We start from the raw sequence: 72,089 nt of genomic DNA, 5'->3' as shown, positions 1-72,089 counted from the left end.
TCTATGGAGAGGAGGGTGTTATTCCATTTATTGTTTCCTTCTGGGCAATTGCAAAGTCTTATTTTATACAGTAACATAGTAGATGAGGTTGGATGAAGGCACAGGTCCATCAAGTCTATCCTGTAACCCTGTGGATCCAGAGGAAGTCAAGAAACCTATGAGATTGATGCCAATTGCCCCACATTCAGGGAAAAAAATCCACACCTGGAAAACAGTATAAAGCATTGAATCAAAATATCTTCACCAAAAATTTAGCAACTGTAATATTTTTCAGACAACCAGGCCCTTCTTGAACTTGCACAATGAATTCACCATCTCAACATCCTGTACCAATGAGATCCATGGCTTCACTACTATACCTACAAATAATTAGACAATTTGCAGAGTTTTTGTAGCCAATTTTTTTGTAGCCATCTTAACTAGAGATAAGCGAACAGTAAAATGTCCGAGGTTCGAAATCCGATTCGAACAGCTGCACACTGTTCGACTGTTCGAACGGATTTCGAACCCCATTATAGTCTATGGGGGGAAATGCTCGTTTCAGGGGTACGCAAAATTCGATAAAATTATACTTACCAAGTCCACGAGTGACGGTCGGGCTGGATTCTCCTTGAAGTCTTCTCCCCGCGCAGTGCCCCCGTGGCGTCTTCCGGATGGAATTCACTCTGCCTAGGCATCGGGGCCTAGGCAGAGCCGACTGCGCATGCGTGGTCGGCTCTGCCCGGCCCGAAACCTGAGCAGAGCTAACTGCAAATGCGAGGGCATGCCCGCGCATGCGCAGTCGGCTCTGCCTAGGCCGGATGCCTAGGCAGAGTGAATTCCAGCCGGAAGACGCCGCGGGGACGCTGCACGGAGAAGACTTCTAAACGTAAGAGAAGAACCAGCGTTGAGTGGCAGAATGTATAGCATTCGGCCAATCAATGCTGGTTGTGCATCGAACCTTAAACTTCGAACAGCTAGTAGTGTTCGATCGAGTACGAATATTTCGAATACCGTAGTATTCGATCGAACACCTACTCGATCGAACACTACTCGCTCATCTCTAATCTTAACCTACTTTCACATGAATGTTCTGTATTTGAGGGGCATCAGTTTTTATGTATTCTTCAGAGATATGACTCTACTGAGGGATCCAAGAAAACTGGTAAAAATAGCTTATTTTTTTGAGGGTCCATTAAAAAATGGTCATGTGAATAGCCCACAATCACATATATCGGGGGTTACTTATCACACCCTTTTTTCACAGGTGCTTCCTCTTAAGGCTGAGGCCCCACGTTGCGAAAACGCACCTTTGTTTGCAGATTTTTCCGCAGTTTTTTGAGCCAAAGCCATGATTGGCTAAAAAAGGAAATTGAATTATATTGGAAGCATTTTTTTTTTCCCTTCTGCTCAATCCACTCTTGGCTTTGGCTCAATAAACCACAGGAAAATCTGCAACAAAAAAAAGTTGCATTTCCGCAACGTGGGAAAAAACGAATCAAGGGTATCTCAATTTTTCTAATCTGGTTTGGGGTTTGAATTTTAGACTTAGTAATGGTGGTAAGGGTCTACTTAGGGGTCTGAATCTATTATTGTACTGATGATGTGGCTTAACCCCTTGTTCGTGTAACAATTTTCTTTTTATTTTTCCTTTTGATTTTTTTTTTTTTTTTTGTTGCCTTCCAAAAGTGGTGACTTTTTATTTTTCCATTCACAGAGTCATAGGAGGGTTTCATTTCTTTCTAGACATTTTGTACTTCATAAAGTAAAGGGAAATTGTCACATAAAAAAGGCTGTTCCTTCTGTAGGCAGCATGATATAGACAAGGAGATGAGCAGATTGAAACATAGATTTGTGGGAAAAGATTTAGTATAAAGTATCATTAATCCATATAAATCCCTGTTATTTCTATGTTGGGAAGTCAAGGCGGGGGGGGAGTCCCATCAGTAAACTGGTTTCCTGTACTACCTATGGAAGGTTTCTTTAAAAAAAATTGCTGTTTCTGCAAGAATTGGTATCAGTTCCAGTTTATCGCCAAATTACAGCAGAACAGAAGTGGGTAAGGGGAATATTAGACTATCTTATTCATTCATTGGTGAATATCACTCAGGTTAGAAATATAGACAGGTAGGTGTAATGCAGTGAACAAAATGTTATACAAGATCACTGTTCTCACATTTAGCAAAGTGTTCTGCTATTTCCTATGTGTCCACAAGATGGCAGCAAATTACTGAAGTAATTGTAGACATTGACAATTAACTCTAGACATCATGAAGAATATCGCGTGCTGTTAACAGTGTGAATTGAAATTTATGACGCCTCTTTCCGGAGAAATTCAGACACCTTGCAGAAGAAAAGATAGAGGGTTTGATTCATATTGTGTATGACAAATATAGGCTTAATTCAATAAATATTCTTGAGAATACTATGTTAACATTTTATTCATCTACTGCATGTCAAATTGTTGTGCTGAGAATGAAACGGATATTGATTTTTGTACTTTCTAATGTTTATCTTAAGTATGACAACAATATATCAACTATACTAAAATATAGTGGATATTAAAGAGGACCTTTCATCAGATTGGGCACAGGCAGTTCCATGTACTGCTGGAAAGCTGACAGTGCGTTGAATTCAGTGCATTATTGGCTTTCCCGATTAGTGCCCCGGGTAAAGCGCTATCGGTCCCGGTACCGTAGCACATACCTCCCAACCGTCCCGCGGTCCCAGTTGGAGGGAGGTATGTCCCGATTTCAACTCAGATCTGCGTCCAGAGGACGCAGATCTGAGTTGAACAGATACGCGGCTGAAGCAAGGAGCTGACACAGGTCAGCTCCTCGCTTCGCCACTGCCACCAGCTACTGGCTTGTAGACGCGATGTGATGACATCACATCGCGTCTACAACTGTGCACCAGTGAGAGAGAGAGAGGCGCGCAGAGTGCACGCCGCACATTTTGTCCCTCTTTCAGTTCTTCACAAGTTAGGAGGTATGCGTAGCACTTTACAGTCAGAAGGGTGTTTCTGACAGTCAGGTACGTCCTTCTCCACAGCAGCGCCTATCGCGCTGTACAGTGTGAGCGGGGAGGAACGCCTCCTCCCTCTGCTCACAGTGCTCGTCCATAGACGAGTATTATCAGGAGAGGGAGAGGGCGTTCTGACTGTCAGAAACGCCCTTCTGACTGTAAAGCGCTACGGTACCGGGACCGATAGCTCTTTACCCGGGGCACAGATCGGGAAAGCCGATAGTGCACTGAATTCAGGGCACTGTCGGCTTTCCAGCAGTATATAGAACTGCCTGTGCCCAATCTGATGAAAGGTCCTCTTTAAAACAAAGTCTTGTATAACAGCTAATTTATTAGGCCCGTTTTTAACAGACATGTAACATTTAGGGATCCTCGCAGCATCTGTTTACATGCCTGTGTGAATCCTTTCTCTTTGGGCCAACCTGGAGCTAATCTAGGGGATGTCTCCACTACTATCATGAATCTATATGCAGCTTCCATGACATCAGTATTATAGCAAGTGTTTGCATTTTCATGTATCATGCTAGTTTGTACATTATTCATTTATTTCTGTTACCACATCGGTTTCTTGTAAATATACATGGGCACATATGTCTACATGTTGCGGATGTCTCCCCAATTGTCATGATGAATACTGATAAATACATGATGAATCAGTTGTTACTTACATGTAACCAGGGACGTAACTACCGTGGTAGCAGTGGAAGCATCTGCCACAGGGCCCGGAACATTAGGGGGCCCGGTGACAGCCGCTATCGCTGCGTTTTTTTTTTTGTTTTTTTTTAATAGGCCATTACCGCTGGAGTTACTCCAGCTGGTAACGGGCCCTATTTACTTACCCATCCTGGCTGGGCCGGGATCGGTAAGTGACACCGCGGGCCCCACAAAGACTATCATTATACTCAGGGATCTTTGCAGACCCCCGAGTATAATGATCGTAGGCCCGGGAGAGGTAAGAAACATAAAAAAACACTGTTACTTACCTCTCCACGATCCGGGCAGGCTTCAGGCCTAGTCGTCTGACGTCTCATGACCCCGGCATGCGTCCCGGGTCATGTGACGTCCGACGCCATTCAAGAAGGTCGACAGCGGATGCCGACAGCATAGGAGCCGGGGGACAGGTAAGAAACAGTAGTTTTTTATGTTTTTATTCCCCCGGGTCACCGATTATTATACTCTGGGGTCTGAAAAGATAATAAATAAATAAAAGATAATACTGTGTGCAGGGGCCACTATGGGGTACAATACTGTGTGCAGGGGCCACTAAGGGACATAATACTGTGTGCAGGGGCAACTAAGGAACATAATACTGTGTGCAGGGGCCACTAAGGGACATAATAGAGCGCGCAGGAATGCGTAGGAGGGGGTCGGTCGAGGTCTTCGGCATCGGTGTCGGTCAGGAATGAGGGCCCATGTCAAAAGTTCGCCCCACCATTCCTTGTTACGCCACTGCATGTAACCATATTAGCTTCTGGTACAAATATATTGGCACATATGCATACCTCCCAACTTTTGAAGAACTGAAAGAGGGACAAATTTAGCCCCGCCCACTTTTGTGTTGACCCCGCCCACTTGATAATTTTTCATGTGCCCGCACACAGTATAATCCTCCTACAGTCACCCGTAAATTATATGTCCCCCTCTATCTCTCCCCCATTTTCATATACACCCTTCATCTGCCCCCAGTTTCATGTCCCTCTTCCATCTCTGCCCCCAGATTCATGTCCCTCCATCTCTGCCCCCAGATTCATGTCCTCTCCATCTCTGCCCCCAGATTCATGTCCCCACATCTCTGCCCCCAGATTCATGTCCCACATCTCTACCCGCAGATTCATGTCCCTCCATCTCTGCCCCCAGATTCATGTCCCTCCATCTCTGCCCCCAGATTCATGTCCTCTCCATCTCTACCCCCAGATTCATGTCTCCCATCTCTGCTCCAAGATTCATGTCCCCCATCTCTGCCCTCAGATTCATGTCCTCTCCATCTCTGCCCCCAGTTTCATGTCTACTCCATCTCTGCCCCCAGATTCATGTCCCTCCATCTCTGCCCCCAGATTCATGTCCCTCCATCTCTGCCCCAAGATTCATGTCCCCACATCTCTGCCCCCAGTTTCATGTCCACTCCATCTCTGCCCCCAGATTCATGTCCCCCATCTCTGCCCCCAGATTCATGTCCCTCCATCTCTGCCCCCAGATTCATGTCCCTCCATATCTGCCCCCAGATTCATGTCCCCTCCATCTCTGCCCCCAGATTCATGTCCCCACATCTCTGCCCCCAGTTTCATGTCCACTCCATCTCTGCCCCCAGATTCATGTCCCTCCATATCTGCCCCCAGATTCATATCCCCTCCATCTCTGCCCCCAGATTCATGTCCCACATCTCTGCCCCCAGATTCATGTCCCACATCTCTGCCCCCAGATTCCTGTCCCTCCATCTCTGCCCCCAGATTCATGTCCCCTCCATCTCTACCCCCAGATTCATGTCCCTCATCTCTGCCCCCAGATTCTTGTCCCCAGCTCTTCCCCCAGATTCATGTCCCCCATCTCTGCCCTCAGATTCATGTCCCTCCATCTCTGCCCCCAGATTCATGTCCCCCATCTCTGCCCCCAGATTCATGTCCTCTCCATCTCTGCCCCCAGTGTCATGCCGTCCTCTCCTTCATCTGCCCCCAGATTCACGTTCCACCTCCACATTAAACTTACCTTCTCCTCCGCTCCCTCGCCGCTCTCTGCCCACCTCTCTCGCTGACACATGCGGCTGAAGCAAGGAGCTGACACAGGTCAGCTCCTCGCTTCGCCGCTGCCCGCCTCTCTCCCTGACACACGTGGCTGAAGCTGCTCGCGTGCTCGCTTCGCCGCTGCGTCTCTCTCTCGCTGACACATGCGGCTGAAGCGAGGAGCTGACCTGTGTCAGCTCCTCGCTTCACTGCTGCCGCCGGCTCCTGGCTTGTACATCGCGTCTACAAGCCAGGAGCCGGCGGCAGCAGCGAAGCGAGGAGCTGACACAGGTCAGCTCCTCGCTTCAGCATCATGTGTCAGCGAGAGAGAGAGACGCAGCGGCGAAGCGAGCACGCGAGCAGCTTCAGCCGCGTGTGTCAGGGAGAGAGGCGGGCAGCGGCGAAGCGAGGAGCTGACCTGTGTCAGCTCCTTGCTTCAGCCGCATATGTGTTCAACTCAGATCTGCGTCCTCTGGACGCAGATCTGAGTTGAAATCGGGACATACCTCCCTCCAACCGGGACCGCGGGACATGTCACCCAAATCGTGACTGTCCCGCGGAAATCGGGACGGTTGGGAGGTATGCATATGTATACAAAGGTGCTCACTCCTTGAGGAGTGATATTATCCACAGAACCTGATCTAGAAGTCTCTCAACTCTGCCAGTTTTCCCTAGGCTGTGCTGAGGAGATCCAACCAGATCGAAACAGCGCTGTCCACAGCTGGGACTCTGTTCCTTTTGGAATAGATATACTGGTTTGGCTCGCATTATAATAATAGGCTTGTTGAAAAAGTCATGCATGATGTTTAAGAGGGTTACCCCTAGAGGGCAGCAAACAGAGGCACTGGTTTCCTATTTACATCTTGGAAAACAGATTTGCATATTTTTCCCATGATGTATGTAATCAACTTACCTGCTCCAGAATCAACTGTTTCCTTAGAGAACTACCCATATATCAGTCCAATTGTGGCTACTTTTATATATGCTGTCTGTTAGGGCGGGTTCACATCTGCGCCCCGGTCTCCGCTTTTAGGTTTCTGTTTTCTGCTGACAGGAGACAGAAACCTTGAAGACAGTGTCCGCCCATGAGCGCCTGTGAGCGTTTTGTGGTCTCCACGGCAAAACCGTTTTTCTTTAACCCGACACAAAGTCCTGCATGTCTGACTTAAAAAAGTTAAAAAAAAAAATGTTTCACCACAGAGACCACAAAACGCTCACAGGTGGACACTTTGCAAACCCATTCAAATGAATGGGTTTGAAAAGTGACTGCCGATTTCCGTCTCCTGTCCAGTTTCTTGGGCAGGAGACGGAAACCTAAAATGTATTCATTTGTTCTATATGTTACTGTTAAATCATAAAGTCTGAGGAAGGTCAGCCATATGACCGAAAAAACGTTTTCACTCTATGCTTCACTATATCAATGATACCACTGGATTTATGAATAAACACATCTCGTATTTGCAGTACTGAAGTGTGAAGTCTATTTTGCTGTACCTATATTATCACATCTTTGTGTGAGTTGCATCTTTGTGCTATGTTTGTTATAGTTCATCTTTTGTCTTACTACCAATGAACATTAGATTTCAGAAAGAAATACTGGATTTTATGAAGTGTAATTTTATGTTAACAACAACTGAGCAAAATATGGCAGAAAATCAAATTTTAGGAAAGTTTCGAAGTCTTATGCTTATGCCCTATTCAAAATGACCACTAGATGGCAGAAAAAGCAACCTTATTAGAAGACAAAGGCGTTACCTATATACCATGTATTAGTAGCAATATGGTTATTATTACGGTATTACTTTTATTATTAGTCAAGACTGTCTAAATTTAGACTATTATGAGTAGTTAGATTTTTATATTTTTTTACATTACAAGATATATTTTTAGGTTTTCTGACTTCTGTACTGTAATCTTCATTGACTCAATGATTTAGACTATTATGAGATTAGTTAGATTTGTATTTTTTTTTTTTTCACCTCTTCAGTATTGGACCAATTTGTGGTCCAGGACCAGACACATTTTCAGGTTTTTTGTATGTGCGGTTTTGAGGGCTGTAACGTTTTTATCTTTTGCGTTATTTAACTAAGTTCTGTATCTTTTTTCAGTGACACATAGGGGTTTATTTTTGTTTTTATTTTTGCATGTGTGAGAAGGTGACAGGGCAAAGTCCAGGTATCTGATGTAAGTGTGGTGCAGGGCAGATCTGGAGTAGGCCTCAGCCCAGGTGTAGGTCCTTGGCTCATAACTAAGCCATAAAAAGGCTACAGATCCTGCATTCCAGTCCAGTACCATGAGGTTCTGTCCTGTTACCCTGAGTCCGGTGAGACAATATTACACTTGTTTTGCTAGTGTGGCTGGTAGTAAGGCACATGTATAGTTAGGTTATCAGTTATGTTTAGTTAGTCGCTCAGACGACATACATATTTTTTTTCTCCCCTATGTCCTGGGTGAAAGCTGCAGGAGAGATTAAAAAGGAGACTGCCAGCATGGAGGATTTTGTAAAACAGTTTGGGCAGGTCATCCTACAACAGCAGCAAGCTCAGGCACAACAACAAAAAGTTCTGATGAAAGCTGAGAGGCAACAGCCGCACGTGCAAGCCAAGCAGCAGGAGATAAACTTGCAGCTTATGGAGACACTGACGCAGCTCAGCAAGGCTCTGGTTGACCAGAGCATGACAGGAGAGTCTGCTGGTGCAAGAGAGACCCAGAGGCTTCAGACCGCTGCCAGAGCGGCCATACAGAGTTCCCTGCAAAAGATGATTTCCACAGACGAGGTGGAGGCATAACTTCAGGTTTTTGAGCGAGTGGCAGGAGAAGTTGCCAAGGGATCAGTGGGCCTATGTTGTGCCACTGTTCCTCACTGGGTAACCTCAGAAGGACTACTATGACTTGTGTGAACAGAAGGCTACTCCAAACCGAGAGGTGAGATCCTGGCACGTCTTGGTGTGAACATGCACATACGTGCTGGGAGAGTGCACCACTAGACTTTCTCTGAGAGTCTCCCACCCCAATCCCAGATGTACGACTTGGTGTATCTGGTCAAGAAATGGCTTCAGCCTGAGGAGGCCACTCCAGCACAGATGGTGGAGAGAGTGGTTCTGGATAAGTACAGTAGATCGCTTCCACCCAAAATTTAGTGCTGGGTTGGTTAAGCAGGACCTACAACAGCTGACCAACTGGTGTGTTTGGCGGAACGATACCGAGCCACAGAAGAACTACTAATCCCAAGGTAGATAAGACTGCACAAACTTCTGTGGAGGTGAGGAAGCATGTGAGGGGAGGATGCTCAGATCCGCATCACCTCAGGTGTTGAAGATGCCATGAACTGGGTTATGGGGCTGCTTACTGTCCCCTGACGATTGAGCCCATGGGCTGCAGCAGTTCTAGGTGGGTGTCCCTGTTTGCTCAACCTGCTTGTTCAGCAGAAACTGCAACTGAACCTTAGATGTGTACTGTGACTATAGCAGGGGGTGCGGTACTTGCTCGCCTGGATGCTGGGAGCCTGGTAACCCTGATGCACCATGAACTGATTAACCCTGCATTGTACAATGGACAAACTATTGGGGTTGCAGAGGTCACCATAACAACTACCTCTGGCACCGCCTCTCACAAAGTGGGTGTGGTTAAGTGCCTGTTCCATAGTCTGATTATAGGGAGGGATTTTCCTCTGTTTTGGGATATGTGGAAAAAGTAGAATCTACCATGTTCTGAAAATGTAAATATTCCTAATTATGCCGCTGGTTCACATATGCAAACCCGAAGAATGGGAACCTAATCTGCTTAAAATGAGGTTACTCGCAGAAACCCATGAACCATGGGGTCTGCCACGTTTCCGCCTGAAAAATGCTTGCAGGACCTTTCTCTCCGAATTTTTTAAGCTTATCCGGAAACTAAAATGTAGAATAAACGCAGGTGTGAACCTAGCCTAATATCTTTGTTTTTTTTTTTGCTTGTCTAACATCAATTTACTTAAGTAATAGCGCGGATTAGGCATTACTGACATCATGTATAGACTTCCTGAACATCTGAAAGTTAAGATTAGTAAGCAAAGGAACGCCAAATATCCCATGCTGTGTCTATAGATTTCTGTGTGCTAGCATCTGGATTTTGGAGATTTTTGAAAAATGTAATTTACGCTGTTAATATTATTAAAAAGTATATGTTAGGAAATTGTCTGATGCCCATGGATGGATTAAGTGGTCCCTTACTCTTTCCCCATGATATAACTGTATATGTTAGCTTAATTTTTATGCCCTTCAAATGTCAGTAATCCTGTGCATGTACTTCATTACTATATTAGGCCGATTCCTTTTGTTTTTTTTATAGAATTGGCTGCATTTTTTGAGCCAAAAAAGGAACGGGAAATATATAGGAAGTTCATATATTTTCTGCTGAATTCACTCCTGGCTTTGACTCAAAAAACCGAGGTAAAACCTGCAACAACAACAAAAAACTTGCATTTCAGCAACGTGGGGTCTTAGCCTAACATGGTTTGTGATCTCAACCCACCTCATCTTCTTCCCTTCTCTTCCATTTGATTTTTCCCTTATTTTTTTCCTTTTTCTTATTTTATTTTGATTTGTTAGTTCTTGACATTCTTCCCGCTCTCATGTTCCCCACATGTATTTACTAAGCTGTACTTTTTGTTGTTTTATCATACTGGTGGCTCCCTGCACAGTTTCTGTAATAGTTTGGCATTTTATATGTTTTCTACAATGAAATACTTTTTGATACTTAAAAGTTTGTTCTGATATTTTTCAAAAATCAGAATCAATTGCAAAGAAAACAAAAAATGATATGCAGTACCTTAACAACCCTAAATGTGTATACATAGTATCTGAATCCCTTCCTGCTCTGACGTACTGTTGTGAAGTCTCCAGCTGCTCTGTGCCTCCCTCTGCTTGGGCGCTGCGGTGCAAGAGGTGGGTTCAGTTATTATTCCTTGCTTTAGGTTCTTCTTGTTTTGTCTGAACACTGCTCTATTCTTTCATCTCTGTAATTGATTTGCCAACACACCCATCTCCGTCTCCTTGGTTTCTCTCTGCTCCTCTAAAATTAATCTTAGTCTTACCTGTGTGATTGACATCTGATCTACCAACCAAGTCTGAGGTGGGTCCTGGACTTCCTATAAACACGTCATCTGCTCACAGGTTTGCTGGCTATGGAGACTCTGTACTTGCCAAGTGCTTCTCTTGCTATTGTATTATACTTACTGACTTCTGGCTTCCTTTATTACTACTCTTTTAGATTGCAATTTGGTACTGTTTGTCTCTCTGGTTTGATCTCAGCTTGCTGATTCTGCATCTGTGTTGTTTTGTCTTGTCCTGTTCTGTGTAACACATATTCAGAGAAGGGACTGTCGCCCAGTTGCTCTGCTACCATCTAGGGAAGCTCAGGCAAGTAGGCAGGGACAGGGGCTGGGTCAAGTTTGGAACTTACTGAATCTGTCATTCTCTTCCTTCCTGATTTCAGCAGCAACCACTGGGAAATTGCTTAATTAGCAATTCCCTTACAACCATTATGTATTTAACGTGCCTGCAGCATTACTTCTAGCACAAAGCTGTATTACACAGCCAAACATAAAGGAGATCTTAGTAAATTACTACTAAAAGAAGAGGTGAGATGGATATTTTGCCTAAAAAGTCTAAACCCTAGTGGAGTAAAACTTGTTCCCTTAATCTGATATGGATCTAGTCTTTATACTTGTGACAGTATGAAACATACCGATTCACGTAATTTTATAAATCATGTGCTTACAATATACGCCTTTTGCTGATTATAATAGTAGATAATAAGATGAGATATAGTGTAATATGAGTAGCAGTCATTGCCCTCTCCATTTGGTGAATATCTTCTGCATCCCAGTTATATAAGCGGTGATGTAATTATATATATTTTGTGCTCATATAATATTGTACCTGTATTGATTCACTTACATCGTTTGTATTCCAGGTCCTTGAGCAAGTGCAGTATCACCAACTGAGAACCTTAATATTTTTGTCAGTAGACCCATTGCGCATGCATGAACGTCTTTCTTGCACTAGCACTGGGTCGAATACACCTTACTACTCCCTGTCAGGTAAGTATGCATGCGCAAGACAGGTTCTGTGCATGTTACTTCACTGACATCCTCCCCGGATATTCTGCCGCCCATATCGCACTCTTGCAGTTCAAATCTTGTGCATGCACAGTTCCGCTCCGTTCAGAGCAGGGCTACGCATATCCAAGCGCCATTTTGGTGTAGTTCCCTGGAGAACTGAGCATATGGAGCATACTTTGAATTAAAAAAAGCTGGTTGCATTAAAAAAATGACACGTTTTGCAGTCACTGCAAGAAAATCCCATTCACATCTTGTGGAAAATACACACAGCGGATATGCTGCGATTTCCAAAAGCATTGCAGTTTGCGTGCTCTGGTGTTACCACAATTTTTGGGGGAGTTCACATGGAGTAGCGTGCCGCGTGATGTGGCACGTATACGGCGTGTGAGACTTTGAGCGCTGTATACACTCCCATTGATTTCAATGGGAGCCGGGATCGTATACGCCGCGTTATTTTTGCAGCCGTGATTTTGTGGCCGCAAAATAACGCAGTGTATACGATCCAGGCTCCCATTGAAATCAATGGGAGCATATACGGCGCTCAAAGTCTCACACGCCGTATACGTGCCACATCACGCGGCACGTTACTCCGTGTGAACCCCCCCTTTCCTGCAACAGCTCTTTGCTGTGGCCGCTACATGGGCCCTTAGCCGAAAGTCTGCATTCTCGAAAACGTGTCAGTTTTGGTTTGCGGAATGGCAAGCATATTCACTATATATTTAATAGGGGAAGAAAAAAATGATGAGAAACACACAGCAATATCTCAAATGAAAAATAAAACTATGTTTATTCACTACAATTTTCCAAAGTTGTTTTTTAGCTGCATTTCGCAACAGCAAGAACTTAATGCTAGCCAATGTCAGTTTTGCTGTGTTACCTAATTTGATACAATGCAAAGCAATAAATATGCGTGTTTCTATAGGAGGATTTATGACTTTCATTCATAGAAAATGTTTCAATAGGATTCATGTATAATTTATATATGAAACCTATTGTGAATATAACATAAACCTTTTAGGATTTTTTTTTCCTAATGCTTCCAAAGTAAATGAATGACTTACATCTCCGACTCTTCAGTCCTTACATCCCACACTTTTCATTTCCATCCTGATACCTGAGATACATTCATGAAACACCATGTCACAGTGACCAGTTATTTCTCTCTTCACATCATTGTTGTCGACTCATATACCAATGAAAGTACAAAGTTCCTTTGCCATTAGGTCTCTGGATGTTGTGCTAATTCATGTGTTCCATAATAGAATGTTATCTTGATACTAATAGACTTTCTATTTTTATACAGTTATACAGTATCTCCATTCATTAATATCATGTTTTTTGGATCCAAAGGCTGGATCGCGTCTTAATCTATTATTAATGAGGCCAGAGATATGTTTATTCTGATGGAGACCTCCATATTCCTTTCTTTTACACTGTCATGAAAGTATTATATAAAGGTTGTGAAAGTAACATGAGGTCTGACCTTTGAATGGCGTGCTCAGCCACTGTCTATGGAAATAATGGGACCATGGGAAACAGTCAAGAACTCACTTTCAGCTTTTTATTCACTTTAATTGGGGCCATTGGAGATAATCACTTCTTCCTAGTACACGTTTCTTCCGGATACATACGTAACTGCACAGGGTAGAGATAAGTATGCCTAAATCACAGCTTTATTGATCATTTATTTTCTCAAGTGAGATAAACCGTGACTGCCTAAGACATTTCCTAAGAAAAATGATCATTTCCATCCGGAATGCAAGAAATATCTGAGCGAAGATTTCTATTACATTCAGCATCTTCCTCTTCTGTCCCACATGAGATTATATACTGGTAAACAAAGTAGTGTATATGTGCATTTGTAGATGGTGGAAATGTAGCTTGCTGGCCAGAGGTATGATACTAGGGAAGTAACTTAAAGAGGTGCAGAGGTTACCGTTGTTTCCATGCCCAGGAGCTATTACTAAGTATAATACATTATTGTTGGGATTGTGGTACAGATTTTGCACTGTGCCCAAAGATCTTTATGATTCATTCCTGAGATATTGCTGGTTTTTGTCAATACGCAATTAAGCTTTTTCAAGCAACGAGAGCGTATTCATTTACCGCTTTAGAACAATGGAAATACTCTTAACGTTTCAAACAGTTCATTTGTATATTCACAAAAAGACAATATCTTGGCAACAGAGACGCTAATTCACAAGGGAAAAACACAGTTTGATTCAGGTCACCCAAATCTACAGTATATGGCTGGGTTTTAGTGACAGACACCCTTTAAGTCCAACTGTCTCTAAGCATTTGCTGTCACAGACCTGTCCATAGGGCACACCATTGGTTTTGGATGAGTGGGGATCCGAATTGTATTTATGGGGGCATGCCTGCTTTCTGGGACTCTCAACAATGTCTAATGATGAGGATCAAGTGTCTGCATGTTGTGCAACTCCAGCCGCTGTCTGAGCCATGGACCCATTCAAAGGAATAGATACAGGTTCCTACAACTCATTAGATCTGGTTCTGTATATGAGAAAGGTCAAAGATCAACCCATTTTATGCCATTGGAAGGATTCCTAGAGATTCTCACCAAATAGACATCTAGTGAGATATAATTAGATATAGATTAACACCAAATAGAAATATAACTACTATAATATGTTACAAAGTTTCTTATACTAACCTGCGCTGTTCATTCATGAAAAGGTATTTTAGAATGAGAGGTATGCTATAATTATGGCCCAAAGTAAGCCAACTAGACAGTCTAAGATGCTACATGTGGGTCATTGTGTTGGGATAAGTCCTACAAATTATTAAACACTCACTTAGATTAATCAAGCAACACATTCTTGCACCTTCCATGAAATATACATACACATATAATCCTTTAAATATAGACTTGTTATAAGGGAATTGCTAGTTGTGCTATTCCCTAGTTCTGCTGCTCAATCAATAGAAGAAGGGAAAGACAGACAGTGAGCCCTAAACTCGACCCAGCCACTGTCGCTGCCTACTTGTCTGAACTGTCCTTGGCGACAGATGACAACTGGGCAGCAAAACCCTTCCTAGAAAAAAGTGACACACAGAACAAGACAGGACAAATCAACACAGAAGCAAAGTCAGCAAGCCAAGGGTCAAAGTCAGAGAGACAAGCAGTACAAAATCGTAATCCAAAGGAGTAGTCACAAGGGAAGCCAAAGGTAAGAGGTCAGTAATACAATAGAAAGAGCAAGTAGGAAGCTAGCGAAGACAAAGTCACAGGACAGAGTCACAATAGCCAGCAAGCCTGTGTCGGGTGATGATCTGTATATAAGAAGCCCAGGGCATGCCTCAGACTTGAATGGAAGACAGGCTGTCAATCGCACAGGCAAGGCTACGATTAACTATTTGACGGACAGAGGGAAACAAGGTGCAGGAGATGGGTTTGGTGGAAATTCAATTACAGAGGGAAGGTAATAGAGCAGTCTACACACAGAGCAACAAAAAACTCTAAGCAAAGAATCAAACTTAAAGGGGTATTCCCATCTACATAACTATTTTTAAGTTTGTAGATCATTGAAAGTTAAACATGTTTGCAAATATAAGTAATTAAACATTTTTCAGAGTTGTAAAGATTTTCTCTAAATATCTTGAACTCACAGTCTTGTTGTCTTGTTTGGTTGCCAGTGGACATGGCCATGAATGCAGGAACTTTCTAAGGTCAGAAAATCTGCAATGATTTCCTTATTGAATTCAAGATATCTTCTCATACATGTAGTGTCCCTGTCAGATGACCCTGCTACAATACGAAAATCATGGCTGGCTTTCTTACAAGTCCCAGACCTTAGAAAGTTTTTGCATTTGTGGTTATATCCATTGACAACCGATCAAGACAACAGACTGTCACCACTAAGATACATATGTGGACAATATTGTTGGTATCCCTCGTTTCATGAAAGAAAATACCACAATGGTCACAGAAATAACTTGAATCTGACAAAAGTAATAACCAAACTACATATTGACAAGCCACAAAGCTTCTGGGAGAATGTTCTATTGACAGATGAGACAAAAAACAAACTTTTTGAGAAGACACATCAGCTCTATGTTCACAGACAGAAAAATGAAGTATATCTTGAAAAGGACACTGTCCCTACTGTGAAACATGGAGGAGGCTCTGTTATGTTCTGGGGCTGCTTTGCTGCATCTGGCACAGGGTATCTTGAATCTGTGCAGGGTACAATGAATTCTTAAGACTATCAAGGGATTCTAGAGAGAAATGTGCTGCCCAGTGTCAGGAAGCTTGGTCTCAGTCGCAGGTCATGGGTCTTATAACAGGATAATGACCCAAAACACACAGCTAAAAACACCCAAGAATGACTAAGAGGAAAACATTGGACTATTTTGAAATGGCCTTCTATGAGCCCTGCCCCAAATCCTATTGAGCATCTTTGGAAGGAGCTGAAACATGCTGTCTGGAACAGGAACCCTTCAAACCCGAGACAACTGGAGCAGTTTGATCATGAGGAGTGGCCCAAAGTACCTTCTGAGAGGAGCAGAAGTCTCATTGACAGTTACAGGAATCGTTTGATTGCAGCGATTGCCTCAAAAGGTTGTGCAATAAAATATTAAGTTAAGGGAACCATCACTTCTGTCCAGGCCTGTTTCATGAGTTTTATTTTTAAAAGAAATTCTGTTGAAGTGAAAAGCAATGTCTGACTTTCTTTGGTTCATTTTCGTAGAATTTTGCTTTATTATTACTTTTGTCAGATTCACGTTATTTCTGTGACCATTGTGGGTTTTTGTTTTATTAAACGAGGGGCAGCAACAGTTGTGTCCATGTGTGTAGTTAGAGAAAATCCTTAAAACTCTGAAGAATTTTTAACCACTTGTAATTGCAAAAATGTTTCACTTTTAATTATATATATATATATATATATATATATATATATATATATATATGATTATGTTCATTGGATTATCGGTTTAACCTGCCTCCTGCGCCAGAGTGTGCAAGCGGAGGGTGGCACAGAGACCCGAACAGGCAGAGACCTTACACTTGTAGATCAGTTCTTAGTTCTCTAGTTCTGTGATATGCCTAGGATTTTAATCTTGCTTTTCTCCATCACTAGTTAGTATTCCTGATTGGATGGTTACTGTAGTAACTCTCATTATGTATAGTATATAGCCTGTTTCCAATCTCTATCCACGTGCAGATTTATATTGCATTTTTCCATGGTAAGGTTTATTATGGTGAATCACAGAGCTCAGGAAACCTGGATATTTTATTGCCTTATATAACCAGAAATTGACTGTGTTTCACGTTTATTATACAATTTGTGCATTCAGTTATTTCAGATGAACATAATACAAAAGTCACCATTTACACTATTGACAACTTTCAAGTGCAGTAACACTGATGATCACAAGGCACGTCCATAAACTTCTGCTGTAGGAAACAACAGGGGATACAAGGGTAACTACTATGAAGGTCTCTGAAGGTATAGCAATGACTGGTTAGCACAAAGAGTGAATAACATCCATAAATGGTTCATCTCTCACTTCGAGGTAAGCAATATGTAGCCTTCATAGAAAAGTTCTGCAATAGACCACATGATGTCCAGGACTTCTTAAACATCATCTTCGAGTTTCACATCCAAGAAAATACTAGCATAATAGTAAGATTTGGCTCCTGTTTTTGTAGTTCAGCATATAACCTAAATAACCTGATCTCGAGTTCGTTTAAGACCGGTAACTCTGGCTGCCAAAAGGAAGGCCATCCCGGTGAGCACCTCTGTGATAAAGGAAATCCACGCAAGGGCCAAGGACCATCCAAACCTTATATCGATTTCAGACAGAATTGCACTGCCTAAGGAGTACAATGCATAGTTAAAAGCTGCCGCAGAATATGCAATGTAAATGCTGATCCCAGTCAGAGTCACAAGTGCTGAGGAGAAAAAAAAAAATCTTAATTAGCAAGAAACCAAACAAAGATTAATGAATGTGTACAATTACTTAGGCATTCATAGGTGGGTACTATACACCAAGTGACAAGATGAAATATTAGTGGCACGTACCGTACCCATATGTCTTGGTGACAGGGCACCATATTCTTATCTACAAGTAATATTTCTAGTGCAAAGTTATTCCGTAATACATCATGTGTGCTGCGTACCAGAATTTTTTTTACATGTGAATCTGCGTAAAATCAGAAAATTTAGATTTTAATAGTGTAGCATCTGTTTGCGGTGTAGAGTATATATTGCTATTACATTTGTGGATGATGGTGAAATATTGCATGCCACTTTTGACAGCAAAAACCTTGGTGGATATATAGATGATGTAGTGAAGATGTGTCCTTCATTATTGTGTTTTGGCTTGCTATGTCCAGATATCCTTAGCTTTTCTGAATACAAAACAAAGTTTTAATAAGTTATTATAAAGTAGTCTTTATATGTGTCAGTGTGGTCATCCAGTGGAAGGGTGGGGGGAAGGATTTCTGCCTTCTATTGGTTTTGCTAACATGTCGTGGGATTGTTTTTATTGGTTTAAGTTGAAATTGAAGTCCTTAACCAAAATGGAGATCAGTTAAATGTGAATATGTCTGTATATAAACCTCGCACACCTTGAACTATGGTTGAATGTGGATTTTAGATACAAATGTGTGTTTTTATTTTTAGTATTGTGGTTTGCCATATTGAAGGTAGACATCTCATGGTAGTCCAACACTTCACCAATTCTGCAATTGCAAAATTGTTTGCTTTGAGTTTATACATTTGTTCCTTTAACCTGCAGTAAGGATTCAGGAAAAAATAAACACAAGTATAGTTAGGCTTGGTTCACATATGCGTTCAGGTTTTCGTTCAGGAAGCCTGCTTGGGGACTCTCCTGAACGGAAACCTATACGCATAAAAAAACAGTTACCTAAAGAAATCCATAGACCCCATAGACTATAATGGAGTCTATGTATAATGTGGTTTCTGCAGAAAGAGAGAATAGAGAGACAAGTGGTGCTTTCAGTACTTTTCTTTCCGCATGTTCCATGCGGAAACCACACGGACTCCATCATAGTCTATGGGTCTGTGGATTTCCCAGGTGATTGCTTTTTTATGCGTATAGGTTTCCATTCAGGGGGTCCCCAAGTGGACTCCCCAAATGGAAACCTGAATGCAGATGTGATCCGGGACTTACACAATAAGGCATACATAAGCAGGTGTTCTAAATTTTCATTGATCTAAAACTTAATAGCATAAGGCCTTAGGCCCAAAGAAAATTATACAATCAAAGGCATTTTTGTCACTATCATTTTAAAGTTCACTACACAAATGTCACCAAATGGATTTCCTTCAAGATTAAACACATATTTTGTGCCATTTGGATTATGAATGTTCTATTTATGATTGCTATTCACTTTCCATTCCATCAGAAGTTATCAAGGGATTTATCTCAGTACTTTGTGTTCAGACATTTCTAAAAGCGTACTGTAGGTACTGTATGTCATATTTATCCAGTATTATACGTGCTTTATTTTTCCACTCTAGTAAAATGCATTAGAAGTCACTTCTTAGAGCACTTTCTGGAAGTTTGCTAATGCTAAGAAGGCTTCTCTATCTATGGCAGGGATAACAAATGTAGCTGTACTCTATAAAATATAAGGAAACATGACAAGATTAGAATTTCATAAATAATTCAACTTCCTTAAAGCAAATATGTCATGAAAATATGGTGTCCAATCTAAAAGGTAGTACATTGTCCTGACAGGTCTAGCAATAATATTAAAAGACACAAAAATATCCTGAGTAGAGATCAGCTAAGAAGAAAGACTATAGTGGAGTCATAGTCATGAGTATGCTTTATTTAAGAGCTGCTCACTACTCTATACCTCCACACCCTCAAGTATGACTGACAGCTGACTGACAAACTAGCAGGTGACATCACTGGATAGACGTAGGGGTCAGTATGGGCAGTATACAAAGACACCTATACCAGTGACAGGTCCACATTGCTATCTATCGTGGTGCACAGACTCTTGTCAAAATCTCCTCCCCTCCAAACATCGCTGTCTGCGGAGCACTAAGCCATGTAATACAGATACCCGTCTCTACATCCAATAAACTGCATCAATTACTTTTTTATCATTGTATCATTTGCTTTCCTTCATATGCAGTATTCCGAGATTCTTTATAGATGCTCAGATTTTATCATAAATCTTCCTAGTGACTGTAGGATTGGTAGCTGTGTTGTGAAAGAAACCTGTCTCTCTATAGTGAGAAGTCTCTCTATAGTACACATGTCTTGCACCCAAGGGGGCACCTGAGATTATGAAGGGGTCTGCGAAAATGGAACAAAATAGGACGTGATCAATGGATCATCAAAATAATGATTATGGCAATAGCCCCATTCACTTGAATTGAATCTAATGTTGACATGTGGTATCTGTTGTTTTATCTGCTGGAATTTAGGGTGCTTTTCATCTTGGCCCCTTCTTTAGCAAATGCTCATAAAGGTATGGCAATGGTACTGAATGAGATGCCTGATATCAATAAAGAGACTAAATACTTTGGTGTATTTAGTGGAGGCTTGCTGGGTAGGGCCGAGAGGGTCCTGACATAGAAAGTGTAAGGATAAGCAGTGAATTGCTGAAAAAAATGCTACAATGTGTTTCCGTCATGGTTTTTTCCGCACTGCTTTTCAAAGAAATTCGTCAGATTTTTCCTCCATGGACTTCCTGCCTCTATTATACCTATATGGAAAATACCTTTGTATAGGTATAATTGACATACTGCGATGTACAAAAACAATTAGCCAGAATTTTCAGGATTATCCAAAATCCCATACACTTTGCAGATAATGAAAACTGAAATCTTAAAGACATTCTTGTCTCTTTATATATATAAAAATTAGTTTCTGTCTGTTCTTTATGCGTGCCTAGACCGATCTTCACCAAATTTGGCACACAGATACTTCAGGTGTCCAGGAAGGTTTAAGACCAGGCCACAACTCTGTCGGACATACCGTTCCGGAGATACAGTATTCCCAAAAACAATGATCGGCATTAGCCAATACAAACCTGCAAGTCTTTCACTCACATTCCAACTGCCATATACACGGTCTCTCCACATGCACAGTCTAACACTGATATCCAAACTGAGATACACGCATCAGAGGATTAGATACGTGCCTCTGCACACAGGACCACACGCCGGAGGATTAGATACGCACATCTGCACACAGTTCCTCATACCGGAGAATTATATCCGTGCATTACCACACAGTATGACACGCCAGAAGACATACCTCCCAACTTTTGAAGAACAGAAAAAGGGACAAAATGTGTGCGCTTGCCACTGCAAATTTAACTACGACCACTTTTAAGTTGACTCCACCCATTTTCATTCATTTTTCATGTGCCCCTACACAGTATAATCCTCCTACAGTCACGCGTACATTATATGTCCCCACTTTATAATGTTCCCTTCCTACTGCCCCACAGTATTAGGTCCCTCTCCTGGTGCCCCTGTTTAAAGTGGCGGAAATTAGAGGGGACATGAAACAGGGCAGCTGGAGGGGGACATTAGCAGTGGGGGTAGTTGGAGGAGGACAGTAAATTAATGGCAGATGAAGTGGGACATTAAACTGGGGGCAAGTAGAGGCAGACAGGTCCAGCTGCCTTCATGGTTTAATGCCCACTCCAGTTGTCCCCAATTTAATGTCCCTCCAGTTTCCCCTTCATCTTCCCCAGTTTCATGTCCCCCCTCCATCTCTCCCCATTCCGCTTAAAAAAAACAGTGAGACAAAAGGGTATCCGTTTTTTAAGTGGATTGGGTTTCTGTTTTTCAAGTCCACAAGTGGACCCAAAGAAGGGAAACACGATCACAGGTGTGAAGCTAGTGTCCCTTGTACACCACATCCATACATCTAATTCCTCTACCTTTCACCTGCCTATACACATACTCCAATACAAGGAGTAAAGTGGCACTGATTCTGCCATGATAACTTGCAGCAGAAACAGTCAAACAAAGACTCCCATTGAATTCAATAGGTTCCGTTTTCCACACGGAACACATGGAAATCAATGGGATTCTTTTTATCAGCGCTGATTCTGCCGTGAGTTATCATGGCAGAATCAGCGCCACTTTACTCCATGTGAATACCCCCTAATTTCCACATTCCCGCACACTACACATGTAAAGCTTCACTTTTTCCCTTTAGCCACCTCCCAATATGCAGTCTCATGTAAAAATCTTTACCCCTCTCCCCTCCCCCACCTACAACATGGGACTGCATGCAGACAGCACAATCTTCTCTGCCTGCTTCAGCTCCATCCTGCAGGCAGTCCCATGAATAAAGCAGTCCTACAATTTATGCAGTCCCATGCATTTTAATTTAAAAAAAAAGGAATAAATAGGAAGGAAATAAATATAATATAAGAAATAATAATAAAAGGAATAAAAGGAAAAAGGAATAAAAGGAATAAATACTGTCACATCAGCCACTGACTGCTATTTTCAGCGCTGAAAAAAAAGCCTCCCATTGACTTCAATGGGTCCCGCTAGCTTTTTTTCCACTAGCAGAATTTTCCGCTAGCGAAAAAAAGCCATCGGAACCCATTGAATTCAATGGGAAGCGTTTTTTTTCAACGTGGAAAATTCATCGCCAAATAAAACGACATTTTCCTCCATGTGAATGGAACCTAAGACCCGCTCTTCTGACAGTGGAGGGATATTTCTGCTGAAATTAATGGCACAGATATCTCCAGCATAGTGTTATGGTTCTGTGTATATGTATTTATTTATTTTTTTACTACAGAACCTCTTAGCTGTAGAACACTACAGCGAGGTCCACAGGCCCAATGGTGGGCAGCTGTATGTCTGAACTCAAAGTGAACTACTGAAAAGACACTGCAGCGTGAAAATCAATGTGAACTACTGCAAGACACTGCAGCCTGGACTCAATGTGAACTACTGCAAGACACTGCAGCCTGAACTCAATGTGAACAGTGTGTACTGTGCGAAACTCCATGTGAACAAGGTGCAACTAAAATCCTGCCAGTTTAGCTCACTGGCCAGGTGCACCAGTACAAGTGAAACACACACAGCTGCCAAGGGTTAATACAACCCATCTCTGAGGAAATGAAAGGTCTAGGTTTAGGACAGCTATAGGATCTGCTCCATAATTTGCAGCTCTTCAATTTAGCCTGGACACACGGCCGCAAAAACAACGACCGTGTGTATGGAACCATTAAAATATAATAGTCCACAATATTATCCACAATTGTGTATGAAAAATATGGTCATGTGCATTACAAGTTATGCTGGGTTCACACCAGCATTCGGGTCTCCGTTATCAGGTTTCCATCTTCTGCAGAAGACGGAAACCTGTTATACCAAGTCCGGCTGTGAGCGCCAGTGAGCGTTTTATGCTCTCTGAGATGAAATTGTTTTTTTTTAAACTGCATGTCCGACTCTGTGTACAGTTAAAAAAAAAAAAACGGTTTTGCCGCGGAGAGCATAAAACGCACACCAGCGCTCACGGCCGGACACTTTTCAAACCCATTCAAATGGGTTCAAACAGTTCTACACACTGGAGTATTAGATACGTGCATCTGCACACATTTCCACAAGTCAGAGGATTAGATATGCCTCACTGCACACAGTACCACAAGCTGGGTGATTAGATAGACCCCTCTGCACACAATGCCACATGCCAGAGGATTAGATATGTGCTTCTGCACACAGTACCACACACTTAGGGTTAGATACACACCTCTGCACACAGTACCACACACCGGACGATTAGATATGCAACTCTGCATACAGTATCACATGCTGGAGGATTAGATAAGCGACTCTGCACACAATACCACATGCCAGAAGATTAGATATGCACCTCTGCACACAGTATCAAACACCGGAAGATTAGATATGCCCCTCTGTACACAGTACCAAATGCCAGAAGAATAGATATGTGCCTCTGCACACAGTACAACACACCGAGGGTTAGATACATGCCTCTACACACAGTACCACAAGCCAGAATATTAGATAAGCGTGTTAGCACACAGTACCACACGCCGGAGGATTAGATACTCGCCTTTGCACACAGTACCACATGCCGAAAGATTAAGTACGCGCCTCAGCACACAGCACCACACACCAGAGGATTAGATACGCGCCTCTGCACACAGTACCACACACCAGAGGATTAGATATGCGCCTCTGCACACAGTACCACACACTGGAGGATTAGATATGCATCTCAGCACACAGTACCACATGCCAGAGGATTATACACTTGGCTATGCACACAGAACCACATGTCAGAGGATTAGATACACAGCTGAGCACACAGTATCACACATCTGAGCTGTACTCCAGGGTTACATAGAAACGCAGCCATTGTTTTTCTTCACTGCTGTATGTCAGCTTTAAAGGGGCAGGGTGCTGTGAATGACACTGTTACACAAGGTCACATACACACAGCTTTACTTCAGGTCTCCATAACAACCAATTGCAGGTTTGTCACTGATATCCAAAATGAGATACACATGATCACATGACACTTATGGACAAAATACACCAGTGCAAAACTGGGCAATTCTTATGGGGCCACTACACAAACAAAAAATCTAATATACCCGTGCGAAGCCGGGTCCTCCTGCTAAAATAAAATCACAATTAATGTAATTACATAGACTTATGTAATTATAATAGGCGGTTGTAAATACAAATAGCATTAAATGTATACTTTACCTCCAAAAAGAAACAGCATCCCTGTCAGGAGAAGAAGTAGGTATGCCCTTGCAAGTATACTAACAAAACCAGTCATTCCTCCAAATATCATCAGAATCAGACTGAGAGGTAATAATATGACTAATGTCCCATGCATACCTGAAAAAAAAAAAACATGTTTATTACTGACAAATAATGATTTCAAGTTCGAGATGTTAATGTGGAGCGCATAACTACGCCATTAAACCTCCTTTCCATTTACATAATTCTGAGCCTGAATAATTGAATGAGTAATAACACAATGGAAATGCTTAAAATATAAATTACATTCTGAATGAGATAATGCGTTTAACCTTCTGCAGTATCTTATTGTGGGCAATTAAAACATTTACTTATTGGGACTCTGCTCATGGTTATTGTGATGTTAAAGAAACAATCCAGGTTTTTTTTCTTGGTAAAATAATAAGTGGCAAAACTATCTACAGGGCCCCTGAAATAAGGGGGCCTGGACCTGCTGCCAATATCTCTGGCCCAGTAGCCACCATCATCACTCACTACCCTCTCCAGGGGCGTAACTGCAAGAGATGCAGAGGGTGCAATTGCACTGTGGCTCAGGAGCCTTAGGGGGCCCTTAAGCACTGGCATCAGTATTAAGATCACAGCTTCCACCTGCCCATAAGCCAAGGAGATCCACAGATTACCCCTAACCACACTAAGGTTGATTAAACTCCTTAGCAACCCTAACCATCACTGTCAAGCGTTCACTGTAAGGATGAGGTAGGGGGCCTCCGGACAAAAGATTATACTGGGGTCCACAAGACCTTGGTTATATCACTGACCTTATCCACTCCCTGTGCAGACTGCCTATGTTTCAATATGTGGCCCTTAGTCTAAAAAAATTGGGTCATTCCCTCCTGCCCCACACCAGAAGAGGAGTGAAGAGAAGCCATTAGTAAATGAGCTGGCGGAGGGGTAAATGTGGCAACGGAATGGCCACCACCTACTCCCCCATAGTTATTTTCTGTAAGACTGCAATACTATAGGATTCTATGGTATAAACAATCCGATGGTTACTCATTCAAGAAACATAAGGGGTTAAAAAAAAAACTGTTCAAATGTGCAAAATCGAAAATTTAAATCTTTCCTCATTTTACAGATAAAAAATGAATTAAACAAATTGGGGAAAGTTTACCATTATGAGAATTTCAAAGTCAGTTTTCTTGGAGTCCATGAAACACCATTGTGTTGGTGTAATTTGCATCAAATGATAATGTTTGGTAAATTAGATACATCTGTAAGTCTGACACGCCAGTCGTGAATTATTATTCCACTTCTTATGCCACTGACTGGAGCTAGTTTGCAAAAAGATTTTATTTTAAAAAATTGCAATTGATAAGTCTAGGCAGTTAGATAGGCTAACCATGCTCACTTTCCCACCCACTTTTGAAAAGTGGAGAGAGTTGTTCCGAAATTTAAAAAAAAAAAAAAATTTGCGTAAATGAGCTCAATATGGTGCAAGTCCCTGCTTTGCAACTTTTTATGACAGAATTTTAGAATGCAGAGATGAATAAATTCCTTCCATTAGATATTCCAATGTCCAAAAATTCCAGCTCCAACTATAAAGATATAAAAAATTTTATCTCATACAGTAAAATCCATCATGGAAAATTTAATTTAATGCTAAAATCCCAACTCCTACTCTGCATCCGTCAATAGATTCTCCTCCACTAATTGTGGCACAATTGTATTTTTTTTCTTTAACCCCCTTTGTTCCCAATGAATAATTTGTGTTAGTGTCAACACAATTAGGCTCTATACTGTCAGGTGGGTGGTCCCTGTCTGTCATCTACAGCTCAGGACAGCCCAACTAAGAGAGCCTTGCTTGAAAATGGTGCAGACTAAAGAAAATAATCCAACTGTGCCGGAATCGATGGATGAAAGGATGAAAAAAGTTGGAGTTGGTTGAGGTGGTGAAAAGTTTACTTAGACTTAGAATTTTCTAATATGCACAATCCAAATTCAATTTAATTAGGGGACATGGAACCCGATTCTCGTGACTGGTGGCGGTCCCAGCAGTGAGACCCTCAGTGATCACTCACATACCACATATGCTATTATTGAGCAACACCCCCTTACAAAAATACATTGTGCATTGTGCTGATTTCACAATCACGAAAAAAAGGAATATAAAATGCCTATATATATGAAGATTGCTGACCATTCATATCAACACACTTAACTAAAGTTAAATGATATTACTCTATAGAGAAGACGTTGTCAAGACATGACAGAGATGAATGGACCCAGAGAAAACCATTTAAAGGCTATTCATGTGTAAACCACATGAGCAATGTTATCAGAGCAGCATAAGCTATAGTGATTAATCTGCGAGTGGTGGGCCAGAATACGGATGTGGTTATATGCTGCTCTTTATAGCCACAGCATTGATTAACCCCTTAGGGACCTTTCAGGAGTATTTTCTAAATTGCAGCCTTCCAAGAATCACCATCTTATTTTCCTGTCAATTTAACTATATGAGGCTATAGGATGGCTTTTTTAGTGGAATAATTTCTATTTCATAATGGAATTGCCTTAACAATCATATACTATACAGATGTGTTCATGTTTACCTTTAATTTCATTAAGGGCAATGCTATTTCATGAAACCAAAACAATATCATAAGTTTAAAGAAAAGTAAGTCCGAAATCAAAACAAAAACGTAGCTAAAATGGAACGTTTAGTAACTAAGTACATATAAAACCACAATGAGTGACTCAGAAAACAGAAAACTACATAATCTAGGGAATGTCCCTTGAATAATGTTTCCAGAGGTTAGGGTTCAAGTTGTGGCACCGTAATACACTATCATTCCCTCCTTGTTGCTGGCAGTCCAGCATAACAGGGGTTACTCTCTTTGCAGCCTACGGGCGTCAGTCAGTCTTCTGGCTGACCGTGGTGTCAGCCTATGAGCACCTGGCTTGGGCACCTGGGCTTACTGATCAGGCCCGCCTTCCCTCCATTTAAGTTAGCAGGTTTGTCAGCCTGGTGCTCTAGCCTCAATTCCAATTTGTGCATGTCTGTGCAAGACATTAGTAGGGTTCCTAATGATCCTGTACAAGTGTAAAGATGTATTTTGGGCAGTTAGCTGCCTTCTGTTTCGTTGGTGGGAATTGTATATTCCTGAGGGAACTCCTACCTCAGCTTGTCAGCTTCCTGGCTGTGCTGCAACAGCAGATAGCAGTAGTGGGTACGGCCCAGAAAGCTACTGGGGGCACATGGTCATAGTTTATGTTAGTCTAGCTGTGAAACAACTGCTAGACTCTGAATTCATTTGCGGCTGCTCTGTGCTGCAGAGGCAGCTTCTTTGTAAGGTAACAGGTAGCACGCAGTTGGTGGTGTAACCCGGCAGTGAAGTTAACTGTTGGGTCTCATTCACACCAGGGTGCCCTCGGTTCAGAGCCCAGTTGGCTATTATTTATTTATTATTTTTTTAGAACGCACAAGAGAAAAAGTGGCACTATCACTAAATCATAGAGGCATATTCACACTGCATTGCTATATACTGATGTGCATTAATGGTCACTTATAAACTCCCTGAGTGGTGTTCTTCTTCCCAAGAAAAATATATAGCATAGAAAAAGAAAAATAGAAATACGGGGGGCACTCACCCAGACAAAGTGTTTTCTTAAAATCTTGATCCTTTATTTCGAAAACATTAGTAAAACAAATAGGGAGGGAGCGACTGCACACACAGCAAGGCAACAGCCGTTTCGCGCCCGATGGGCACTTTCTCAAGCCAAATGTGTGACCTGTGTGAAGTGTGTGTCACACTTTTGGCTTGAGAAAGCGCCCATCAGGCACAATACGGCTGTTGCCTTGCCGTGTGTGCAGTCGCTCCCTCCCCATTTGTTTTACTAATGTTTTCCAAATAAAGGATCAAGATTTTAAGAAAACATTTCGTCTGGCTGAGTGCCCCCCATATTTCTATCTTTCTTTTATTATTTTTTTATTAGCCTGCTGACCGTAATACTCATCAACCATCACAACCATCAGCCACCTCCCATCTATACATTATAGCAGCATTTACATTTTCCTTTACTTCTCTATTAGAGCCCAACCTGTTCACAACATGTCTGTACACTGTGAGAAGGAGACAGACAGAGTGCTGGAGTCACGGTATATCTCCTCCAGATTTCTAACTTACGTGTGGTCCAGTGCAGGTCTTGAATAGGCCTAAGCCCCAAGTGTGGGTCCTGGGCTCATTACTGGTCCATAAAATGCTGCAGAGCCGGCACTTCACAGCAGATCTTGGGAGCGACAGGAGGTACTTGGGTGTGCACTGATACTGTGTTTGCAGAGACAGTATTGTGCTCTTTTTCTTGATTCATGTAGCTGGTAGTAAGCCACACGTACAGTTAGTACTTATTGTTTAGTTAGTGCTCAGACGAGCAGGATTTTGTTTCACACTGTTTTTGCTTGAAGTTAAGGCTGTATTTTATTTTGCTCATTTTGTGCCTGCTGTGTAGGTTTATTTATTCTGCTGTCTTCTTTAAATAAACCGGTTTGCTACAGATTTTGTGCCCCTGTCTTTGACTGGTTAGGTCTGCACCATTGCTGCTACTGAGCTACCTTTCTCACAACACACAAGCTTCCTATCATCCCCTTCCTCTGTCAGTATATATTGTAGTGCATTGAAATGCTCAGATTTGTGAAGTGTTATCGCTTGTCTACCCTAGAGAAGCAAACTGCTGCTTTTGGCCTTGGTTCTAGGATCAGAGCTTTCTGTGATGCCATCTGTTTCTTCATGGGGTATGGCTGTCATTGGCTGTGCTCTTGTGGGCATCACTGCACCTCACCTGTCAGTTTATACCTGTGCTTCCAAATGCCTAATCATTTTATTTTGCTTTTGCATTCAAAAAATCTTTTTGACTTTATTAATAAGCTTTTTTTATTTCATATTATAAAAAAAAAACTTAGACAAAATAGACAAAGTTTGGTAATTTTTCATTTTTTACTAAACTTATGTTGGAATTTTTTATTTTTTCTACAGCTGTCAATTTTGTAATAGTGACAACAGTCAATTCAATTTTGAAATGTCAGTTCTTTATTGAGAGAACATGACAAAATAACTGTTGGTTATGACTATGCTTGATATGACAATACATCTTAATATCTTTGCCCATCCTGCCAGCATTGATCTGTATGTTCCTTGCAAGCTCAAGATGAAACTGATGTGATGTATACCACAGCCTCCTGTTATAAAGAGGACTGTGGGTGACACACAGAATTCCCCATGGTGTGAGTCATAAGATCGAAGGCAATAGGAAATGAAATTAAATGGGTGTTCCAACAGTTTCTAACTGCTACGGAGTCTTAAAATGACAAACTCTGCATACTCACCTCTCCGTTTGGCAGGGAATCCAGCAGAGAGCCCCCATTCACGTCCCTGAAGTTCATGACCTTGGCCCACATGTAAACAAGTCAGCCCAAATGGAGACTCTTTTCTATGAGTTTTTGAGCCTCTGCAGAGGTTAAAAAAAATTAAGTGGACTTGGCCATTCTAGAACTCTAAGGGGGCGTTCACACTACCGTCAGTGTCCGACAGGTAGTGTCCACTCTTAGTGTCCGTTCAAAATCTGGCACGGACATTAGGAGCGGACACTAGCTGAGTCCATGACACTTGTCATTCATTTAAATGGTGATCGGGTGCGTTCTTTTGCACTCCGTGCCCTTCCTTCACTGTCCGCATGTAAGGATGGTGTAGGTTTTTTCTGTCCGCTTGAAAAGTCGGACATCTTTACAAGCGCATAGTGAAGGACGGGCATGGAGTGCAAAAGAAAGCACGGTAGTGTGAATTCAGCACACTATCGGCTTTCACATTCTGTACCCCCCGTGAAGAGCTATCGGTGCCGGTACCGTAGCTCTTCACTGTCAGAAGGGTGTTTCTGACAGTCAGTTAGGAACGCCCTTCCTCACAGCAGAGTCTATTGCACTGTACTGTGAGAGGGGGCGTTGCTTACCGCTCAGCGCTGATGCTGAGCGGTGAGGAATGTCCCCCCCCTCCCCCCCCCAGTACTCTTTTATGGACAAGTTCCATCAGGAGGGGAGGGGGCGTTCCTCACTGCTCTCACAGTACAGCGCAATAGATGCTACTGTGAGGAAGCGTGTTCCTGACTGACTGTCCGAAACACCCTTCTGGGAGTGAAGAGCTACGATACCGGCACCGATAGCGCTTCACTGGGTGCATAGAATGGAAAGTCGGCTTTCTAGCGGTATATAAAACCACATGGGCCGGATGTGGTGAAAGGTTCATTATAGCTTTCAGAACATGACCATGAAGAAAATGAAAAACGTGAGTTTTTTAGCTTTCTGTCAATGAATCTTTTTGATATAGCCAGTTGTACTTTTAATAGCATTATTCTGGGTTGTCTATAACTTATTAGCTAAATCCTATTAACTTTTATATGAACTTTGTTACCGTTATTCTGCAGGTCTGTCCAGTTATGGAGATACCTAAATTATTAATTTCATGTTTTGGTAATTGTATATCACAAAAACTTTTTCTTTTTCATGGCTATCTTCTAAAAGCCATAACGTTTTTTTATTTTCCCATCAACTAAGATCTTGTTTGGTTTTTTTTGCTGGAGTAGCCATGATTTTTAGTCATACATTCTGGGATACATATGACTCTGATCACTTATTATTCCTTTTTTATGGAGATGAGGTGGTCACAAAACTAAATCTCTGCTATTGTTTGTTAGCTATTTTTAGTATGGTGCTCACAGAGTAGTACAGTATATAATGTCTATGGACTTTGTCACATGGCTGTGACATTTTTCACAGCACCAACACCCTGAGGGAGAGAAACTTGGTTAACTGACTTGTGGTCTCGTGGTGAGAAGCGCAAGTATAGCACATACTGTATATTTATACATCTTCATTTATGTGTTATTAACAGTATAATCAATATATCACAATATTGTTGGAAGGGTGCATCGGCTATATTACATTTGGACGTGAACTATCAATAATTATTAGAGCTGAACGAGCAGTACTTGATCGAGTAGGTATTCGATCGAATACTACGGTATTCGAAATACTCGTACTCGATCGAGTACCACTCGCTGTTCGAATGTAAAAGTTTGATGCAGAACCAGCATTGATTGGCCAAATGCTATACAGTCGGCCAATCAATGCTGGTTCTTCTCCTACCTTTAGAAGTCTTCTCTATGCAGCTTCCCCGCGTCGTCTTCCGGCTCTTCTGGCTCTAAATTCACTCTGCCAGGCATCAGGCCTGGACAGAGCCGACTGCGCATGTCCGCTTGTAGTGTGGGCATGCGCAGTCGGCTGGAACCTCTGCAGTGATGTGCGGGGGTTGCCGTCTCCTCCTGACTCGGACATGGAACTTCGGGTTTCAGGCTATTGAAGGAGGGCTCTGGCTCTGGTCCGCTGCTGACTATTCAGTTGTACCTAGTGTTCTAGTAGTAAGCACTATCCTGTTATTCAATTGATTGTTTTTTGATCCATTGCCTTGACCTTTGACCTTGCCTTTGTCTCCTGATTTTGTACTGTGCCTGCTCCTGTTTATGACACCGGCTTGTCTCTAGACCTCTGCTTCATGAACACCGTTTTTTACTGCGCTACCTCTCCTGTTACCGACTTGGCCTGCCTGATGTTCCCTTTGAATTTTCCTTTGTACTGTGCTGCCCTCTTGTTGACAACCTGGACTGTATGACTACGATGTACTCTCTGCTGCCACGTGCTGACCACCTGCCTCAGTCTTCTGGATCCTTGGACCTACACCGAAACCCAAAACGTCTGTTGATAAGGGATCTCAGTGTCTGGTTTACTGTGATTTGTGATGCCGCTATGTGTTTGGCATTTCTCCTCCCAGAAGTGCAGCCAAGTGCAAGCCATCTGGAGCTCTGGTGAACACCATTGTGGCATTGGAGTTGGTGCAGCCCAGGGGTTGTTGGACATACAGCGCTGTGTTGACCATTTAAAGGAATTCTACTATTAAAATCAATTTTTTTTCTCATTGACAAGTAGGAATAGCCTTAAGAAAGGCTATTCTTCTCCTACCTTTAGATGTCTTCTCCGCGCCACCGTTAGGTATAAATACCGTTTTTTGTCGGTATGTAAATGAGTTATCTCGCAGCACTGGGGGCTGTCCCCAGCGCTCAAACAGCACTGGGGGCGCCCCCAATGCTGCGAGAGAACTCTCCAGCACCGCCTCCATCTTCTTCTGGAATGGCCTCTTCACGCATCTTCCTCTGGAGGTCAAACTTCTAGGCCTTGAGCAGAGCTGACTGCACATGTAAGTACGTAAGTAAGCAGCCATTTTCTTGTGGCCTGTAGGCATGCGCAGTCAACTCTGCCCGAAGCCCAAGGCGTAGAAGTTTGACCACCAGTGCCGGAAGAACACGCGACAAGAGAACTCATTTGCATACCAACGGAAACCAGGATTTATACCGAATGGCGGCGCGGAGAAGACATCTAAAGATAGCAGAAGAATAGCCTTTCTTAAAGCTATTTCTACGTGTCAATGAGAAAAAAAAAATGATTTTAATGGTAGAATCCCTTTAAATCGTTGTATCTAGTACTGGTTCTTACTTCAGCTATGAACTGCATCTGCTATCGTAACACCTTAGTTTTAAGCAGTGAGTATTGATCTCACATAAGATTAGACCAGAACAGAGCAGATAAATGGGCAATGCTATTTACACTACCTGCATTACTAATGTGCCAGCTGATTAATTTTTTTGACAGGGCATCTTTAGGGCAAGGCCACATATGGCCACGATGCAGCCAGGATGTGGCAGAAAATCACATGACCAGTCACCACTAATTTTTATTAGATTATGAAAAAATGATGACTTAATGTTCCTTCACAGTTAATGACAATACAGTTGGGCAGGTATGACTTGTCCATGTATTTTTTCAGCTAGTTTAACCCTAAACAATATTAGCCTTCCCATGCTGAGTGCTTTGGTAAGTGGCAACTGATAACTTATGTGCGTGTCCTATAAATTCTGCCTCATATGTAACTGGAGGGGAACATGTGACTGCTGGTGCATGTATTATACCACATATGAGATTAAAGGGGTTGTCCCATCACAAGGATCCTATCTATACTGCTTGTTAATGTGGATGTAAAACTTTTCCTAAATACATTGCTTCAGCAAAACTGCTTTGTTTGTCCACTATTTTACTTTATTCAATTCTTTGTGGCCACAGCCCTGACTTAGCTGCTCATGAGTCAAGTGATGTATCGGCTGCTCTGAGGGGGGGAGGAGGGGTTAAGTGCAGGGGAGCAAGCCTGTGTATCTAGCTATTCCTGTGTCTAAACCACGTAACCTAGGTCCTGCACTCAGATAGGGGAGAGGATCTGCTTTCATTTCTTCTGTTCTCCCAGTTATCAGGCTAGCTAATTCAATTGTGTTCATTATGGCAGAGACAGGCAGTCTCTGTATGTAACACAGAATGGAGTTGCTGCTGCATGTACTTCATAGTCCAATATGGGTGGGCGGAGCTACATGTGAATTTGGGGACAGAGCTAAACGGCAGGTTGCATGTGAAACCCCGCCCACCAAATGATGCAAGAAACCAGGAAGAAAGAAGATTTTACAGCAGTAAAGACTGGTGATTATGTGAGGTGGGAATACCCCTTTAATGACCTCGTAATAATGGACTGCAAACAAGGGGGGAGCAAGTAGATAAGAGGAAATGGGGAAACCTGTTCATCCTCATCCTCCTTTTCCACACTGAGGACAGTGCAAATTTAACCTCCTCTGTGTGTTCTTTTACCTCCCGAATTTAGGAGTATTGGAAAAGGCTTGTATTCAGGAGACCCACTGCTTTGCTCAGTTTTAGAGATGTAACTGTACCTCCTATAGAGGGAAAGGTCTTCAAAAAGTTGCCACCAGTGAAAATGTTATTTCAGTAGATAAAGCACAGTGTTGCTCCTGGGACTGACTCGAGACATGTATCATAAATCATTTAAGTGACAGCATTAAAAAAAAACCTGTTTAGCTTTACTAAAACAAAAGCCAGCAATCCCATAACTAGCTTATACTGCTGCAGGTCTGGGTCTTATCTACTGAACAGATCCTCTTCCTGACATTAACCTGCTAAAGGCACCTACATCCATGAGATGAGAAGTTACAGTATTGTACAGAGTGAAGTATCAGAGTCAGGATCAGAATTAGAAATTAAGCTGAAGATGATCTAATATGGACAAGGTAGTGCTGATCTGGGCCGCCAAAAGGACATACTGACCTATTCTATACTCAGCTCCATCTACTGCACATGAGATGGAAACAGAGTAGTTCGAGTGTCAAATGGGCATAGACTGCACCTGTTGGGAAACATATTGATCGCATAAAGAGGAAGCTTTCCTGGTAAACAGGCTCATATTTAATATAGGCCAAGCTATTCTCAGAGCTAACCCTTTATCATGACGTCTATTTAGCTTCTATAGTGACTTTTTTTCTTATGTTTGGGGGTTGTAGCTTAGCAGGGGATGCATGTTTCCCTTAGTTACAGTCAGTGGCGTAACTAGGAATGGTGGGGCCCCGTGGCGAACTTTTGACATGGGGCCCCCCCGACACCGAAGATCTCGACCGAGTCCCTCCTACGCATTCCTGCGCGCTCTATTATGTTCCATAGTGGCCCCTGCACACAGTATTATACCCAATAGTGGCCCCTGCACACAGTATTATGTCCCATAGTGGCCCCTGCACACAGTATTATACCCAATAGTGGCCCCTGCACACAGTATTATCCCCAATAGTGGCCCCTACAGGACTAAATAATGTCACGTCACCCGCTGACCGCTATACCAGGACAAATTGTGGATAAAAAATCTGGTCATGTGCATTACAATTTAGTAACTCCATGTGTCTCATATTAATAGCAGTTAACCCCATCATCTCCCTCACATTAACCCCTGTGTGCCTCACCATAAGAGTTACTGATATGTGAGAGACATGGAGGTAATAATAAAGTATCTTCATTATTATTACCTCCATGTCTCTCACATATCAGTAACTCTTATGGTGAGGCACAGGGGTTAATGTGAGGGAGATGATGGGGTTAACTGCTATTAATATGAGGCACATGGAGTTACTAAAACACAAGTAATCACCCCATATGCCTGACATTAATAAGTAACCCCAGTACGTACCTGTGTAGCTTTAGTTTCACTTTCCTTCTTCCTTTATTCCTCCAGTAGAGGACAGAAGGAGCTCGGCAGGGATAAGCCCCGCCTCCTCCTCTCATTGGTCGGCAGAGGACAGCAGAGAAAGGGAGGGGGGAGAGAGGGGGAGCGTCCTGAAGCGCTGACAGGAGCCAGAGCTGCAGCTCCTGTGTCTCAGCCGTTGCTGCAGCTTCGGGGCCCCCTGTTGGTGGAAAGTATTCCACCAACAGGGGGCCCCGATCATTATACTCGGGGGTCCGAAAAGACCTCCGAGAATAATGATAGCAGCGGTAGCAGCTGTCACCGGGCCCCTAATGTCCCGGGCCCTTGTGGCAGCTGCTACCGCTGCTATGGTGGTAGTTACGCCACTGGTTACAGTTCTCCTGCAGACTGAAGCTAGTTTCCCTCCAGCTTTTCCATTTTACTTTATTGATTTTTTCTTCTACCTGTATATATCTTCTGTGGCTATATACATGATGCTACTATAGAAGGGTGTTTTGGTGCTCTGAGGTCATTTCTGGTCTCATTGGAGAATACAACCATTATCCACTACATTTTAGAGTTTACTCCATGCCTTTAGCAATGTAAGTTATTTCTCAAGAGTAACTTTTTCTTATCTATTTTAACATAACCTGTGAGGAGTGAAATACTCAAGTAACACAGGTATGTAGAGTTTATCTCATGTGAACCATAGAGCTTGCTGCTGCTTCAGACTCATTGATTGTTGATCTAATCCAGGGGTAGGAACCTTCGGCTTTCCAGCTGCTGTGAAACTACAACTCCCAACATGCTCCATTCATTCCATGGGAGTTCCAAGAACAGCAGAGGAAGTATGCATGCTGGGAGTTGTAGTTTTGCATCAGCTAGAGAGCCGTATGTTCCCTACTAGAGATGAGCGAACACTGTTTGGATCAGCCGATCCGAACAGCACGCACCCATAGAAATTAATGGAAGCACCTGTGACGCCGGCTAGCCGCTGGCAAAGTCAGCGTCACAGGTGCTTCCATTAATTTCTATGGGTGCGTGCTGTTCGGATCGGCTGATCCAAACAGTGTTCGCTCATCTCTATTCCCTACCCCTGATCTAATCCCTACTTGCATGTTGAATTAAACCATTTATTTTGCAATAATATTGGTGTGCTGCCATTTTTCCAATTCCTTAGTTTCTATATCATATAGACGGTTTAGACACATGGTTTTGGTATAGTTGCAGCTTTGCAATTTGTTTTGATTCTCTAAAGTGATGATCAGTCATTGTTGTACTGTAACCTTGCCCTATTGCTTGTCACTTTCTCAGTATTCTAGCCACGAAGTAGTAACTTGTCATCACAGGATTGTTTTCACCAAGACATTGACTTACCAGTAACCAAAGCATCTAGATGCTATAGTATTTATACCATAATATGCTGCAGCATACAGATTGGTGACCTTTATTTACTTGCTATTTGCTTACTTATATGGCACCTAAATCCCAAGTGGATGTTCTGGGATACGTTATATTAGTAAGGAACAGTGGTCCTGCATTTTTATATATTTAATCATTTAGAATCACTATAGTTGTGCTTGTTAAAAATGTATGTCATTTTTTAAATTAGATTTTATTATCTAAACAATACACAAACAATAGGTGTAAATTATCTTATGTACAATAAACATTTCAATATTTATTTTATTATTATTTTATATTTGTCTTATTGCTTCTAGTAATATTTGTAAGTTAAATGAAAAATTGAAATACATTTGCTGAAATAATATAAATTCTGACATTTCCTTGCAGCACTACCAGGTGCCTGCAGGTGGCGATGCAACACAAGTTAAAATAAAATGAAATTATCACCTTCCCTATACACATCAGAACATTATTTTGTCCTACAAAAATGGATATAAAAAGCTATATAGGTAACCAGGATAAAGTATATTGTATTAAAAAACATTTAAAATAATGTTTAGGAAACTGGAATTCTATTCCTCTATTAGGAGATGCATTACATAGTTATTACCATATTTTCTTTAAAAATCCAAAATATTCATAGTCATAGAAATAAATAAAATATATACCTTAATTAAGTATTCATGGTTTCTATGTAAATAAGAGATGTTGAATTTAAATGGAGCTTAATCTTGCACATCGTTTACTCTCAGCATAGCTATTACATGTTAATTATTGGAAATGATTCTAGCATAGGACTCCTGCAGAAACTGCCTATTACTATTCCATTTCAGGCGGTAATGTGCACTTTCCTCTATAGTAATAGAAAAAAAAAACACACAATGTTTTTCTCTGCAAATACATAAAATAATAAAATATATATTAAAAAAATCAACTCACTTAAAAGTTGTTTTTGCGGATCTGTAAAGTTTAAGTTACCATGCCAGAATGGATTTATCAAGGGGGAACATTTGTCCTTAACTAGAAGAGAAGGAAGGTAGAAGAGGTAACAATAGAAGTGAGTGATACAGATCTGGTAACATAGACATGCACACAAGATTGATGGTACTTACATTTACACATTCGCCATAGTCCTGAGTGTGAGCTCATGCTCTCTGAAAAGTTGTTCTTTATTTCCAATTTGGAAGCATCAATAATATACCAAAAATCTGTTCCAATGGCAACCACCAAAAATATAAAGCTCAAAATACCCACAAAGGCAACAAAAACAGACAAGATACTCAACTTGAGCTTCATTGTAGATAGGAATTGCAATATATATATACAGTACTCCAGTAGGTTAGCAGTCTTGGGGGTAGTAGATTTCCATGTAGTCTTTTTCCATTAGGGTAAAACAAACCTCATCTTGTCCCATCAGTACCACAGCAAAATCTGTCTTCTTCTAGGTTCAAACAGCTCCAGTGATGTTATAGTTCAGCCAGTGGCAGGAATGACAATTCAGCAGACACAGATCGGAGCATGCAACAAGCTGAGCACTGAAAGCTTTCCTGGTCTCACTTCTAAATAAGCCAGACATGGAGAAGGCAGAGATGAATACAATCCTGTGAGCTGCTAATGCACCGCACATGTAAATGGTTTTTCAAAGAGTGCCCTTGTATCCTGCCAATGGCAAAACAAAGAGAAATTTCTAATGAATTTAATTGATCACTTGTAGATCATATAGAGTAGTTGGATCAAACCATTCTCTCATTTATGTATTACCGTATGGCTGTTAGGAATGATAAAAGCTCATGAAATATGTATTGTTCCTTATTGATCTGGTTGTAGTACGTCTTATGTTTCATAGAATAAAACTCAACCTTAAGACCCCTTTGCAATATGCCATTATATTGATTTATTTCATATAATTGCATTGTTTTACAACCTAAGGGTGCATTCACACTGAGTAAACGCTAGCTTATTCTGAACGTAAAACACGTTCAGAATAAGCGGCGTCTAAAGCAGCTCCATTCATTTCTATGGGAGCGGGGATACGAGCGCTCCCCATAGAAATGAATGGTCTGCTTCTTTCACTCCGTGCAGTCCCATTGAAGTGAATGGGAAGTGTTCGGCAGCCCTGCTGTAACGCCGGTGTGTACGGCTCTCATACACGCCCGGCGTTACTCAGTGTGCATGCACCCTTAGGCTCAATAACAATATATAGGGCTGTATATAGTTGTATACATGTATATAACATTCACCCAGCTGACCCTAAATAATAGCAATGACTTTCAACTTACAGACTGAACACTCTAGGGAGTCTGTCACCAGAACCCAGTCCCAACATTACATAGGTTAGGGTCCAATGAATCCAACAATGTTTCCCTAGTGGTCCAATAACTGATTTGTAAGATATCACTGTTTTTGTCCATATCCCAATGAGCTCTTTGGAGCAAGAAGGGCATTACTGCTTAGGGCTCGTTCACACGGAGTAAACGCGCCACGCAATGTTAACGCAGCGTAATCGCGCACCGTAAAAAAAAGCGGCGTACACGCGCCGTAAATGCGTCACATTGCGCGGCGCGTTTACTCCGTGTGAACGAGCCCGTAAATTACCTCTTTGGAGCAGTGGTAACAACATCATTGCTCAAAAGATTTTATTTGCAGATTTACAAAAACAAGGTGGTATCTTGGCAATGAAGGCACCAGTTCACAAGGAGAACACTATTTGATTCAGGTGACCCTAAATGGGTTGTCTCATATTGTTAGCATATACCACCAATGTCCAATAGGCAGAGACCTTACTGATAACACCTCTGTATTGGACACTTCCAGTTTTTTCTAGAGATCATTGTGAGTCTTAGTGACAGCGAAAGTCTCTACTAAAGCTACAAGGTCATCTGTGTTAGTTGAACATTTGGGGATTCCGTCCCCCATTCTGCTTTAAAAATGCAGAGAGAAAAGTTCTGGAAACATATTTTGGGCACAAACCCAGCGGACCCCATTATAGTCTATAGGTTATGCAGATTTCTGCAGGAATCAAAGAACAGAAACCCCAACTGAGGTGTGAACATAGCGTTAGCAGTGTATCTATGGCTATTCTCCTCGCTTTACAGATTTCTCCTCGCTTTACAGATTATTACAGAATTTCATAAAACAATTTCTTAAAGGGAGTCTATCATTGGTATTTTACATTTGTAAATAAGCCCATCATTATATAGCCTTTAGAAAAGCTATTCTAGGCATATCTGTGCTGAAGAGATCCATTCATCCATTTTCTCCCTAGAAGAAACCCTGTTATCCCTGTGCTCCAAGTACTCCCGCATCATGCTCTATATGTTCAGCCCAAAGCCAAAGTGGCCGAGTGTACAGCTCATGTGTGAGATTTCACTCCTGCCGACGAGAAAGGTCACTGATGAAAGTGGTGAAGAGGAGGAGAAGGAGGTGGTGAACAACGCTCCTAGATGATGACACAGGTGTGCTCAGAGCACAGGGATAACACCCCCTGTGCTCCAAGAAGATTCATTTGCCTATGAGAAAGATCAATTTTGGGAGAGAACAGATGAATGGATCTCTTCAGCACAGGTAGGCATAGAACAGCTCTTCTAAAAGCTATATAATGAGTTATATAGATAATGATTTATGTTTATAAACATAAAATACCAATGATAGACTCTCTTTAATATATTCAAATAAAAGGTACCATTTCAAATTACCGCATGTTTCAAAGGGAGTCTGTCACCAGGACCCGGCATATCAATCTGGCCCCACATATAGATGGGTTAGCTTGACTCTCTTTCTTTCTAATTTTATTATACCTAACCTTTTTTTTTTGTTTATCTATGGCTGTATCAATTTACCGCAGCGTCTGTGAAGCTTATAATATTTCTCTACTTCAAGCAAACAGACTGATAACAGCAATTTCATGGGAAGCTAATAAACCAACCAGTGTGTTTCGGAGCACAGTAGGGAACCTATATGAACAGAGGAAGGTTATACATATTTTACAAGCAGTCCTGGTGGGAATTTTATTAATTGCTCCATCCTGGGATTGTTTATTTCTACAATTATTTTCATAAATATTAGTAGGCAATAAACCTAATTGTTGTTTTAGCCAAGACATATGCTTTATATGATAATGTACTTGACCAATTTGTTTACTGTACATTACATGTAAGGTACTGTAGTATAGTCTTATCCAGAATATATCTGACTTTCCTCTTTTGCTGTTGACAAACATGTAGTGGTCAATATGGGGGGGGGGGAGCAGTCCTATACCGTGTCCTAGCTTGATTTTGCAAGGTTTTTGAAGTAGGCTTGAAATATAAGCCCTCCACCAAAAATAATCCCTAGTATCAGTCAGCTCCTCCAGCGCTAGGTTATGTCACCTGATGTCACTGACATCATGGAGTCGGAGAATAGGCATACCATAGTTTCAAACCACCCTGGACAAGTACTCTGCTACCTCCTGCCATGATAGGGCAAAATCCTAAGTCCCGCCGTCCAACTTCCAAGTGCCGCCTCCTGGGTTCTACCTCTCATCCACTTCTGTGATGGGTTTGGCTTCCTACATGAGCAGACGTCAGGTGCCTCCCATGCTCGCTACCACAAATGCAGCCACTTCACTACAGCACCTCCTCCTCAACGTAAAGGAGGATGTCAAGGAGAAGAGCGAGAGGCCACAATGCCACTGCCACACAAAGAGTGCACCATCAATTGAGAATGTAAGTTATGGTTAGAGGTACTAACCATTTGAAAAGAAGACAACTGTACCACCTCAAACCACCGGTGAGGGTCTGGATGAAGATATTTGACGCTGTCATCTCCCAGATCCTTCTCTATGGCAGTGAGGTTTGGGGCCCAGCCACCTACCCAGACCAGTCAAGGTGGGATTCCAGCCCAACAGAGAACTTCCACCTGGAGTTCTGCAAATACCTGCTACATGTCCATCGCAACACCACCAACATAGCCTGCAGGGCAGAGCTAGGCAGACTCCCCCTATGGCTCACCATACAGAAGAGGGCGCTAGCTTTCCAGGCACACATCCAGGGGAGCAAGCCTGACTCCTACCACCACCAAGCATGGCTAAGCCACCTGAGCAAACCAGACATTCAACAACCAAACAGCAGCCAACCACCAAACCAAAAACTCCAACAGATGATAACCAAGGCCGAAATAAAGGCGACCACAGAGGCAAACAGAGAGCGGTACATTGAAGAATGGAGAAACGAAATAAATAACTCCAAGAAACTCACCGTGTACCAATCCCTACAAAGGGACTACACCATGGCCACCTACCTGGAGAGAATACGCCACCCCAAGCACAGACAGACCCTGAGCCGATACAGACTGAGCGCCCACAACCTAGAGATAGAGACGGGGCGATACAGACAGACGTACAAGCCACGGGAGAAGAGACTGTGCCAGCACTGTGACCAGGGGGTCCTAGAAGACGAGACCCACTTCCTGCTACACTGCACCAAATACTCAGATATGAGGGCCATCTACTACCAAAGACTCTCTGCCCACATCCCAGACTTCATATCTGCAGACGAGAAGAGGAAACTCTACATCCTACTGGGAGAAGAAGAGGCCACTGTGGAGATCGCTGCCCAATACGTGTCCAGCTGTCACCAAACCAGAGGAAGATGAGACTCCATGGACTGTTATATTTATCCCAATACACCCGCCCCACCCACCCCCACCTCCCCATATAGCAGTCACCAACGAAGAGGAAGATGAGACTCCATGGACTGTTATAACCGAACCCCCCCCCCCATACCCACCACCCACCCACCACCCACCCAACCCAACTCCCCCACCCCCACCCACCCACTTTACTAGCTTTGGCAATGCCAAATACCTATTCGGACGTGCCAATAAAGCATTTTTTGATTTGATTTGATTTGATTTGATTCTGATTCACTCCAGTGCCAGAAAAATAAGACCTACCCCGAAATTAAGCCCTAGTCCTTTTTTGGAGTAAAAATTAATATAAGACCCAATCTTCTTTTCAGAGAAACAGAGTACTATAGTGCAAATTTGATGATAAGTATCTTACTCAGTTGCATTTAATTTGCCTTTGAACAGGAGAGGAGTATGAAAGACGTTTAAGTTTTTTTTGTGAAGTAAAAAAAACCAAACACTTCTGTTTTTATGCCTTACCAGCCTTATGTTCTGAATGACAGGGATTTCACTGTCTTACCTGCCAGGCCAATTCATCTCATTTACTTAGAACTTTGATGTGTGTTGTGAGAAGGTGACAGGCATTGTGCTGGAGTCCCAATATATCGGCCTGAGTTTCTGACTTATATGTGGTCCAGGGCGGGTCTTGAGTAGGCCTCACTCCAGTTGTGGGTCCTGGGCTTGTTACTGGGCCATAAGAAGCTGCAGAGCCTGCACTTCAGGACAGATCCTAGAAGCGAAAGGAGTGCCTGAGTCTGTCCTGATACTAAGAGTCTGGTGAGAATGAATTGCACTATTATTGTTTACTCGTGTGGTTGGTAGTAAGACACACATACAGTTAGTACCTTATTGCTTAGTTAGTGCTCGGACAAGCAGGGTTTTTGTTTGACATTCTTTTGCCTGAAGTTAAGGCTGTATTTTTATTTTGCATTTTTTTTCTGAATAAACCTTTTTGCTATAGATTTTGTGACCCTGTCTCTGACTGGTTGGGTCCACAGCATTGCTGCTACCGAGCTACCTTCCCCACAATGCACATGGGTGTATTTATTTCTTTAGAAACATTACATTGATGTATTGAGCATTGAGATCCAGAGACATTTATGTGTCTTGTGCTCTGCAGGATTTCAGATTTGTACTTTGCTGTACATTACACCGCTTTATGTTATCAGACCAGAAGAGAAGTCATACTGTTATTCTCCTGATTGCAGCACAGGCATGAGCCTACAAAGTATAGAGTACAGATACCTTTACAACAAGTCTATATAAAGGGGTATTATTCATCTACAATTGTATTTAAAAGACCCCACACAATCTTTCTAGCCTAATGGTTGCATTTTAGCATTATTTTTTCACTAGAGAATCTTAATTTCACTCTTAAATTTCAATGTTGTATCAATTTTAGTTGACCCTATTAACCAATCCTGAGTTAGCACTAAGGCTCCACGTAGCAGGCTGCAGCGAAATAGTGCTTTGGGAAAAACAACGGTGGAAATGCATCATGGTTTTTCCAACAGGTTTTTTCAGAAAATCCACAGAGTTTTCCTCTGTGGACTTTCTGCCTCAATTATACCTACAGCGTTTCTATAGGTATAGCTAACATGCTATGATTCCATTGATCTTATAGGGACTGTAAAACCAAGGCGTTTTCGCCATGTGGGGCCGCCGGATAAAGAGATACTGTTAAATTAAAAATAAATAAATACATTCAAAATAGATATATAGTTTTCCTGTGTATTGTACAGTATCAGGATATTAAATATATTTTTAGGCACATACAGGTGCATGAAAAGTAAGTGAACCCTTAAGAAAATCTAGATTTTTGCAGGCGTAGGCAACATTCGATCAAATTATACTTACCAAGTCCACGAGTGAGGGTCGGGCTGGATCCTCTGAGAAGTCTTCTCCTTGCAGCGTCCCCGCGGCATCTTCCGGCTCTGAATTCACTCTGCCAGGCATCGGGCCTGGGCAGAGCCGACTGCGCATGCCCGCACTACAAGCGGACATGCGCAGTCGGCTCTGCCCAGGCCCGATGCCTGGCAGAGTGAATGAAGAGCCGGAAGATGCCGCGGGGGGGAAGCTGCACGGAGAAGACTTCTAAAGGTAGGAGAAGAACCAGCGTTGATTAGATGACTGTATAGCATTCGGCCAATCAATGCTGGTTCTGCATCGAACTTTTACATTCGAATAGCAAGTGGTACTCGATCGAGTACGAGTATTTCGAATACCGTAGTATTCAATCGAATACCTACTCGATCGAGTACTACTCGCTCATCTCTAAATCTAACTATACTAATAGCACACAAACAGCAGTTTGTCTTTCCGTTGAGCAATATTGTACAGGGAGAAAAAGTACATGAAATGCTGAATGTAATAACCTAACAACAAGCGAGTTATAACCTTTAGCAGCAATCTTTACAAACAGCTTTCACCAAATGTTTCCTTGTAGCTGCAAATAATATTTGCACAATGTTGAGAAGGAATTTGTGATATTTTTTTCCTGCAAATGTTAGATATGTTAGTTCATCAATATTACCAGGATAGCAAGAATGCACAGGCCTCTTCAAGCCATGCCCCACCATCTCAATAGAGTTAAAGAGGTTGGCCAACCTATTTTTATGTTTTTTATTAGGCCAGGAGAGGTGGAAAAAACAAACAAAAAAAAAAACATTACCTGTCTCCGTTGCTCTGGTGTCCCCTAGCGCGGTACGGCCCTGTTGCTCTGCTGTCTTTTTTTGCCAAAAGTCCTCACCGGCTGTTTCATTCTGTGTACCTTCCCTTGAGGCCGCTTATTGGCCTTAGTGGTCACATGACTGCTGAGGCCAATCTGCAGCCTGAGCGGCCTCACAAAAGGGCCTGGGGACGTCACAGATAGATTGGTCTCAGTGGTCACGTGCAGCAGAGACTTTATCTTCTATGGCCTAATTAAAAAATAAGACATTATCCTGGACAACCAGTGATTAAATTGGGCTGGAACGCGCCAGGACTCAGTTCCGGCATAATTAAAAAATTCCAGCAAAATAAACCGCTCCACTCCACAAAAATACAAATGTATTAAGACCCAGTCAGGTTGCACGGAAAACAGCCGACTGTATAGGGTAAGCAAAACCAATATATCAAAAAAGATTTTTTCCAGCACACCTTAGGTATAAAACTTAACCTTTACTAAAAATGTGCCATGAGTAAGGGACCATAATATCTCTGTCCTGAAACGCGTCAGCTGTTCAACTATGCTCGTGTTCTTCCAATGGTGATGTAATCTCCATGTTTTATGCACATTTTTAGTAAAGGTTAAGTTTTATACCTAAGGGTGCATGCACACTACGTAACGCCGGGCGTGTATGAGAGCCGTACACGCCGGCGTTACGGCAGACTGCCGAACACTTCCCATTCACTTCAATGGGAGCGCTCGTAAACGCCGCTGTTACGAGCGCTCCCATTGAAGTGAATGGGAAGTGTTCGGCAGTCTGCCGTAATGCCGGCGTGTACGGCTCTCATACACGCCCGGCGTTACGTAGTGTGCATGCACCCTAAGGTGTGCTGGAAAAAATCTTTTTTGATATATTGATAATTAAAAAATGCCTGTCAGCATTCCAGTATAATTTCTTAGTTTATACAGTATAATTTATACGGTGTAAACTAAGAAATTGTCTGATCCAGAATGCGAAACATAATAAACACTGTTACTTACCTCTCCCAGCTCCCAAAGGCTTCAGGTCTACTTGGATGACGCCCAGATGTCACATGGGCATTGCGTCTGTATGTGTTGCGATGCAAGCCTCTGCTCACGTGACATCTGGAGTCCCTCCGTACTACATTGAAAATGGTCAACATGATCTGCGTGGAGTGCTTCAGAGCTAGGGAGAGATAAGTAACAGGATTTTTTGTTTCCTCCTCGGCCCTGGGTCTCCGATTATTATACTGTGGGATCTAAAAAGACCTCAAAGTATAATAATTGTTCATGGGTGCCCACAATGGGGCATATATTACTGTGCGAAAGGGCCACTTGGGGCATATAATACTGTGTGAAAGGGCGACTTGGGGCATATAATACTGTGTGCAAGGGCGACTTGGGGCATATAATACTGTTTGCAAGGGTGACTTGGCAACATATAATACTGTGTGAAAGGCCACTTGGGATATATAATACTGTGCACAAGGGCCACTTGGGGTATATAATACTGTGTGCAGAGGTCACTTGGGGCATATAATACTGTGTGCAGAGGTCAATTGGGGCATATAATACTGTGTGCAGAGGTCACTTGAGGTATATAATACTGTGCGCAAGGGCCACTTGGGGGCAGATAATGCTGTGTGCTTGGGCCACTTGGGGTTAATAATGCTGTGTGCAAGGGCCATTTGGGGTATATAATACTGTGTGCAGCAAACACTTGGGGCATAATTTATGCCAATATTGGGCATAATATTGTGTGCAGGAATGAGAGTGTGGGGGTTGGGTTGTGGTGGGGGGCAGGGTTTTACCTGTAGGGAGCCATTATTCCAGAGTTCCCCCTAAAGATTTTTACAATGTAAGCACTGTGGACAACCCCTTTCAGGTAAGGACATTTTGACCTTTAATAGTCAGTGAGGAATCATGTGTGCCCTATAGGCTGCCACAGTAGATTGGGAGGAGCATGGTAATTCTGCAGCTTTGACTCCTGAGAGGAGCAGTAGGACAGTAGTCTCGGACTCATGCCAGACTCATTACTATACCAATGCTTAGTACATATGATGATCTGCTTAGAATTGCTATCGGTAATCTGATTTATGCATCATAAACTTCAGCCCCCAACTTTCATACAAACATAAAATAAACCTGTCAATACAAAATGTTTCATTTCAATAGAATAACATGGTCAGTGGTTCAAATCATTATGTATAATCATGTGTGAAAACAAATAATGACATTCATGCTTGTGTGGACTACATTGAAAATCTTTTGTATCTGTGTAAACTCTTGCAGAAGATTGCACATTGTCTCTGTTATGTATAGCAGAGCTGAGTCCTACTTTGGCTCATCTCATAATGATATTACAATACAATATATATTCTGCAGTCAGAGGAAGATGAAGCGCAAACACCACAAACTGATATCTTTTTTCAAAGTCCCAGTACATCATATTAAAATTTAAATGTTACCTTTACTAAGTACAATTTGGCCTGCAAAAATTAAGCCCTCATATGGATCTGTAAAGGATAAAATAAAAACGTAAAAATTAAAAATGAAAAATAGCTGCGGTGGGAAGGGGTTAATATGCAAATTAGATGTATGTGCACTGGGCCATATCAGAGTATTACACCTGAATACAGAGTCATTGAAGTGTCTGACAAGTCCCAATTGAGTCACATTTGAGTCCCAATTGAGTCACATTTGCATGTTTCAAAAAGTTGCTTTTTCAATGAAATGTTGCATCTATATAAAGACTGCTAATGTTCAGCATTACAACATACAACATACAACGTCCTATGACTAGTTTAATAACAAAGTCCTGTTTTTTTTAAAGACACTGTAGATATCAATAAATGACATTCTGCGGTGACATACAGTAACTTACTGTACAGTATCCTCAAGCAGAAACATGTAATACATATTCATAGATTTTATACAGGTATTAACACAGATTAGATTGCATTAGCCTAATGACTGGTTCATTGGTACTCCTAATGGCTCGCTGCTCTTCACAGATTCATAATATATGTTAATAATGCACATAATTTATTCAATTATCTTAATACATTTAGACCACACGCTTGCTTAATTAATTTTTTTCTCATTTTCTAGTAGAATTAATGCTTTAATGCTTTATTTTAATTAGACATTCTTCTGTTAAATCTGCCAAGGTAAAAATAACCTCAGTTAAGAAATTTTCCAAAAAGGCTACATGAATGCATGTTATATGAATTAGAACTACTTTCATCCCATTGTAAATTGACATTTTTCAATATTAAAGTATTTCAAAGGGAAATGTGTTGTCAGAAAATAACCTGGGTTTTTTAAATCAAGTTTTGTTTGTTAAAGTAATTTTTTTTAAATGTTTTTAAAATAATTTCCATTTATATTTTAAAAAAATTGGATTAATCTGGCCATTAAGTAATAATAATAATAATAATTTTAAAAAATCCTAAAAATCCTGCAGTTCTGACTCTAGCCATTATGTAAGGGAATTGCTAGGACAGCAATTCCCAGTAACTGTTTAAACCCTGGGATGGGGCACAAGAGGACAGTGAGCCCTAAGCTGAAGCCCCCCACTGTCCCTTCCTATTGCCAGACCCTATCCTAAGTAATAGGTGGCAACCACGAAGACGTTCCCTCCCTGAATATGTGAAACACAAAACGTAGACAAGACAAACGACAACAATGGGGAGTCAGCTAGCCAAGGGTCAGTAACAGTCGAGCGATGCAGTTCCAAATCGGAGTCCAAAAGAATAGTCAGTAGGGAAAGCCAAAGGTCAAGGATAAAAATGCAAGCAAAAATAGGGACAGTAAAGAGCAAGTACGCACAAGGCAATATCAAGCATTGGTGTGAATGGGAACCAAGGCTAAATAGGGTGGAAGAACCCGCCCATGGAGTTGACAGGAAGGCAGGCTGTCAATCACAGGGCAAGGCCAGATTAACCATTAGAGGAGCAGAGACAAACAAGGGCAGAAGACGGGTGTGGTGAAAATACAATCACAGCAGTAGAGCCGTGTTCACACAGTGCGATTAAAAACCCTAAGCCATGAACCAAACTGCACACGCCTCCTGCGCCGCAGCGCGCGAGCAGAGGGCGGTGCAGAGACCACCCGAACAGGCAGAGATGTTACACATTAAGCAAATGAATATGCTGAAACTCCCTGTTTTGTGTAGGAGATTTTTTTGCAGTAGCCACCACATTTATCAGCACACAGATAATCACAGCTATCGCTAGGTTCACACTAGCACCCGGAGTCCGTTCCGAGCTTTTCGTCTTCTGCATGCAGAAGACAGAAAGCTGTCAGACTGGGTCCGGCCGTGTGCTCCGGTGAGCGTTTTATGCTCTCCGCCACTAAACCATTTTTTTTTAAACCGGACACAGAGTACTGCATGTCCGACTCTGTGTCCAATTTTTTAAAAACGGTTTCGCGGCGGACATCTTTCAAACCCATTCAAATGAATGGGTTTAAAAGAGTCCTGCAGGTCTCCGTCTCCTGCTCAGTTTTGTGCAGGAAACGGAAACCTGCAGAACAGAGACTGGGCGCAGATGTGAACGAGCCCTATGATGTATATGTAGATTAGGCAGAATCCATCAGTCAGGACCGCTGAATTCACAGCTTATCTACTCCCCTGTCTGTGCAATGACCTCTGCCTAGAAAACTCTCATAGTCATAGGGTCTACTTCAATCCATCTCTAGGAGACAGGAAGTCACAGACTATTTTTTGGCTTAGTGGCAAGAGTTGGAATTGCAAGATTCTTAGACTTTTTTAAAAACAATATAGATGACATGGAAAATTAAAAATCACCAAAAATTCTTTAAAAATGAGATTAACATAAAATGTGGTTTAGGCTAAGGCCCTACGTGGCGTCTCGCAACTAAAAAGTGTTGCGGGAAAAACTACGGATGCAACGCAACACAGTTCTTCCTACACCGCTTTGAACAGAAAGTTCACAGAGGCTTTGTCTGCAGATTTTCTGCTTCAATTATACCTATAGGGTAACATACATACGTATAATTGACATGCTACGGTTTCCAAAACCAAAACGGTTTACAACCTATGGAGCCCTGGCCTTAAACTGTAGTTGTCATTCTTGGTGGCACATTCCCTTTAAGTGTCTGGCAGCTTTGTGAAGCTGTGTGTGAACTAGCTCTTTCATCCACTTCCCAGTTGAAAGTACCAGCACAGCCTCAAGAATCTGTTATATAATGTGAGTTATAAATCATTCCTTCAACATTGTATATACCAAATGGGATAAGAGTCAGTATTATCTGCCATCTATATATTGAAATCTCTGTTCTTACAATTCTAAAAGGACAAGGAGGCGGTGCTATATGTGATTGACAGCGATCTCTATATACACAGTCATAGAGGGTGTCTGGTAGGACCGGTTCCTTGACATCTCAACAACAAACCAAAGATTTAAATGAATAAATTTTAAGTTATATTAAATCTTTTCTGTCTGGTCAGATGCTCTATAACACACTGACTACAGACTGGGCAGCATTTTTCATTTGATAGATTCCCTTTAAGAGCTAGTTTATTGCAGGATGAGTTGTATTTATCAATGGCACCCTTTAGGGTGCCTTTAACCTGCCAACTAAATTTTAGTAACCCCTTCTGGAGGTGGGAGGGGGAAATAGAATACACCAATTTTAAAATGGTTTACTGTACAGCACAAATATAATGTCACCCTTATTCTGTGGGTCAATACGATTACAGTGATGGCAAAGTTTTATAAGTTTTTAAGTTTTACTAATCTTGCACAATAGAAACACGTTGGGGAAAAAAATCACTTGTTTTGTTATTGCCACCTTCTGAGAGCCACAACCATCGACTGAGTCGAGGGGTTTGTTTTTTGCCATCGAAGCTATACTTTTCATTGGTGGTATTCTGGGGTATTATATTATTGTGAAGGTTAGGTGAACAAAAGACTTCTTTTTCTTTTCTCTGGTGGTTTTTTTCAGCTTTATTTTAACATTGTTCACTGTGCAGCATAATAATCACTATGGATACAGTAATATCAAATATGGTTTTTACACCATTTAGGTTTGGGGGAGATTTTTATTTTTCTTTAATTTACTATCTCTAAGCATTTTGATTGATATATTATCTTTTTACTCCCAGTAGAGGACTAAAGCATTACATGTTATGAAAACTGATATACTGCAATACTATTCTATTGCATTGTGTTATAAGTCCCAGAATAATGCTGGCAACCTTCTTAATAAATGTATGAAGATGATCTCAGCTGCCATGACATCACTTTGTAGTACATGTACAGTATTTTTTCAGGGGACACCCCTGAGAAAAGCTTGTTGGAACATATGTAGCAACAAGTAACTGTTCTGTATCCCTGTTTTCCACCGTCCATGGAAAGCTGGACTCCTGTCCCTGCAGTGTATAGCTCTGAGAAGAGCTGTTGTTGTGCTTCGGTTTTTCCCTGCCTATCTGAAGCTAATGACTATCTAGCCCTCAGCAGATATGTTTCTCTCCCTATCTCTGACCGTAAATCTGACGAATATGGCGGCGGCCATTCTTATGTATGGGAGGTCACATGTTTTCGGCAGCCAATGGGCTTTTTAATTTTTTTTTCGATTCTTCCGTTGTCGTAGTTCCTGTCCCACCTCCTCTGCACAACTATTGGTACAAAAAACGTGCCAGGGAAGGTGGGAGGGGATACGAATTTTTACTGCATATGATGCGTGGTATTCGATTGGGAACGAATACCTCGAACGACCTGATATTTGATTGAATACCTATTCGATCGAACGGTGTTCGCTCATCTCTAGTCAGCATAAGTTTATACTAACGCTTGGTCTCCATTGCAGGTTTCCATCCCCCATTATGCTTGAAAAATGTGGAGAGAGGGGCCACACGGTGGCTCAGTGGTTAGCACTGCAGCCTTGCAGCGCTGGAGTCCTGGTGTTCAAATCCCACCAAGGACAAAAAAACATCTGCAAGGAGTTTGTATGTTCTCCCCGTGTTTGCATGGATTTCCATCCCATATTCCAAAGACATACTGATAGGGAAAAATGTACATTGTGAGCTTTGTGTGGGCTTACAATCTACATTTAAAAAAAAAAAAAAAAAAAATGTGGAGAGAAAATTCCTGCAAGCAGGACTTTACTCTGCATTTTTTGGGCAGAAACCCGGCGGGCCCCATTATAGTCTACAGGATCCGTGGGTAAACAAAAAAGTAAAGTAGTGGCTCACCGAATTTTCATGTGGTGGTCAGATCTTCCGGGTGCACGGCCAGAAAAATCCCGGACTCCTGGGATAATCAACAGTGTGTAGAATACAAAAATGATCCAGTCCGCACTCCAGAGATGACCTTTTTTCTAAAATTTAACTTTTAATTTTCCATACGTAAAAATGGGTAAATCTAGTACAAACAAAAAAACGTGATAGTGAAGACACAAAAGTGTTTTAAAATCCCATCATTCGAGACCTGGCTGACGCGTTTCCGGGTATGCTGTACCCCTTAGTCATAGCCTTCCGTTTTGTTAACCTGCTAGGTTTAAATACACAGCTAATTCCTTTATTACACCTGAACCATGTTAGATGCTAATCCGTCATTACCATCGACTACACCAAACATCTACCTAAAACGTGATATCCGGAATTGATATATACATATAATAGTAGCACTTTTCACATATAACCCCTAACTAAATATATACAGTGAATATTTCATTATAAATCTCTAACCTTTATGCCCATAGGCGCGGAAATAAGTTCAACATCATGTTCCCATACTCCTGATGCGCATATACTATGCTCTATGCTTCTTTTCTTTATGAATGAAGCGGTCACATGGAACACACGAACCAATAAGGAAGCATCTCTATTCATTGGTTGTCTGGGTCACGTGATCCCGACCAGCCAATGGATCCGTGGGTAACTGCTTTTTTGGCCAGGGCTACATGGGCGGTAAAGCAGCAATCTGCCCGCAGTTGAAACACTGCGAGTAAAATTGCTGAGTTTTACAGTACGGGCAAAGTGGACAGGATTCTAGCTAATCCCATACCCACTTTGCAGTAAAAACCGCCGTGCGGACATGCCACGATTTCCCTATAGCTATAATTGTAACATATAGTCCACAGAGGAAAACTCTGAAAACTTTCTTTTTAAAGCACTGCGGGAAGAACCGCGATGTGTTCCGGACACATTTTTTCCTGCAGCGCTTTATTGCTGCAGGACGTTCCGCGCCTCAAGTGGACACAAAGAACGGAGTGCCGAACACTAGCGTGAACCTTTTGTAAGGATTCTCCAATGGGAATAACCCATTAGATATATCTGTAGCTAATCACATATTTTCCTTAGCAAATGCATCAATACATTGGAGAAGCTGCTGCAAAGATTCTAATCTGGAAGATATTTTTTAGAATACAATAGATCTATGCATGTGTGGCAATGCATAAAACACGAAAATTACTAAGAATTTTACACTTCACATAATAGGATGTAATCAGAGGAATTGATTCCTGTATTCATTCTGGTAAACATCTGGTATATGCTTTGCTGTTAACATCCATTTTCTTGTGAAGAGAGACCGAGTGAGATGACAGGATTTGTAGTTTCCGTGCTATTATAAGTCATTCTGTCAAATGTCTTTCTGTTCTATAAAAATGTAGGAAGTACTGATATAATAAGCTCTGCCTTCTTACTGAACCTATTTAAACGCAGGCACTATATGTTTGTTCCCTGTATGACTGCAATCTTCAAAGAGTAGCAAAATCAGGTAAACTGCGTTGTGTGACTCATGCCATAAATCAAGAACTCAACTAAGTATACCTGGCTTTTAACATTTTGCTGCCCTTGGGAGATATTGTAGATACTGTATAATAGAAGGGATTATACTGACACAAGTGCAAGAAACAAACTTACCAGAAAATGGACTGATGCCGTACTATAATAAGACCCATGCGTATAGGACGGTCAGATCCCAATAAATGTATCACTCCAAGCAAATTATATATAAAAAGTATTAGTATTCTTTATTAGAAGAAAAAAGTACATACAGCAAATAGAAAAAAAAAGTTGAACATCCAAAGACTGTTAGGTACACGATTAAGCCATATATCGCACAATGGCTAGCAAATAATTACAGTCATGCAATATATGGCTTAATTAATTAATTACAGCATTCACTGTGTGATAAAAATATGTTATTTTAATTCCATGGATCACTACAACTCGTATATTAAAAGTGCAATACAATTAAAGGGGCTCTATCATTGGGGATATGCATTTTAACCTAAGGGCACATCGGACTAGCCTTTAGAGAGACTATTCTAGTCCTACCTTTGGTTCAGTCCTCAACGCCACTGTATTTAAAGTAAATAGCTTTTTCCATTTTGCAAATGAGGGTCATAGAGCACAGGGGGCGTTTCCTAAGTGTTCCGAGCACAGCTTTGTCACGACTTGAATGCCGCATCCTGGGCAGATTCATCATGCCCCCTGCGATGTCCTGGTCCTCCTAGCTCTTGTAAGAATAGAATAAAAAAGGCCGCCAAGCACAAAGAGCTGACAGCGCATGCTCAGCGGCCAACTTTATTCTATTCCTACAACAAGCTTGTGTAGGAGCACAGGGGGAATGGCTCTGCCTATGCTTACTAACCTGGCTGCTGAGCATGTGCCATTGGCTCTGCACATGCTCGGCAGCCATCTTTATTCTATTCCTACAATACACTCATGTAGGAGCACAGGGGGAATGGCTCTGCCTATGCTTACTAACCTGGCTGCTGAGCATGTGCCATTGGCTCTGCACATGCTCGGCAGCCATCTTTATTCTATTCCTACAATACACTCATGTAGGAGCACAGGAGGAACAGCTCTGCGTATAATTGCTAACCTGGCCGCTGAGCATGCGCCATTGGCACTGCACATGCTCGGCAGCCATCTTTATTCTATTCTTACAATACACTCATGTAGGAGCACAGGGGGAACAGCTCTGCGTATGCTTGGCATCCATCTTTATTCTATTCCTACACGAGCTAGGAGGACTAAGATATCGCAGGGGGCGTAATGCAACACCCCAGGAGGCGGCATTCAAGTTGTGACGAAGCTGTGCTCGGAGCACAAGTGCACTCACTGAGTCTCATTTCCATAAATGGAAAAAGCGATTTATTTCAAAAAAGGCGGCATTGATGACTGAACCAAAGGTAGGAGTAGAATAATTTTCCTAAAGGCTATTCCGACATGCCCTTAGCATCATATCCCCAATGATAGAGCCCCTTTAATTGCTTTGCTACTTTTTTTTAACTACTTTTTAAAATTGCTTTACTACTTTTTTTTCTAAATAAAAGCTGAAAAATTGCCTGCACATCATCCATTTATTTTTTTAGATTTTTCTATCTACAGATATGTGTAAGGGCTCTTTTTTGCATGGTAAGCTGTATTTATTAGTACCATGATGATGTACATATGACTTTTTGATCACTTTTTATTACATTTTCTGCAGAAAGAAGCGACTGAACAGGATGAATACTTCATACTTTTATATTCTAATAGCTCGGACATTGGCGGTAAAAATTATAATTTTTTTGTTTATTTTTAAGTGTAAAATAGGGAAAGGATTGAATTTGTATTTCTTTTGGTCACTCATATAACATATGAGTATTGTCGTACTGTATACTGTCAGTTTTCCAGTGTTCTATTTTTCCCTACTTGTGGTAGGATGTAATAGAGCTTTTATAATGGTAGGCCTATCCCGGCTGACATGACAACTGATCAGTGTCACGTTGTGATGTTGCAGCGGTGGCAATTGGTTTAAAGATGGCAGCCTCAGGCGATCTAACGTAAACGCTACAATCCTAATTGACCCTGGCATCTAAGTGGTTAAACAGCAGTGACCAGAATTTGCACAAGGTAGTTTTATTCTAGTTTATTTTATTACTTTACAATGTATTCTGTTGTTTACATGCAGTTAGTAGACTGGCAGACAACTTTGAAGAAAAAGTGATTCATACTACAGTAAGTTTTTAATTTTGTTATAGGACAATATAATTTATACTGTGGGAACATAATTACTTTGTCAATATTGCTAAGCATATGTTCACACTAAGGATTTTAGAGCTGAACCTATATATGCTAACAGATCAGTCTCTATGGCCACATTCACATGGAGGTGTAAAATGGACCAGGGGCAGTGCTTAAATTGGGAAAAACTTAGGGGGAACTTTGGAATACGCCCCCCTCCCCCCACATTCCTGTACACAGTATTATGCCCCATAGTGACTCCTGCACACAGTATTATGCCCCATAGTGGCCCCTGCACACAGTATTATGCCCCATAGTGGCCCCTGCACACAGTATTATCCTCCATAGTGGCTCCTGCACAAAGTATTATGCCCCATAGTGGCCCCTGCACATAGTATTATCCCCCATAGTGGCTCCTGCACAAAGTATTATACCCCATAGTGGCCCCTGCACACAGTATTATCCCCCATAGTGGCTCCTGCACACAGTATTATACCCCATAGTGGCCCCTGCACACAGTATTATCCCCCATAGTGGCTCCTGCACACAGTATTATGCCCCATAGTGGCCCCTGCACACAGTATTTTCCCCATAGTGGCCCCTTCACACGGTATTAAGCCCAATTGTGGACACCCATGAACAATTATTATCCTCAGACCCCAGGGTATAATAATGGTGGACCCAGGGCAGGATACAAACATAAAAACTACTGTTACTTACCTCTCCTTGGCTTCAGCGCACTCCCCGCTAATGTCGACCAATTTCAATGCTGTACGGGACATCACGTGAGCAGGGGCTTGCTTTGCACGATACATAAGGACACAAGCCCTGGTCCATGTGATGTCCATGTTAAGCCTTCCGGAGCCAGGAGAGGTAAGTATCACTGTTTTTTTATGTTCTACTTTCATTTCTTCATACTGAAATGCTGACAGAGAGTTTGTAATTATGTTGAAACTGAGTTCCGGCGCATTCTGGCCCAATTTAAGCACTGACAAGGTGCTACCATTTTTACGGATCCCCCATACTTTTGAACATATGTAGAGATCCGTGAAAATGAACAAAAATATAACATAATCTATATTGTGAAAGTGCGTTACAACGAACCATCGAAATAAGTCATGTGAATAGTCGTCATTGACCTGTATTGAATTTATTGCTGCCAAGTGACATCTGTTACCAATATACTTTGATGTGTATATATAGCTTTAACAATGGGACAAATCAAGCGTCAAGGCAAAACATTCTCCGTGTAAACTTACCCTGTATTAGGTGTTGGGATTTGCAGAAAACAAATAATTGTAATATGTAGGCTGAAGATAAATAAGAAAAGAAACTGAAAAAAAAAAGCAATTTTAAGAACAGTTTATTCTTTCTTGGTGACATTTCAAAGTGATTTCATGCTTCAAGCACAACTTAACAATTACGAGACTTTGGCTTTGACTTTTTCTCACAGTCATCAATAATACCTCAATGAAGGGGTTACAAATTACATAATACATGAACAATACTGAAAACTGCCATTAAGTAGAAAGATTTAAGGACCAGTTAATATGTTTAATGCCGGATGTAACATATAAATTTACTGGCTCCTATTTTTCTCTAACTAGTAATACTGGATTTTTGGAATTTAATGAATAAATTAGAATTTAATGAGTATAATAATCAAAGGGGTTGTACGGGATTAGCAAAACATGACTGATTTGTGTCCTTGAAATCTCTGTTCCCTTACTATGGGTCAGGTTTACTAATAGCGTAAACTTAGACAGGCTGAAAATGCATCACATATATCACAGCAAGGCCGATTGTAGACGACCATGTGCTGATAGATGGCCGTGAATTAAAGGCACTGGTGGCGCACAGGGGACAAGGCGGTGACACCCATGTGTCGCCCATGCCCTGGCAGTGCTTCTGCAGTACTTTCATTAAATGAATAGGAGCCACGGAAGCAATAGGGCAGGAATAGGGCCTGTTCTATACTTTGCGACCCAAATATGTGACTGTGTAAATCACGGTCATGTGTACGGGCCCATAGAAATGAATGGGTCAGTGTGCTATCTATGAAATACACAAATAGCACACTGATCACGGCCACAGTCATCTGCAAGGGGCCTAGGTAGTACAAATAGGATCTCATTGGTGAAAAAGAGGAATGTGCTCCTAGAGCCACCTATTAGAAGGTAGCGCCCTATGAATTAAAGGGGTATTCCCATCGTAAGAATCCTCGCTATACTGCTAGTTTATGAAAAGCTGCTTTGTTTGCCTGATATGTGAAATTACTACTGCCATTGTTTCCATGGAGCCAAACCTGTCTGATAAAGTAGGGCAAATTATTTCAGTCACTTCTCTCTGGGGGTGGAGGGGGTTGCTCTCACTTTTAGTAACAGCTCTGCCAGCAGGACAATCAGTTTAGCTAAGGCGTTGGTCCCTCAGCCTCCTGATCACTTGACGATCCAGCAGTCAGGCCCACAGCGATACTGATCCCCCGTCCTGTGGATAAATGTCCATAATGGCGTAACCCCTTTAAGCTACTACTTTTAATGGACTGACCGAAACTTTTAATGCAGTAACAAAAGGAAACCAGACACAATGCAGTATGTTCATGAATATATTTATCGCACCATCTGTTCATTTAAAAACCGTCTGCGAATGGACATCAAGGGTCTTCTGACCTTGGGAAATGTAAGTGTGCGCTAGAACTGATTAATAGCAGACGTTTGATATGCGGAGATATGAATGTATTAAATGGGCAATAATAAACATGCATCGAAGGAAGTAGTGGGAAAAATTAATGGTTCTAATCATGGCCCATGAGCTTTTATAGAAAAGATAATGGGTCCCCTACTGCAAATTCTACTGACAGAAGTTAATTAAGAGTCCTGGGCCCATATAAAAGTGTATGGTCAGACACTGCGTGGAAACTTGTAATGCTAATTCTTAGGTTAAAGCAGTGTTGAGGGAATGAGTCACTTCCAGTGGTCAGTCACCTGCTCCAAATCAATCATGCATGTGCGCGCTGGCTAGAATGAATCCCGACACATAAGTCAGTGTTAATCCCAGTCCATGCATAGGGCGTGATGCCTGCTCACACAGTACTGAGGTTTATTAAGGAAGTTACAGTTTTTATACAGGAATGCAAGAAAGATAAGATAACGGCAGGCTGTAAGCATATACGTCTTGTATCCGAATACACTGGCGATCAGTCATTGGCTCTTAAATTTCAACATCTCTTAGCTTTCGATTTCCCGAGAAATGATACTGTCTTTCTTGTAAACCACATGACGATCATGTGCGTCAGCATCTGGGTGCGGCACTGGATACAGGCGTCATCTTAATGTATAAACGTTGCACAAAGAAAAATATAATTTCTTAAGCAGTATAAAGCATGTATAAAAATAAGAATGGACATGGTCTACCTTCACAGCAGTAGAATACAAAAAAGCGATTGCTATCAGCTATTTTTGGCTGAGGAGATGCTGGTGGCTTTTAATATGCTTACTATAGAACACTGTTTCCCAAATTGTGGGTCATGACTCCCTAGGGGGCATGAGCCAAATTGAGAATTTTCTTTTCTATTCTGCAGTGTCGACTGCAGGACTGTACACTGATAGTAATACAAACTGACAGTATTTTGCAGGAACTGCAAAAGCTCATTTAATAATGTCACAGTCATGAGGCCAGTCACAGGCAGAGCTTGCACACAAACTCTGTGTATGCTAAATGTGTGCAGGGCTGCCTGTATGGGAAAGGTTGGAAGTAACAGAGCTGAGTGTCGGGGAAGGGTGGATATAGTGGAGCTGAGTGTAGGGGGAAGAGTGGAAGTAGTAGAGATGAATGCAGGAGGAAAGGTTAAGATAGCATTGCTGCATTTGGAGGTTGAAGGTAACAGAGTTGTATGGAGAACATAAAGGCAGCAGAACAGTGTGTGGAGGGAACTTGGAGATAGCAGAGCTGTGTTCGGGAAAGGCATGGAGACAGGTGAGCTCTATTGGTAGGTAATGTGGAGGTAGCAGAGTTGTGTATGGGGAAAGACATGGAGTCAGGAGAGCTTTTTTTAGGTAATCTGGAGGTAGGAGAGCTGTGTGTCAGGGAAAATGGAGGTAGCAGCACTGTGTGTACAGTAGGAACATGGAAGTAGCAGAGCTGTGTTTGGGGGAGTACATATACGTAGTAGAAATGTGTGTGTAACAAAGGTAGGTAAAGGAATAAGAGGCTGTATGCAGCTGAAAATCAGAACAGAGGCTGAATATAACTGACATTTATTTATTGAACGGAACTAAGTATAGTAGTCCCATCAGAAACTTTGGTAACCAATGTTGTAGAGGAAGTTCCCTGCATGTGAGAAAAAAAAAATCCACTACTTCCACCAACAAAAATTTATCATAATCATGTGGAAGTTTGCAAAATGTCTACAATATATACCTGCAATATATGAATATGAATTGTTCTGTTTCAAATACCTTCTATCATAGCCACTAAACCTAGAAATAAAAGTGAAACGTATGCAGAAGTCCTGCGGCGTGCACTATATACAGTTAACTCATGATTAATACTAGAGTGAACGAGTAGTACTCGATCGAGTAGGTGTTCGATCGAATACTACAGTATTCGAAATACTCGTACTCGATCGAACACTACTAGCTGTTCAAAGTTTAAGGTTCGATGCAGAACCAGCGTTGATTGGCAGAATGCTATACATTCTGCCAATCAACGCTGGTTCTTCTCTTACCTTTAGAAGTCTTCTCCGTGCAGCGTCCCCGTGGCGTCTTCCGGCTGGAATTCACTCTGCCTAGGCATCTGGCCTAGGCAGAGCCGACTGCGCATGCGCGGGCATGCCCGCGCATGCGCAGTTGGCTCTGCTCAGGTGTCGGGCCGGGCAGAGCCGACCGCGCATGCACAGTCAGCTCTGCCTAGGCCCCGATGCCTAGGCAGAGTGAATTCCAGCCGGAAGGCACCACGGGGGCACTGCGCCGGGAGAAGACTTCAACGAGAATCCAGCCCGACCGTCACTCGTGGACTTGGTAAGTATAATTTTATCAAATTTTGCGTACCCCTGAATCCAGCATTTCCCCCATAGACTATAATGGGGTTCGAAATCCGTTCGAACAGTCGAACAGTGTGTGGCTGTTCGAATCGGATTTCGAACCTCGGACATTTTAGTGTTCGCTCATCTCTAATTAATACTCTTCAGTAGGTTCAGCATGACAGCAGTCAGACTGGTAAACGTGGTATCACAACTGTTTCCCTTCCTAAAAGTCAATGGATGAGATGAGCATGGATCTATTTATTTGGTTTTTCTACAGTACAGTACATTACTTTTCCTTATTTTTAAACAACGTAAACTTAATGCGAATGGAGCTCGATAGCCCGGTGATGAACAGATTGTGGAACGCATGCACCTGGCACAGTTTAAAAGCAAACAAACTGAGAGTTGACTTTGCATCTGCTTGTAATCCATAATCTTAGTGATTCAACAGTAATATAAGAAAAAATGCTTTATGGCCGCTATACCTTGCTAACACTAACAAAACATGGAGTCGTTTCAGCCCACTAGGGATCAATTTATGCACAGTATGAAAGAAGATAAAAGAAATAGAGCACAAACGTACATAAAAACAAAGTGGTCTGTGTAGGATTTAACAATTACACAAACAAAGCAAACAACCTGTATATGTAACATTCAAAATTGAGAATGTAAAAAGTTAATTATGTTTAATGCGTAAAATGGGTAAGTTCTTCCTGTTTATCAATAGAGCTTAGTGAGTTCCATTTGGTGTTTAGATGGTTGAAAGTACTATATGGTACAAGATTCAGAACAAAACATGAATGGATTCCGTTTTTTATGGGAGTTTTGCATGAGACCCTCTATGCCCACATACAGTAAATTGTCACTTACTGCAATAGACGTCCCACAATACAAATACTGTATAGTCATCGCCATCTACATCTGTTTCCTTACTTTTATAGGCAGGTGAACTTTCTAGAGTTGCAGTTAGTGCGGTGTAACAAAATAGCTTTGGAAATTATCCTGAAGGTGTTTTAGTGAAAATGGCCAAACTCTCAGCTTGGTAGAAGAAATAGCTCAACAGTTGGGTGCAATGAATAAAGTAAGCTTTTGAGAATTGCAGTATCATTTTCCCGTAGATGTTGGCATTAGGCTTTCTTTCTTAGAGAATATACCAAAAATATATTATAGTATGATGTAGCTAGAGGAAATGTACAATTAACAAAACCCTACATAATCTAGCAGCACAAGAAAAGAAGAAACAATCTTAAACCCAGTACGTAAAAAGCAAAGGCAAAGGACACCTATAAATGGCCACAAAATGACAACTTAAGTAGTTATATTATAAGGAAATAAACAGTTGGATTAAAGGGGTTTTCAGGGGCTAACGTATTGATGACCTATCCTTAGATTGGATCAGATTTGTGCGGTTCAACAACTGGACCCCACACTGATCAGCTGTTTGAAGAGACTACAGCATGTTCTATTTAGCAAGCACTGTGCCATACATTGTATAGTATAGTACTGCAGCTCAGCATGGTGTAAGGGAGAAGATGTCTATATAGAGGCCACACGGTGGCTCAGTGGTTAGCACTGCAGCCTTGCAGTGCTGGAGTCCTGGTGTTCAAATCCTGCCAAGAGCCAAAAAACATCTGCAAGGAGTTTGTATGTTCTCCCTGTGTTTGCATGGATTTCCATCCCATATTCCAAAAAGACATACTGATAGGAGAAAAATGTACATTGTGGGCTCACAATCAACATTTACGAAAAAAAAAAAAAAAATGTCTATATAGTGTTGCTCCTGCTTCTAAGGCCTCATTCACATCTGCGTTGGTATTCCATCCAGGGGAGCCCGTATGCAGTAAAAGCACACGGACCCCATAGACTATAATGGGGTCTGTGTGCTTGCCGCGCACTGCCCGCACGAATCATGCAGGCAGGAAAGTAGATTGTGAGCTACTTTCCTGTCCGCATGATCCCTGCGGAGATCTGGCAGCAAGCACATGGACCCCATTATAGTCTATGGGGTCAGTGTGCTTTCATTGGCACACCGCTTATAGTTGCGTTTGGGAGGGTCCTCATGGGGACTCCCCTGGATGGAAAACCAAAGCAGATGTGAACGAGGCCTAAGAAAGGGTAAGGCAGAAGAATATTCAATGCTTTCTGAGTGCTGTCTCTAGCAGAAATCATAGCTCAGTAATGGCAATCCTTTTGAGCTCAATGTGTCAAAATTCGTAAAAAAAAATTAGCTTGACTTGGGTGCTCTGACACTTTTTTTATGGCTCCACACAGTATCTGACCCCTTTTTAATGTCCCCCTTTTTTACCCCTGACACAGAGAAAACGATCCCACTAGGTATGGCCCCCACGCAGTTTATGACCACCTGTTATACCAAACACATTATATGCCCTTTTTTTGAAGTCTACCCACAGTATATAACCACCTTTTTACCCTCATCAAGTAGTGACCAATATTTTACTCCCCTGCCCATGCTCCTGTCCTGGCTGCCGCCTCTAGGGTGCGCTGTAGCCAATGCTAAAGAAGGTCAGGACACTGTATATAGTGTCCTGGCATTCTTCAGCGTCAAGATGTAGGTGTAGCACCGACAAGAGGCAGCGGATGGGTGGTCAGAACAGTGTTGTGGTTAGGTGAGTAAAAATTATCAGCAGTTGTTTATAGCAATAACACAATAAGAAGCTGTCAATTAAGAAAAAATGCCACCCCAGCTTATTCCGTGAGGTACCACTTGAGCCCATCGCCTCAGGTCGCATCATGGAAGGTGGGCTCCTGCGGTTGCTACTTGGCTCGGACAATGTGTGTCACCCAAAATGTCTTGGCGTGTCACTTTTAACATATGTTTCATAGGTAAACAATCACATAGCCCATAGTCTCCAACCAATAGATTGAGCCCAAGTGAGAATAAAAAACAGGTGACACACAAAACCATTACGATGCAACATGTAAAATGCACGTGGTTTTGTGACACACTGCTGCTGCGACATGAGGACCCAGTCTAAAGCTGCAGCAAAATGTATTATGATTAGAGATGAGCGAGTAATATTCAATCGAGTAGGTATTCGAACGAATACTACGGTATTCAAAATACTTGTACTCGTTCAACGCTGGTTCTGCAGCAGGCTCGTCCTTGCTAGTTGGGAGAGCTGGCAGCTTGCGGTTATGTGGGAGCTGACTTTTTCTCATAGAAATGCATTGACCAGCGTTGATTGGCTGAATGCTATACAGTGTACAGCATTCGGCCAATCAACGCTGGTTCTGCCGGAGGCTTGTCTGTGATGAGACGGAGTCTAAGATCAGACCACAATGGAGACTGCTGTGGTCTGATCTTAGACTCCGCCTCCTCACAGACAAGCCTCCGGTAGAACAAGCGTCGATTGGCCGAATGATGTACACTGTATAGCATTCGGCCAATCAATGCCGGTCAATGCATTCCCATGAGAAAAAGTAAGCTCCCGCATAAACGCAAGCTGCCAGCTCTCCTGACTAGCAAGGACGAGCCTACTGCAGAACCAGCCTTGATTTGCCGAATGCATATATACAGTGTAAAGCATTTGGCCAATCAATGCTGATTCTGCAGGACGAGTAAGAGCCAGTTCACATTAGCGCTTGCCTCCCGTCCGGAAGGAGTCCGCAGGAGGACAAATCCCCCCCCCCGGAACGGAATATCAGCACAACGGCATGCGCAGTGCAGTTAAAGCACACGGACCCCATAGACTATAATGGGGTCCGTGCACTTTAACTGCACAGCGCTCCTCCTAAACACTCTCCTCCTGCTACTCGTGGACTTGATGACTCTCCTTTAGTCGAATAGTGGTTTCCCCTGAAACGAACATTTTTTCCCATAGACTATAATGGGATTTGATATTCGATTGAGTAGTCGAATATTGAGGCTCTACTCGAAACGAATATCGAATCGCAAATATTTCACTACTCGCTCCTCTCTAGTTATGATCAGAGATAGGTGAACATTTCAGTGTTCATTTCAGGTTCAGGACCAAGATTTGTTTCGGGTGAACAACTGCAGTCAATCTGTGACAAAGTGTCACTCAAGCAATGGGGGGGGGGGGGGCAGAGTCAGATGGCTATTAGGGGCAATTATCTGGAGCAGAGAATAAAGCCCCAGCAGGAGAAGAAACCAAATAAATATATTTCTACTAATTTGTATATGAATAAAATGCTGATTTCATAAAAATGGAGCTGCATTACAGAAAATGAAAGGCATCTTTGGAAAATATAAAAGCTGCCCTAGAAGTCACTGTTGTTAGTTTGATACCAATGTTCCAGCTGACAGACTCCCTTTAAACAATCTAACTCTATGCCAGGAAATTGCACCATGTCACATGTTAACTTTTGATCATCAATTGCATGTAGACCACCTTTAAGTTCTGTTAGATGAGATTAAAGTAAAGGAAGAGTCTTACCGACATGTGGGTGAGTCTAATTTTTCTTCCCAAAGAGAAAACTAATGAATTCTAGGTCACGTGCATGTGATTAATTGTCTTGCTACCCTTCAATAACACCATCCGCATTGGTAATGCTACAGAGACATTGACAAACGTTGCTGTAAATAGGATCTTTATCAATCAGCCATGCACTAATTAGGTGATCCTAATTCAACAGCAAGCCAATATTGACCCCATACAAAGGATGTCAAAGACTGAACACCCCCTGCTGCTCATATCGTGAATAGGTCAATCACACACCAAATAATCAGTGATGTTGGAACATCATAACTTAGCAACAAGCATTGGAACCTGACATTACTGATTGTCTAAATGTGGCAGAAGAACTAATCCCTACCAGAGGGATGGCAGCCAGCAGAGACACAAAGGAGGCAGGAGACGCTGTGTATCTGATGTCATCATCAGTTAGCTGAGGAGGGAAGCAAAGGAATAGAAATAAGAACTATCAGGGTCTGGAGTTGCTAGGTGGGGTGGCATAGACACACAAGTCCAGTTTCTTTAGTCCAAAACAAAGGTAGAGTTTATTTTCACTCAAAAATATAGTGCAGCAACAAAAGGAAACAATACAAAAATAAATACCTGCCCGGCTAGGCTCTAACTAAACATAGAATAGGTTACCTCACCTAGAATAACAGAAATCCAAAAACCAGTAGAATCATTAAGGACACAGCTCCAAAAATATGACCTCTCTGTTTGCTCTCCAGCCAAGCTCTGCCAAAGTGTTGCTGCTGGTGCAACTTTTCAAGCCTCCTTGAAGAGGAGACTCTCTGCAGCTGAGTTGCTGCCGGAACATCCCCAAAGTGTGGACTGGAGGGGGGTGGAATGACAGGTCCTCCTTTTTGGAGTTTTCTTATCTCACCCACCTGAGTAGTCTGGGTAAGATGTACACCCCCTCCATTACCTGACCAGCCATCGGCTTACAGAACACAAATCGGAAGCAACTGCAAACCAACAGCAAAACCACAAAAATGACTAAGAACAACATGACAAGACTTGGATTAGGCCCACTGTTGGGGTTGCGTATTATTTCATCCTTATAAGAGATCAGGATGAAAGGGATATTATTTCCTCTATCCTACTATTATAAAGGTGAAAGTATGTGTGTTTGGATGTTTGTTCCTCAATCACACCTACACGGGTGAACGGAATTGTCTGAAAATGCGCACATACATACCGTGGGTCCCGGACTGAACAATAGGCTACATGGAGTTCTCGTACATCACCGCAATTCACTTCCGTGCCTGGTGCTTCTCACGGTACAATTCGCTGCAGGACCTGGCACGCTGTAGGACCTGGGATGACGTCATCCCAGCCCCTTCAGCAGCTCACCTGATTGAATGCCGCTTCTCTATGTGGGCGGAGTTATTGTCCGGCCGCCGTCCACACAGACATGGCGTCTCTGAGAGCTCCGGAACGTCCTGCACAAGGGCCTCTACTTTGGGGCAGCGACAAGTCCATACGCTGCCCCACCTGTGTGGCCTCACCACGGGACCGCAGAATTCTGCCGCGGCTGGACAGTGGGTCGCCTGCGCCGTGCTCTGGAACGCTGGTTCGACCAGCTGTCCCACAGCGTCTGCCATCTCTGGACACTACAAGTCGGAACATCGGTGCACGGGAAGCCCAGGGTGTGGTGAGCCCAGGGCCACAGGTTGGTAGGGGGCAAGGAGACACAGTCGGCAGGGTCTGGTGGGGGGTAAAGGGGGCACGGGGTAGGTAAGATGGAGGAGGGGGCATGGCGTAGCAGAAAGGAGTGACCACATGGGGAAGCGGGTAGGGACAAAGGGGGGTGGCGGGCTCCAGGAGGGAGAGGAGGTAAAGAGTTACAGCGGGCTGCAGGGTGGGGGGGCACGGGGTAGGTAAGACGGGGGAGGGTGCATGGGGTAGGAGGAAGGAGTGACCACATGGGGAAGCGGGTAGGGACAAAGGGGGGTGGAGGGCACCAGGAGGGAGAGGAGGTAAAGAGTTACAGCGGGCCGCAGGGTGGGGGGGCACGGGGTAGGGGGAAAAAGGGGGCACGGAGTACGTAACACGGGAGAAGGGGGCATGGGGTTGGGGGGGAATGGGGCACGTTCCTGGGGAGCAAAGGGGGATGGGGTAGGAGAAAGGAGTGACCACATGGGGAAGCGGGTAGGGAGAAAGGGGGGTGGCGGGCGCCAGGAGGGAGAGGAGGTAAACAGTTCCAGCGGGCCGCAGGGTGGGCCCCGAGGGTCCATGGACCCACAGATGTAGGAAGGGCCCACTGCGGACACAAGGCAAAGGTGTGTCCAGCAGGGGGTCAGGGTTCCGCAGACAAAGTCGCAGGTAAAAGCTAGTAATTATATATATATATATATATATATATATATATATATATATATATATATATATATAATGTAGGACCCAGCTTCACACAGATACATTTCATCTGACATATAGCAGTGAAAAAAAATGGCTGGGTTGTTATGGAAACCTGGGGGTAAAGCTCTGATGTGTGATACTGTGTGCTGAGCTGTGTATCTAATCCTGTGATGTGTGTATCTCAGTTTAGATATCTGTGTTGGTTGTGCATGTGGAGTGAGTGTGTGTATGGCGGCTGGAATATGATGAAGGATTTGCAGGTTTGCATTGGCTAATGCAGGTCATTGTTATGGGAATACTGTATATGAAAATGGAGTCAGTGTTGGGATATTTATATACAGTGTAATTTACAGGTAGAATGCTATAGAGCAGGAGGAGCAGAGAAGATTAATGTATAGTTTTATGGGAAAAGATTTTCCTGTTCATCCGCTATATGAGTAATCTTACCTTATCCCCCCCCCCCCCCCCCCAGTATGGCCAATCCTATTCTGAACCAGACATATAAAATATCACATGAATGTCAAGATGGTGAATATCAACTAAATATAAACTGAATAACTTGATTAATGCATTTGTTTATTTTTGAAATGCAGGTAAATTAAATCAGATGTTTATATTTTTCTTCTTTTCCTCCTTCTTTTCTTGGTCTTTTTTCTTTCTCCAGATGTCTCGCCTTCCTCAGCCCTTCTCCTCTTGCCAGATGTTGTTTGAGGTTCTGCAAAATGACACAAATTCATAATGTGTATTGTGAGAGGGTGACAGGCAGAGTGCCGGGATTGGATTGGCTATTCCTAGAATATACCAAATGTTTTCTAGGCACTCAAGCATTGGTCTATAGGGAGCAACCTAGCACTAGAGCAAGTTCTCCATGTCTTCCAAGAACTCTGCCAGTACAGGGGGTGCTTTACTTACCAGGGCCTCCAGCGGACTGCTGACCCTCAATCTCCGCAATAAATCTTCTTAGATCTTCTATAGCTGTTAGAATAAATTACAAGAATATTTCATTACAATGTAACACATAAAAATCTATTCTAGAAACTCTAACCAGAGTTCAGGAGGCCGAGTATTATCTCCCCAATATAGTGACTGTCATGGGGAATAATAATAAATTGTTCTTATCATCCAGTAATTTCCTCATTTCACACATGACGATTGGAATGCTGCTCCTAAGCCTCTGACTGTATAATGGATATACTGACTTACTTGCAGTTGGTCTTCTCCTGCTTCTCTGCGCTCTTTGTTCTCCATTTCTGATGTTCTCGTTCACGGTCTCCACCCAATCCCAGCGGGGCACGATATCTGCCGCAGAAGAGTAAAATGATAAGATCTGATAATATCCATGATACATATATTACATTGTTAGATCAGTTCTGATCATTGGTGGAGCAGTTATACATTACTGTCATTGTATCATGTAATATATGTACTCGTTCTAGATATACATGATAAATGATACTTACCCCCGCGGCCCACCTCCTCTCTTTCCTCCCTAGCTCTTTCCCAATTGACAGTTGCTGCAGAGAAAACAGAAAACAATCATAGGTGAATGACTATCAGGAGATGATAATGGGGGCTCCTCTCCCAAATAAGAAGATAAAGTATTAGAAGTGGTACATGGTAGGTGGGGCCCTGTTACACATTTTCTATTGTGGCCTATGAACTACAAGTTACACCTCTGATATCATCTATTAATATATATTCCATTACTCACCATTGTCCCCAGATCCCCAATATTGTTCGTCTATCACTTCGATATCCATGTTCATTGTCCGTCGCTATACCAATCCTGGTTATAGAATGTCTGTGCTGATATGTTTATAGTAGAGATGAGCGAACAGTGTTCTATCGAACACATGTTCGATCGGATATCAGGGTGTTCGCCATGTTCGAATCGAATCGAACACCACGTGGTAAAGTGCGCCAAAATTCGATTCCCCTCCCACCTTCCCTGGCGCCTTTTTTGCACCAATAACAGCGCAGGGGAGGTGGGACAGGAACTACGACACTGGGGGCATTGAAAAAAATTGGAAAAAGTCATTGGCTGCCGAAATCAGGTGACCTCCATTTTAGACGAATAGTGGATTTCAAATCCGGGTCATATGAGAATGTGAACTTTGTGACTATGAGACAGGGATAGCTGTACAGGCAGGGATAGCTAGGGATAACCTTTATTTAGGGGGGAATGTTATTAAAAATAACTTTTTGGGGCTCTATCGGGTGTGTAATTGTGATTTTTGTGAGATAAACTTTTTCCCATAGGGATGCATTGGCCAGCGCTGATTGGCCGAATTCCGTACTCTGGCCAATCAGTGCTGGCCAATGCATTCTATTAGCTTGATGAAGCAGAGTGTGCACAAGGGTTCAAGCGCACCCTCGGCTCTGATGTAGCAGAGCCGAGGCTGCACAAGGGTTCAAGCGCACCCTCGGCTCTGATGTAGGAGAGCCGAGGGTGCACTTGAACCCTTGTGCACCCTCAGCTCTGCTACATCAGAGCCGAGGGTGCGCTTGAACCCTTGTGCACACTCTGCTTCATCAAGCTAATAGAATGCATTGGCCAGCGCTGATTGGCCAATGTATTCTATTAGCCTGATGAAGTAGAGCTGAATGTGTGTGCTAAGCACACACATTCAGCTCTACTTCATCGGGCTAATAGAATGCATTGGCCAGTGCTGATTGGCCAGAGTACGGAACTCGACCAATCAGCGCTGGCTCTGCTGGAGGAGGCGGAGTCTAAGATCGCTCCACACCAGTCTCCATTCAGGTCCGACCTTAGACTCCGCCTCCTCCGGCAGAGCCAGCGCTGATTGGCCGAATTCCGTACTCTGGCCAATCAGCACTGGCTAATGCATTGTATTGGCTTGATGAAGCAGTGCTGAATGTGTGTGCTTAGCACACACATTCAGCTCTACTTCATCGGGCTAATAGAATGCATTGGCCAGCGCTGATTGGCCGAATTCCGTACTCTGGCCAATCAGCACTGGCTAATGCATTGTATTGGCTTGATGAAGCAGTGCTGAATGTGTGTGCTTAGCACACACATTCAGCTCTACTTCATCGGGCTAATAGAATGCATTGGCCAGCGCTGATTGGCCGAATTCCGTACTCTGGCCAATCAGCACTGGCTAATGCATTGTATTGGCTTGATGAAGCAGTGCTGAATGTGTGTGCTTAGCACACACATTCAGCTCTACTTCATCGGGCTAATAGAATGCATTGGCCAGCGCTGATTGGCCGAATTCCGTACTCTGGCCAATCAGCACTGGCTAATGCATTGTATTGGCTTGATGAAGCAGTGCTGAATGTGTGTGCTTAGCACACACATTCAGCTCTACTTCATCGGGCTAATAGAATGCATTGGCCAATCAGCGCTGGCCAATGCATTCTATTAGCGTGAACTGAGTTTGCACAGGGGTTCTAGTGCACCCTCGGCTCTGCTACATCAGATTGCTACATCTGATGTAGCAGTGCCGAGTGTGCATCAGATGTGTAGTTGAGCAAAACTGACTCAGCACTGCTAAGTCTGCATTCGCATAGGAATGCATTGGCCAGCCTTCGGCCAATCAGCGCTGGCTCTGCCGGAGGAGGCGGAGTCTAAGGTCGGACCTGAATGGAGACTGGTGTGGAGCGATCTTAGACTCCGCCTCCTCCAGCAGAGCCAGCGCTGATTGGCCGAATTCCGTACTCTGGCCAATCAGCACTGGCTAATGCATTGTATTGGCTTGATGAAGCAGTGCTGAATGTGTGTGCTTAGCACACACATTCAGCTCTACTTCATCGGGCTAATAGAATGCATTGGCCAATCAGCGCTGGCCAATGCATTCTATTAGCGTGAACTGAGT

At 42.4% G+C, this 72,089-nt stretch overlaps 1 protein-coding gene across 1 annotated transcript; it reads right to left on the bottom strand.

Moving 5' to 3' along the window:
* Positions 1–17,109: 17,109 nt before the first annotated feature.
* Positions 17,110–38,673, bottom strand: TMEM114 (transmembrane protein 114). Its single transcript, XM_075285010.1, has 4 exons — positions 38,224–38,673; positions 38,051–38,131; positions 24,546–24,683; positions 17,110–17,740 (listed from the first exon to the last, which is right to left on the bottom strand). Exons 1-4 carry the CDS (start codon positions 38,405–38,407, stop codon positions 17,511–17,513), a joined length of 633 nt encoding a protein of 210 aa, XP_075141111.1. The 5' UTR covers positions 38,408–38,673; the 3' UTR covers positions 17,110–17,510.
* Positions 38,674–72,089: the final 33,416 nt, after the last annotated feature.

This window comes from Leptodactylus fuscus, chromosome 8 (genome assembly GCF_031893055.1).
Source record: "Leptodactylus fuscus isolate aLepFus1 chromosome 8, aLepFus1.hap2, whole genome shotgun sequence".
Lineage (NCBI taxonomy): Eukaryota > Metazoa > Chordata > Amphibia > Anura > Leptodactylidae > Leptodactylus > Leptodactylus fuscus.
Note: the sequence above shows the minus strand (reverse complement) of the source record. Positions and strands in the feature narration are given on the sequence as shown.

Bases quoted from the DNA above. Each gene is read 5' to 3' on its own strand.
- TMEM114 (XM_075285010.1), bottom strand. From the start codon at position 38,407: ATGAAGCTCAAGTTGAGTATCTTGTCTGTTTTTGTTGCCTTTGTGGGT. The intron at 24,684-38,050 runs GTGAGTTGATTT...TTTTTTTTTCAG, and splicing joins TCCGCAAAAACAACTTTTAA to GTATGCATGGGACATTAGTC. The intron at 17,741-24,545 runs GTAAAGTATACA...TTTTCTCCTCAG, and splicing joins GATGCTGTTTCTTTTTGGAG to CACTTGTGACTCTGACTGGG.